The following is a 71,923-nucleotide window of genomic DNA, read 5'->3' as shown; positions in this document are numbered from 1 at the left end:
TCTTTCAGTGAAAGGAAAATATTAATTTTATTGTATTTTTTTGTTTAGTTTAGCTGTCTCTATAGCTGTTTTAATTTTTAACTATTTAATCTTCTTTTATTTTGTCAAAACTTTTTTTATATATAAAATTGGATTAAAAATGCAAAATAATCCTATTGACTTCTGAGATAACTCACTGAACATGCAAAATAAAGAGATTCAGAAGAAATCAGTGAAAGGAAAATACTCCTTTATTAAACACTAAAAACATTATTATTATTTTTTTAATCTGTCTTTCATATAAACAGTTTACAGCTGCATTATTTAATTTTTTATTTTTTATTAAAATTTGTATTAAAAAAAACTGTTTAGTCTTATTTTATTTTATCAAAACATTTTTACATAAAATTGCATTAAAAATACAAAATAATTAAACATGCAATGTAAAGTGATGAGTCTCCAAAAATACTATTTTATTATTATTATTATTATCATCATTTATTTAGTCTTTAGATTAGTTTTCCTATATATTTTATAATATAATTCTACCTAAAATTGGATTAAAATGCTAAATTATTTCATTTAATTAGGCCAAACGTGCATAAAAAGAACTGACCCAGGCTTATTTCCTAATGAACATTTGCATCTGATGTTGAACAGTGTCTCGTTGTCATTAATGAACTGAACGAGCGCTGGTTCATCGATCTCTGAATACAGCCTGGGATTCAAATGTGATTCACACCAATCCATTCCTTCCATTAAAGTCTTCTGAACATTCACACGTTTTTATATAGATAAATCGGGTGAGAAGCACTAATGGAGGGGCTTTCAAAACATTATATGCATGTAATTAGCAGATGCATTCTCAACTAAACAAAATGGCTTAAAATATAACACACAATTCTGATGCTTTTTGTTCTTTGCAGACATGATACAAGATCCAGCCTAGACGTTTTCAAAGGCGATTATAGGCCGAGACAAACCACCTTCCAAAAAGACGAATGAAATAGTGCAGTATAAGAGGATTCTGGCCAGATTAGGACAGGAATGCATAAGGTGAGATATGAAGTGATGAAATATGTTTTGTCAGATTGGTGTCAAGCCTGTCCTGGCCTAGAATCAACCTAGAACATTATTGCATGAGCTGACTGACTCTGATTCTTCTGGACCCAGCGAGCACTGTGTGTGTGTGTGTGTGTGTGAATGCAGCATTTGTGTGTGTTGATGTCTGACTGGCACATGCAACCATTAGTGCATCGCTGTTCTCAAACTAAAGCACCTCGTGATAAATCTATGATTATTTGATGAAAACTGAAATTAATTTCCACGTTTGTTAGCGTTGTTGTTGGTTTGCTGATGCAGCTTTAATTTTTTTTTTTTTTTTTTTTTTTTTTACCAATTTAATCTTTCTTATTTTGTTTGATTGGGCTTTCAAAAGTTGTTCTATAATAATGCATATTGAGCACTGTTTCATATATAATAAAACAAAAATGATAAGCAACATAAAATGTATGCTGCACAGTATGCTAATAATATATCCATTGAATACTTGGAATTGGCTTACCACAATATTATTCTGTTTCTGCATTAAATAATATCTAAACTGTGACTGTATTCAGATTTTCTGTATGGAAAACTGTATGCAATACCTATAGCTAAACTATTTTTAAATCTCTACCATGTTTGATTGAGGAGTCAAAAATAAAAATATGACACAAATTTTGATTTTTTACTAAGATTTTAACTGATCTTCAGTCACTGAATTAATTCAAGTGTGAAATGTTTGATGTTGCATATACTTCTTCACCTATTGCTTTGTAAAAACTTGTAAAAATCTGAATCTGTGCAAAACATATTAAACGTCGCCATCTAGTGTTCAGACACATGATGGAGTTATTATTCCCTCACAACAGCCCACAATAATGATGTCATGTCAGAAAACAATGGTACCATGGTACATTTTATGTTGCAGAATGACCGGCTGAAAGTGTGTGTGTGTGTGTATGTGTGCGGACCATGCACCAAAGCAGGGGTTTTCAAACTGGATTATTAAAACAATTATTGATTATTAAAAATAAATAAAAACAAGATTAAAATAACTAAATGAAAAAAAAAAAGGTATTTAAATGAAAACTTTTGATTCAAATAAATGAATAAAAATAAATAATAAATAAATAACTACATACATACAAATATAAAATAAGATTAAACTAAATAATTTAGATAAAAATATTTTTTTAATAAAATAAAACAAATATTTAAATGTCGGTAAAGCACATATTACATTTTTTTTAAATTTCGTAAATTAAATTTTACTGTACTCGATATTCTTTTTACATGTTTTTTAAAACTTAATGTGGAATCAAGGGTCACTCCAAGGTACTCCAATTCCAAGACGATTTCTAATTCTTCTCCTCTTAAAAATACACCAGATTGTTTTATGTCACGGGACTGTTTAGTGGACATCATACAAACTGTTTTTTTGTTGTTGTTCCAAACCTGTATAAATGATATACAATATCATGCTTACAACATCTTGCATATGCACACAAAATGTATTTTAAAGAATGTTTGTAATCAAACAGATGATGGCACCCATTGACTTCCATAGTAGGAAAAAAAATACTATGGAAGTCAGTAGCTTACCAACATTATTTAAAATATCATCTTTTGTGTTCAGCAGAGGAAAGAAATGTCTAAAAGGTTGGAACAACTTGAGGGTGAGTAAATGATGACTATCACTTGATCAAGTCAAATATCAGAATACATCTTCCACCACTGCAGGTACAGGCCAAAGGTGATGCAGCTGGATGGACTTGCCCACTCCTTTGTCAAACATATATTCAAGCACCTGGCTGGAGATGGACTTGCCCATGCTACTGGTTGAGAGTGCCAAGGTCTTCGATAACCTACATCTGACACAGCAACAGGTAAGTATAAAAACGTTACCAACTACTAATATTTCTGTGCAGTTTAAATTCACGACAATCTGATAATTGACTAATTAACTAACAAACCTTTCTCCAGTGTTTGGTAGTTGAGGAGGAGACTAAAAGCCAAAGCAAACAGACCGGTATCCTTGATCAAAAGAATTTGCTATCCACGCTCTTCTCAGTTTTCCACTGAGGCAACAAGGTAAATAGAATAAAGCACAATTAAACATGGTGAAGGTTTGGTATATGTAGTTACTTACCATGAAGTAACCTCTTTAGCCATTCAATACAAGTAAATGAGGAGAAGCAGTTTACAAGAAAAGTATAAGCATTTATGACAGTTTAAGGTAAAGGTAAATGTTGATAGGCAGTAAATGTCTGACAAATACATTTTAATAAACAGTTTGTAATTTTTGTCAGATGGGGTCAAGTGAATGAGGAAAGAGCAAGGGCACACTATACATCTATGATGCAAGATCACCATGGAGACTTCCAGGTCTATCAACAATTAATACAAGTACAGCCTATCAGTATTTATTTACTGTTTATCTATATACTGTGCAGGTTAAACCATCTGGATTCATCATCAACCCAGACCTACCCTGGATTGGAGCATCACCCGTCGGCATGGTAACATGCACTTGCCATGGTGACGGCGTCCTGGAGATAAAATACACATTCAACAGCAGGGACCGTTCACTCAACGAAAGCGGCAGAGATTCATCATTCTGTCTAGGCATAGGAGAGGATGGGACAATGGAGCTTAAGACTGACCTCAAGTTCATGTATCAAGTACAAGTTCAGATGCATGTTTCCACGTTATTGAGTTACTGTGATTTTATTGTATGGACACCGCAGGAGTCTTTCATCCAGCGGATCAAGTATGATCCTGTTTTCTTCCACAATGTCTACCTCAAAGTGGTTGAATTCATCAAGACTGGAGTACTAGCAGAGCTGCTGGGAAAATGGTATCCAGCTCAGCGCCATACTCCCGCAAACACTACAACCACTGAACAGCCGTCTGAAATGGGATGCTACTTGTGACACAGATGACATCACCTGCACATCTGGACAATGTACGCGGAAGCACTTTCACAAGTCTTGCCTTAAATTGAGCAGGGTACCGAAGACATGGAAATGTGTGGAGTGCAGAAGAAAACGTGTAGTTATTGGTGAATTTGTTTGATGAATCAGTTTCACCCCTTATTTACATCAGTGTCCTTTCAACATAACCTCCATGAAACTTATGCATTACAGACTAAAATAATATTTGACGGTTACTGAAGTATATAAAAAAAAATTTAACCATGACTTAATGAAGTTGTAATATACATATCTTATTTTATGAATTATTTGATTATTATGAATGATTAACAATGAACAGAATAAGAGCAATGTAGTTTACTGACACCTGTTTTTTTATGGCAAATATAAAACAGAATTGTATAAGAGCAAACAACAATTCATATTGTTATGTGTTACACTGGGAACACAATGTTACTTAGTCTCTATTCTGAGGGAACAACAGATGGGCAAATGTTACACAAAGCACAGCAGACTTGGACCATCTTTGTCCAGAGAAGTAAGTTCTCCTGGAGTTGTAGTCTGGTGGCAAAGAGAGATGGGAATTGTGCTATGCAGGATTGTGTACTTGTTTCTTACAAGACCAATGACGCGTTCCTCATGGATCCGAACAGCTGCTAGTCTCCTTGTATTTTCAAGTTCACTTGGGTGCAGTTGCTGTTTCCCTTCAGTGAAGGCAGGTAATTTGAGATGAGCACTGTACAAGCCCACATCATCTCCTATGGTAAACCCTCGATCTGCCAAGACGACATCACCAGGTGACAGGTTTTCCAGGTAGCCGCAGTTTTCAGTCAGGTGCTTATCACTTGTTCCCCCCCCCAACCCCCAACCCCCACCCAGTAGAAACATATGATATGACTCCCTGTGGTGTTATTGAGATCAAATACTTAACAGTATTATGATGTTTGTACTGTGAATATGTTTGTGCTCGGACTTTCATGTTCTTATAGCCTGGCAAAACCCAGACAACTTCCGGCAAATTTAGATTTGCTCTGCAAGTAGTCTGGCAAAGAGCTCATTCAAGCCCATTTCTAATCCGTCGAAATCGCGGCACCAATCAGAAACGTTGGGGCGGGCTTTACACGATGACGATCGCTCTGATTGGTTTTAGGTCTATCCAGATGCGCCCAGAGGCATTTGAGCGACGTCCGTTCAACTTTTAAATGCATTATTATATTCAAATTACAAACACATGAGGACAGTCTCCATGAAAGACCCACTGGCAGATGAACGTGCTGCTACATTTCTCTCCGAAACGGTAGGAAATTAAATTAGATTTAATAGAGGATTTTAACTGTGACGAGATGATTGACAGGGCAGTTTAAGTGACAGGACGCACGCGACAGATCCGTCCGATAAAGATGATGAAGTAGTATGTCCCAAAGCTTGCCTACTTTTTTGCTACACATTCAAAAGTAAAATACCTTTTCTTTACAAAAAGAGTACATACTTTTATGGCGTAGTGTAACTTAGGGACGCAGCATATGGCTTTACACGATGACGATCGCTCTGATTGGTTTTAGGTCTATCCAATTGCGCCCAGAGGCATTTGAGTGACGTCCGTTGGTGACGCCCCTTTGGAAATGAGTTATTAATGAAGCTTTGCCAGACCATAACTCAGTTACTACTGAGAATGGTCTGGTTTTAACCAGGCTAATGTTCTTAGGCTTCTCAATGAACATTTCAAAACAATCTATTATGGAAGTACAATTTCTGGGTAAACTGATTTGAATCTGCTCCTTGCTGGGCCACACTATGAATGAAGAAGACAACCTACTGTTCATGACATTTAATGTACTGTTGAAAATTCGGCTTACAGTAGGCTTTGACACGTGAAATATATATGTAAAAAAGTGTAAAAAATCTCATTCTCATTAGAGTCATTAAAAAGCAGTGAAAAGGAGTCAGCCCAGGTCCCCCTTTTAGGAATCCTGACAAGAAGGTGAAGACGACCATCATCTTGGAATAGGATGGAAGTCCAGTTAAGTCCTGGACCATCTCATCACTGTCTTTGAACACCTCCTGCTGGAAAGATGACTTGCTTATGCTGATGAACCTCAGCCCTCAGTCTGGTACACTCGTCCATCAGTTTCTGGACAGGCTTCATCAGTGCATGCTACACTGCTCTCAGTATGGATAGGCTCTTTAGAGTAGCTGTGTTCCCCACTCTGCCCGCTGTCAGGAAAGCTGTCACTGTTGTCAATTTCAATGTCAGTAAGGTTATCATGGGGTGACACTGACACATCACTAGTACATCTCTTCCTTTTAACAGCCTGTGTCTGCTCATATTTTTAATAGCAATTTCTTCTTCTTTGTCGTTGCTCAGGTGACAAGTAGCCAAACAAACTTGACACATAATCAGGGTTCAGAGGATTTTCACTTTTTTTGCCTGCAGTGGTAGAAGATGAGACGCCAATTAACGTTACTTACTCAGAATTAGTTTCTGTCTAACAGTGGATATAGTTAACTTAACGTTAGCAGAGACACAGATGACCTATTTTGTCTGGAAATGTTAGCCAGCAGCTACACATTAATTAATTAAATTTGTCTGCAAAGGCTGATTGGTAAAGAACTAGTGCTAATGTTAGAACAGCTAACGTTTGCTAACGCTAACCTAGCCATACATTACTTACTTGAAATAAAGTGCTCACTGCAGAGTCTGGAGTGTTCTGTAGGTGTCCAGTGATCCCTCTTTATCGCTCTGGTTTTTTGGGGAGATTGTAAAATGTTCATTCATCATTTCTTTGAGATTTGCTTTGAGAAACCCATAACAAAAACTCCAAACCCTAGCAAAATAAAACACTGTGTAGATACCTATAAGTGGAACAACTACATAGCTACTGTAGGAAATCCTTTTTAGTTGCACAAAAAGCAGCAGCATTTAGTTTAAAATGCAAATGCTTTCACACATAACTCTTTATGTCTCTATTTTTAAGTCCACCTCGAAGGTTATCTGCTTTAGAGATCCTACACATGGTCCACCTAAATATCAAATTTAAGCCAAAATCTAAAGCAGGTACAAAATAATACTGAAAGGCCAGCAACAATATTGTCAAACATAGCTGAAATATGTACAGTTATTCTATAGCATTCTTCTTCTTAAGCCCATAGAGGTTCTGGAGAGCATCTTCTCTACCTGTACAAACCTTGTTCTTGTGCAGACTTCTCTTCAAGCTGCCTCTTGAGGAAGTCATTTTCCTCCTCCAGCTCATTCACTCGAGACTGGAACATCTCAGCCTTCTTTTCCCAGAGAATATGTTGTTTGACAGGCTTGAGACTGTCCATCCTATTAACTGCAAAATATGACATGAAAAAAATAGGAATACATGTCAGTGGGGAAGAGTGGCCAAACCTTGTAAGCACATAGTCAAAAGTTGTTGTTTGCATTATGTTTATATCCACAAGACACAACAGGTTTCCCTGGTCTCTATTATTGTTGTCAATTATCAGAAGATAACTCAAGACAGAGGGTAAGAAACTTTTTTTTTTTTAGCTTGGTTTTAACATGGTTAAGCAACAGTTTTTACAATAACCACCACCTATCCCTAGTGTTGGGTAAGTTACTCTAATTATTCCCTCTAAAAAGCATTGCATTAATTGCATTGCATTATATAAATCCCATATCAACGTTGACCAGTTGCAACAACAACAACAACAACAACATACATGAAACTGCTTTTTTTTGATTATTTCAAATAAATAATATAAAATTGCATAAATTATTATTGAACTGACAAAAGTATTTAAAGGTACAAGGTTACATTAAAAACATATATTTTAAGTTAAATTTTGATGTTAAATCCACTATTGTTTCATTGTTCTATAGTCTATAAGAAGTATTTAATGCAATTACATCAGAAGTAACTTAACTATAATTAAATTACAGAAGAATTGAGAGTAATCCCTTACTTTACTTTTCCAAAGGAAAGTCATTAAATTACACTAATTACTTGGTAATGCATTACTCCCAACACTGAGTATCCAACTCAGGAAGAGGAGGGATATCGGCATTGTGGAGAAGATTAAAACTAAAGTTAGGGATACCATGTTAAATTTGGGGTAATACGTGTGCACTAATATGCATTAATTTATGTTTAACTAATGCACATATAATCATGAGTTCATGTATGACTCATAAAGAACTAAACCATTGATTAATGATTACTGCATCAGCAACTAATAAAGAGTCTATATGATTAAGTAATAAATGAATTGCTATTAATTGTGTGATTGTGTATTCCTTAATAACGTATTTTATTAACTAATAGTGTAAATTAATGAGTTAATCACCACAATTGGTCAAAGTTATGCACTTAAACGTCCAGTGTCAGCTTTAATTAATAATTAGCTAATGATTTGCAAATGTATCATTATGTTATTTACTTGTTGAGGCACATGACTATTAACGTTAACTCGTTATCGCGTCGCCCAGAGCGAATTTGTGTCAACTTGTATGCAATCGCGTCACGAGAAATATCAGCGTTATGTTTGGTAGCACACACACTAACACCAACACATTTCACATTTATAAGCACAACTTAACACTTTTGTGTATGGAAACTTCTTCTCCTTCTTTTCCCTCGGTATTTCCCCTCCGTGCCTTTGCGCGGGTAAAATGCATGGCTCGAGCCGCTGGTTCGATGTATTCACTGGAGATGAAACTTTTGAACAAAGTTTATGTTGGAGAAACCAAAAAATCGTCTTTAAAGTTAATAAAATGGTTGCAAAAGATTGGCTTGTTGAAATGCAAAATTAAATGCAAGAACTGCGGGCATAAAATGAACATGTTTGCCTCCCAGTCCAAGGACCATAACATCTGGTAAGAATAAGAATAATTTAAGATCATAAAAAACTCTTAAATATCTTAAATGGTAGCCTATAAAATAGTGTTAGTTGTTATTTTAAGAGGTGTTTAGGGGTTATAAAAGAAAGAATGACTTAATGTGTTTAATAAACTTCAAAAGGCTATTATTTAAATAAATGTGAGCGCTACATATTTCAAAGTAAAAAAAAAAATATGGTGTGGTTGTGGGCTCTATAGTGGCGCACTGTTTCAGAGCAGCAATGAATAGCTTACTGCACACCTACGTCAAGTGATTGCTTATGATCCACTGTTAATGAATTATGACAATGTATCTTATTGTGTTTATATTGTAATTTAATGTAGATCATTGTAAGAGTGCCAATGTATCATGATTGTATTTCTATTTTATCTAATCAGTTTGAATAAGCAGCTGGAAGTAGTAAAAACATATTTCAAATAAATAGATTTTACTAGTATCAGCACAATAATCAGTCTGTTGTCTTTTATTTAAACATTATTTTATTTAAAAAAAAATCTAATATTGCTCAACATCTGTATTGACATATTGGTACTAAACAACATGCTTTTTACATAAGCTTTTGTTATATTAATTATATATCCAACCTATATTTTACGTCGACTTTATTCTCATAATATTTCGACTTTATTCTCCCAAAAAAACAACCAAAAAAAAAACATGTACGGATTTTTATTTATTTATTTTTGTTACGTTGCGTTTCAGGGCTTCCGTACTCCTGAGAATTTGGGTGAAAAGAATTTCAATGGAGGGACAGACATCTCTGAGATTTAGTTTAAAATATCTTAAGTCATGTGAGGGCGAGTAAATTATTACATTTATTTTTTTCCAAAAAAGCAGCAGCTGTGGCGTCACAGGCAGCGCCAGTTCCTTATGACGTCACTGAGTTGTTCAGGTCAGTAGCGATTATCAGAATCAGTCAAATAGAGTCTACAAAGCTCATTGCGATTCAGAATCTGACAGAATACGGTGTCATTTAATATATATTTACTATATTCTTCAGTTCAGTTCAGATTCTTCAATTCAAGTGATCATCATAACAGTAGTTCAGAGTCACTAGCGGACGAAGAGTTCAAATGCAGTCTAAAACTGTAAACAACTGCTGTGTGGAGACAGTGTCAGCATCTGATATCATGTCTGCAAACTGCCCACTGGACCTGAGAGTCCATTTGGAGGACCACCCAACAGGTACTGAGTTAATACACATCATTCAGAACTAACACATACTTAAGTAAGGCCGGGGTAACTTAATGTATAGCGAGGCGGATGTTATAGCGAATAACAACCGCCGACAGGCTGAACGGGACCAAAATGTCCATATGGAAATAGCTCTAAGATAATACAAGTCAGGACTTTAAAGTCATGTTCCGTTAAATAGACGAAATTATGCTGTCCTTAAACATTTTTTAGATCGGAAATTCAACATGGTGGCCATATGCAACTAGCCCATTTCTCTAGTGTTCTTGGAACATGAACTAGTGAATCATTGAGCTGTAATCTGTGCTAATAAAACAGACGTTTCTAATCAATATTTGTTGTTTTGCAGAAAAACAGGCAAAATGGAGGAAGAGCTTCAAGAGAGGATGGAAGGCTCTGAAACAGTCCAACCAAACTAAAACCAAAGTGCTTCCTTTTGTGGCTGAGCAGGAGTCACAGGTTCATCCAGGTGAGTCTCCAGTTATAACCACCCTGATTCATGGCCATTTCAGCCTGATGTTTCTGGTGTTAGTCTTCATTTTTCCTTCTCTACTCCTGTTGACTCCTCAAATATGCAGTAAAAAAAAAATTAATCACACAAAAAAACATATTTATGTAGTGAAGTCTGATATTTGAGAAACATCACTAACTTGGTCAATTAAAAAAAAACTATTTTTACTCAACTGTACTGTAAATGTGTCTTTTGGTGTGACATAACAAAAAACTAAGAATATTTTCAATAAATATGAGACAATCTTTGTTGTCATCCTTTCAAAACTGCTGAAAATCACACCATTTTAATATGAGTGAAGATTGAAATCAAAAGATTGAAGTCTTAAGATTCTTTAAATGGATATTTTTATTTCTATTTTATATATTTCTGTGCTATATTTTATTTTTTAAATTTGGTTATATTTATATATTTGTATATTTACAGTAGGCATAATTGGTCCAGGAATCAGACATTGTGTATGTTCAATGAACCATGAGTCCGCGCCATTTTTCTCTTCATGTTCAGTAAAGTGTGTTTTAGTATTATTTTAAGCGATGTATCATTTTCTTTATACAACTATTAAAGATCATTCTCCGGTTTCTCCGGCTCTCTGCACTGGCGTCTGCACAAACTTGCTAGATCGGAAATCCAACATGGCGGCCATATGCAAATAGCCCATTTCTCTAGTGTTCTTGGAACATGAACTAGTGAATCATTGAGCTGTAATCTGTGCTAATAAAACAGACGTTTCTAATCAATATTTGTTGTTTGCAGAAAAACTGGCAAAAGGGAAGAACATGTTCAAGAGAGGATGGAAGACTCTGAAACAGTCCTTCCAAACCAAAAACAAAGTGCATCCTTTTGTGGCTGAGCAGGAATACCAGGTTCATCCAGACACATCCAGTGAAGAGCCGCCAGCCGGCACAGATGGTGAGTCTCCAGTTTTGGCTCCTCAAATATGCAGTAAAAAAAAAATTAAACACACAAGAAAACATATTTATGGTAAATGGTAAATGGACTGCATTTATATAGCGCTTTCACAGACCTATGGCCACCAAAGCGCTTTACTTATAGCCTCACATTCACCCATTCACTCACTCATTCATACACTGACGGCGGTGTCAGCCATGCAAGGCGCCATCCAGCTCGTTCGGGAGCAGCTATTTATGTAGTGAAGTCTGATATTTGAGAAACATCACTAACTTGGTAAATTTAAAAAACAAACATTTTTACTAAACCAGGGTGTCCGCGGATCCTTAAAAAGTCTTAAATTAGATTTTTTTTTATTTAAGGCCATAAAAAGTCTTATTTTTACTTATGAAAGCAAATTGAATTAGACATATCTAAATGTTTCCAAATTAAAACTAATTTAATAGCGTATTTTTTTATTTATTATTCTTTCTTTGTGGATTTGCTTGTTCACGTGACATTTCGCGTCACATTCGCGGCAGCATTACGTCTGTCTCCTGCACGCGAAAACAGGAGAAGCAAGTTGGTAAATGTCATGTTCAATTCTAAGTTCATTCTTTATGTGCATAGTGGTGTGTGATGTGTGTTGTCCATTGTGATATTGTAATTATTGTTTTAACGATGTGCGAGGCACTGCGAGCTGACATCGTTTTTTCTCTCTCGTGCGTTCACTGCGTGATGTGTGCAGTTATAGGTGTGTTCCCAAATGAGTTTTTGTCTTATATTTATATCATATTATGTTGTTAGTTATCAGTGAAGTGAAGTGACACGTGACGGCCAAGTATGGTAACCCATACTTGGAATTTGACCTCTGCATTTAACCCATCCAAGTTAATGCACACACATTAGGAGCAGAGTAGTGAGTAGTTAACACACACACACACTGCAAACGTGGATACACACACCCAGAGCAGCGGGCAGCCTTTGTGTGGCGCCCGGGGAGCGATAAGGGGTTAGGTGCCTTGCTCAAGGGCACCTCAGTCATTTCCCACCGGTTCTGGAATCGAACCAGCAACCTTTGTGTTACCAGTTCAACTCCCTAACCACTAGGCCATGACTGCCCCCCCCCCCCCGTAGGCCATGACTGCCCCCCCCCCCATAGGCCATGACTGCCCCCCCCCCCCCCCCCCCCCATAGGCCATGACTGCCCCCCCCCCCCCCCCCATAGGCCATGACTGCCCCCCCCCCCCCCCCCCATAGGCCATGACTGCCCCCCCCCCATAGGCCATGACTGCCCCCCCCCATAGGCCTACAATATCACATCAGCAAGAGTTCCGTTTTCCGTGCACAATTGCAAGTGTGATATTTTATATAACAGTTAAATTAACAATAAATTAACATTGTGAGTTACATTTTATAAACAATATTGTCAGTATTGTTTGTTTTCCCTTTATTTCACCGACGAGAATTTCAAAATGAAACCAGCAGAGTCTCAATGGACTGAAATTCACGTTTTGAACGAATCAACAGTGACTTGCCGCCACCTACTGGCAGTTTTAGTTTCACATTTAAAGTAACCTTTAATTAGAACATTAAAATTAGAAATCAGTTCATATTTAAATATTGAATAAAACAACAGCATCAACAACAATCTCAAATTTTTATTTATGCAATTGTTAATGCAGTGTAAATATATTAATGTCAGATCTGAAGCCGCTTCTTTGTCACCTCTGAACTGCAAAGATGGATTTTGATTTAATGATTTAATTTGACTGTTAACATTGGTATTGTGTTATTATTCTAATAGAATTTAATTGAAATGTTATAATTTGACATAAAAGGTGATGCATACATCTACAAATGTCCATATATAGGTGAAAATGCCCCTGGAAATAAATTTGAGGTGGCAAATATTACCCCTTAATATAAAATGTTAATTTCTGTCACTGCTGTGAACTGACCACTTCATAGAATATGAAAAATATGAATATCTTCGTCAGTCAGCTGTCAACAACAGGCCTAAACCAGCCATGGCACCAAGCACAAAAAACTCAATCAGTAAAATATTGTCTAATTATTATCAACAAAACTTTGAAATTATCGAGACATATTTTGTCAATATTGCACACTCCTAATGCACGGTATTAATTTAGATTTTTTTCGGGTCTTAAAAAGCCTTACATTTGAATTTAAAAAGTGTGCAGAAACCCTGTAAACTGTACTGTAAATGTGTCTTATGGTGTGACATTCCCTTATTGCAATACTCAACTGTTCTTTAAGATATTTTGAGATAAAAACACATCTTCTTTTATGCCAGGTCCCTCCAAGATGGAGCAAATGCCGGACACATATCCTGTGGATCATGAGATGATGATGTGCCTGCCAGGACAGGTGTGTGAAGATCTGTGTGTGCCAGGTCCATCCAAGATTAAGAGAAAACAGCATGCAGATCCTGTCGTTCCTGAAATGCTGCCTGTGCCAGAGCTCTCCAGTTGTGATCTGGATGACAGTGAGTCATTATTACCTTTGTTTCCTGATATTTCTGCCATCTGTTATTTTCTACTTTTCTACTAGGCTATAATTCTGATCCTCTGACATCACGTAAAGTAACTTCTTGTTGCTGTTTGCAGCAGATCAGAAATCAAAAGATTGAAGTCTTTTAAGATTCTTTAAATGGATATTTTTATTTCTATTTTATATATTTCTGTGCTATATTTTATTTTAAAAATGTGGTTATATTTACATATTTGTATATTTACAGTAGGCATAATTGGTCCAGGAATCAGACATTGTGTATGTTCATGAACCATGAGTCCGCGCCATTTTTCTCTTCATGTTCAGTAAAGTGTGTTTTAGTATTATTTTAAGCGATGTATAATTTTCTTTATACAACTATTAAAGATCATTCTCCGGTTTCTCCGGCTCTCTGCACTGGCGTCTGCACAAACTTGCTAGATCGGAAATCCAACATGGCGGCCATATGCAAATAGCCCATTTCTCTAGTGTTCTTGGAACATGAACTAGTGAATCATTGAGCTGTAATCTGTGCTAATAAAACAGACGTTTCTAATCAATATTTGTTGTTTGCAGAAAAACAGGCAAAAGGGAAGAACATGTTCAAGAGAGGATGGAAGGCTCTGAAACAGTCCTTCCAAACCAAAGTGCTTCCTTTTTTGGCTGAGCAGGAATCACAGGTTCATCCAGACACAGATGGTGAGTCTCCAGTTATAACCACCCTGATTCATGGTTTCTTTTAGAAGAAAATTTCAGATGGTACTCAGAGGCTTTTGCATCTGAAGTCGTCATATATTTAAAATGATATTATTTAGATTTTTTTATTTATTTAAATGACTATTATTATCATAAGTAGATAGGCTATCTTTGCAACAAAAAACAGAAGAGACAATTGCATTATTTCTGCCATCTGTAGGCTGAAAATCATTGCCTGTCCTTTGGTTTGTATAATAGTAACTTATACAACTACAAGGGCGTAGGTTTGGCCTCAGCTTTGGTGGGGACATCCCCCTCCCCCTCCCCCTGGAATGAGTTTTCTATATGTAATTAAATAATGAACAAATGAATAAAATACACACGTATCATAGTATGCATTCAACACAACAAATCCATTATTATTATCTATTATTATTATTATTATCCATGATTACAGTATTCCATTAATACTAAAATTGTATCTACTATTCTATATCAAATTCTATTGATATATTCTATTCTTAAATATTAAATTATTAGGCTACACTCACTCACAAATACATTACATAAATAGAATGTAGAAACGAAAAATGTCTCAGATCCACGGTTTATGTTGACTGCAAGATTCTAAGTTAAGGTCAGCTAATTAACATTCAGTGACTTGCTAACGTAGCATTCTATCATGATAGCGTGACTTCTATGAGTCTATCAGTGCTGCACAGCCTAATCAATACTCTTAACCTTAGTTGAAAGATTGCTGCTGCTAGGTTTAACTGTAACAACATGGTAACACATACTATCACCAATCAATACTATTTTCCACAGTAGAATCTGCATTTGAAAGCCTGGTCAGTCACTACTACTGCTAGTTTATTTGTGTGGCTAGTTATTTTGCCTACTTACACTCTGCTTTATGAAAAAGCTTCGTATGTCCCCTTTCTTCTTCTTGGGTGGCATAGCTGATCTATCTACAAAGTACAAAAAGTGGCAAAAAACGGAATATTAAAATGTTTTACTCTGGCCTTTGTATGTGGCAGAGAGACAGCCCTGGTAACTTACCATCGGCGTCGTTGACGCGCGCGCGCACACACACACACACACCACCCGCTCGCTGCCAGTGCAAGCACAAAAGTAGTCTCGGCCCGCGCGTGTAGCCTGTCAGATACACCGCCGCCAATCAAATTACGGCGTTTCTTGTACTGTCGTTGTTTTGGCCGTTGGAATCGATCCAAATAGCAGCACAAAGATCCAAATAGCAGTTCAAAGGAGCTTGCTAAATATTGGTGGGGACAAATTTGTCATCTCAAAATATTGATTGGGACTAGTACCTAGCGTCCCCCCCTAAACCTACGCCCATGTACAACTACATTTGGATTATTAGACAATGTCGAAATAAAGTGAATCTGCAGAGTGTTGCATTCAAAGGCATGCAATTGACAGAGAAGAAAGAGTTAAAACTCTTCACATGTGCTCGCGCTCATGACTGATACTGAACATCTGAACACACAAAAAAACAAAAAAACATTGACGGATCTTCTTCTGTCTGTTCTCCAAAATATTATCAAATGTATATTTCTGCAAGCATGTTTAAACTGGTTAACTGTGTCTACGGCAGGCAAAGGCATTCGTTTTCAAGTCGAGTTCACACGCCACTGCGCCACAATACACACACACTACCGCGGGATGGCGGGTGTTCATAAACTGTGGACAATGGTAGCTTATTTAATGTATAAATTAATGTATATGTCCAAAAAACGGGTAATGTCATACTTTCTAGTAGTGCTATCGTGGCGTAATAATCTGTTTGGTTGTAAAATGTATTACCTGAGTGAAATGAAAGTGAATATATCGTCCTGTGGAATCATTAATTCACAGACAGCTTACGAAGATGTTCAACTAATAAAGATCTTCATCGCTGGCAAAAAATATGATGCATTTGCAGATTTGCTTTCACTTGACTGTACTGTCGGTCCACGGCCACTTCACACAACGCTCTTGATGTTCTTAAATCTTCCTGTTACGACTCGAGTCGAGTGTGAATTGAAATCGCTTCAGACGATTCAGTGCGTGCAGGAAACTGAACAGATCATTCAAACTGATTCGCGAACCAATTTAGACAGATCTGCCAACTTGTTTGATGAAGTCTTTGAACAGAATCGCCTCAAAAGAGTGATTCATTTGTGAATTGAGCATCGCTCAAGCCCAGAAAAAAGACACGGCGTGCTTGGAATAAACTACGCATTTAACAACACATATTGCATTAAAATAAAGTAACGAGAGGAACGTCGCCCAACGTAACCACTTCCACTTCCACTTTATACTTTATTGTCCCCTGGGGGAAATTTGTTGTGGACTCAAAAGTGCTTAGTGCCATTGCTGCCTTTACAAACAATAAGTACACATAGAAAATAGAAATAATACACAACTACATATACACAAATATAGATAACTAAGGTTAAAAATTAATAAAAAGTACAGCACACAAGATTATTGCACATACCTCCGGCCTATCTCATACAAATCATCACACAACTTCTAATTTAGATTTAGATTTAAAATTTTGGTGGAAACTGGTACGAAGGAGTATTTAAACCGGTTCAGTCTAGTTTTTGGTATTCTGTACCTTCTACCAGACGGCAAGAGTTCATATTCCTTTCGAAGAATGTGGGACGGGTCCGACAGAACTCTCTGCGCCTGTTTAAGTACAGACTGCTCATAAATGGACTGAAGGGAGAGCTTTTCAGTCCTCCCCATCACCTTCATAGCAGTCTGTACCAGGCGCTGCAACTTTGATTTTGACTGTGTGGAGAGATTGCCGAACCACGCTGTCATTCCATACCTGATGACACTTTCTATCACTGCCTGATAAAATAAAAACATAATATTCTGACTGACACCAAACACCCTTAGTCTGCGTAAAAAATACAGTCTCTGCTGTAAACGGGAACAAACATAATCTACATGGTCACTCCAGCTTAAGCGGTTATCCAGGTGGATACCCAGATACCTATATGAAGTGACCTGTTTTATATCCTCTCTATGAATGGTCAAAGGGGTATGATCCCTTTAACGAAGTAAAAGTAAAAAATTTTCATTAGAAATGTACTCGAGTTAAAGTAAAAGTACCCACATTCAAATCTACTCTTAAAAGTAAAATTTTTCCAAAAAAATACTCAAGTAAATGTAACGAAGTAAATGTACTTCGTTACTACCCTCCTCTGGTTATAGGTGTGTTCCCAAATGAGTTTTTGTCTTATATTTATATCATATTATGTTGTTAGTTATCATAGGCCTAAACAGGGCCGGCGCTAGCCATTTGGGTGCCCTAAGCACAAATGCTTGGTGGTTCTACCACTGGACCACTTAAATACACACATAATTTTCGTCGGATCAACATATAATAGCCCTCATTGAACGACCACTTAAACCCATTATTAACATGCTTTAGACATATTTTATTTGTTATTTATACTAGTACCCTATTGTGATGATTTTTCACGACCCAGATTTTTTGGTGCCCCCCCAAGCACTTGGTGCCCTACGCGCAGTGCGTGATGTGCGTGTGCGGAGCGCCGGCCCTGGGCCTAAATGAACATTGTGAGTTACATTTTATAAACAATATTGTAAGTATTGTTTGTTTTCCCTTTATTTCACCGACGAGAATTTCTAAATGAAACCAGCAGAGTCTCAATGCAACAGACAGCGATGATTTTTTTTTGACTGAAATCCACGTTTTGAACGAATCAGTTTAATGATTCAATGAACAATCACTTGCTTCTTTCCTGAATGAATCAACTGTTTGAACGAATCGGTTGAATGAACGACTCCCTCAACTCACTTATTAAGACCAAGCGTGCCGCACAAGCCCTGAAAAGTGAAGCCAAAACGTCTCGATCGCCCCCCGGTGACTGGTCCTAGTACAGGTCATAAGCCCCGCCTCCCCGTGTTATTCAACAGGACGTGAGACCAACTAAACAATTAAATAAATTTTACGAGAAAATAATATTATAATGGGGGAAATAATTTTAATATTCTGTAAAAACAAGCCTTATTTTGAGTGGAAAACAAGATAACACTGTTTAAAATGTTGGAGAAATAATGATTTACCATTATTTGGCTTGACGCCGGAGTGATCGGGAGCAGGTGACGATGGTTCAGGATCTGCTGGAGGAATAAAAGGCTCCACAACAGGTCTCTTCCTATGTTCTGGAGCTTTTTCTGTAATAGTAGTGCAAGCCTTATTTCTCCCATTATAATATTATTTTCTCGACCAGCGCTGACATTTTTTAAATAAAACAATGGATCTAGCAACAGACACTCTACTGACTATAAGTAACTTCTCAACTACATGTCAATTTATTCTAACCCTAAAAGTCTACTAATACTCTACTAATACTCTAATAAGAGTTAGTAGACATGTAGGTGCAATGTTACTTATAGACGTATAGAATGTCTTAAAGGGACCAAAATAAAGTGAAACCAAAGTAACAATTTGTCATCTTCAGCTTCGTCCCTCCCTGAGGAAGAACAGGGTTTATCCAGGTCGGGCAGCCTCGAAGGGTTTCTGTGTCCTCCGCTGCCGGGTCAAGTTCCTGTCGAGCCAACAGAGACATCAACACTTCAATGGATGAAGAGCTCAACAGGTGAGACTGAAATAAGGCTGGGCAGTGCAAAGTCTACAGAAAGAGATTTTGCTATTTCATACATAACTGAGTCAAGTTTTTAACATGCCTGGTCACATTTACTGTTGCTCGACCAGCACTGATATTTTTTAAATAAAACAATGAATCTAGCAAGCTAATAATTGTCTCATATTTTTCTGTTTGTTTTTCAGGGTGCTTTGAGAGTCTCTATGACGTGGAAGAGATAATTGGATCCGGAGGATATGGCAAGGTGTACGCAGGAACACGCAAATTTGATGGCCGAAAGGTAAATCTTTCTGAATTGTACAAACATTTTGGTCTTGCATGCATCTGTAAGGCTGGAAGCTTACGCTGCTATTATGAACCAATAATCGGAACAAAAGGCAGTTGAAGGATGACGTGTATAATTCAAATATTTATCTGACTCCAATATAATTAATCTGACTCCATTAAAAGTTGTTGTTATTCTTTAACCTCTTATTCTTTAAAGGCTTCCTTAGAACTGATAGGAAAACGTAGGATTTAACCTGAGCATTTAGATAACGAAAGTTATAATCACTTTAACTTTCAACATAATCAGTGATAAAAAGAAATATTCTCAAAGCCTTTAAAGCAGGCAAAGTTATTTATTAAGTTACATGTTTAAATATACAGACAGTAGAATGGAACAACATACTGTATAGAAAACTTTCTTGTAGTATAAGGTTACGCACCGGTGTGCGGGAGTGGCAGGGTTAAAGCCTTTGTCCTAGATCAACAGTTACCTTTCCTTCTTATACCCTGAGCAAAGCATTGTTAAACATGAGTGGAATACCAACACCAAACCGACCAACAGGAAACAAAAAGATGAGGCAAATGGGTAGTGATGCATGTTTAACCAATAGTACCTAGATTGTACATTAGGATACTTTAATATCTCTATTAAATTCACCACCATTCATTTCAGTTTATAAGCTGTCAGATGAGACCAAACATGGCATAGTTACATATTAGAACACAGTAGTACATAAACAGTATGTAGTTGAAAGCATCTATAGTACTGTATGTCCTGTGAAGCAAATGGTACAACAGACGTGTCATTGAGGTGCAAAAGACCCTGGGCCCTATCTTGCACCCAGCGCAAGTGACTTTGTACACCGACGCATGTATCATTCCTATTTTGCACCCGCGCAAAGCGGACTTTTCCCTCCACAGAAGCACGTCGGTAAGTTAGGAAATACACTTGCGCTCGCGGGGGCGGTTCAGCGCAAAGAGGAGGCGTGTTCCGGCGCAAACGTTCCCTCATGCTATTTTGCAGGTTTAGAAAACAATTGCGCCACTAACCAGGAAAAAATAGTTTAAAGTCAGTGGCGCGTTGCGCATGTTATTCATATGCTATTTTAAGGGCGCATGCTTGGCCATAATCAATGTAGCGTGTGCACAACGCGCACTTTGATTCTCTCATCTACACAGAAGCAGCAGTTTTCATTTTTGCAAATCATACATTATTTAGATAGATAGATAGATAGATAGATAGATAGATAGATAGATAGATAGATAGATAGACAATTTATTATAAAAGCATACATCTAGCTTACACATTTACCACACTTACCAAATTATCATACGCCTGTTTAACCGAAGTTAATTTGGGTGGGTTTCTCCATTTCAATGTCACTTCTCTGTGTTTTACGGCCGTGACGAGAGCGTTGCTCTCCTTGTGAACCGCTCCTGGCGCGCGCCTGGCAAATCCGCCGTTACAATAGCAATCCGCTATGGGAAAAGCGCGTCTTCTCTTAAAGGGAATGTGAGATGACGCTCTGATTGGTTTATTTCACGTTACGCCCAAACCACACCTATGAATAATGAAGCTACTTCAGACCAACCCCTTTTAGATTTGCGCCTGGCGCAAGAGTCATTTATCCCGCCGGGAAAATAGCAACAGCGCCGAGACCCGCCCACAAAGTTACTTGCGCTTTGCGCTTGACACTTGCGTTTCAGATCGTTAAAATAGGGCCCTCTGTCTCTCCCGACAGAACCATCCTGTGCTTGGAGTGTCCCAACAGTCCTCAATCAGCATATTGATGAATCCCTTGCACTAGATAGGCATTAGCATACTGTGATGATGAAGGCCATTGTGCCATGTTTAATTCACATGTATACCTTTAAAAGGCTTTTTGAAGTACCAGGGCAGTAAAGAGTTCTGCCCATATTTGTTCAGCCCTACACATCAAAACACATTTAAAACAATTTACAGATGGTTTAATACTTAGTACCAGGCCAGGTGCTTGAATACTGTTACTGTTATTGAAACTGTGTCTTTTTTTTTTGTGCAGGTTGCCATCAAGCGGATGAGCAAGATGGACAACTCTTGCTATCTTAAAATTGTAAGTTGGCCAAAACCTGAATGTGTATTGAGTTGTTTAAGTGCAGATTACTGTAGTTAATACACCCGTAGGAAGCATTAGGTATAAATGTGATCAACAAATAAGCCTAGAGGCACCAAATAACTTTTGAGCTGAAAAGGCTCTTTTGAACGCATCTAAAAAGATCAAAGAATAGTACATTTCAAAATGATGTTTTCTTCAGATTTTTACACAGCTAACCTTCTATCTGCTTCTTCTCTCTAGCCTGGGAGTCCCGAACCTCTCGTTACAGAAGTGGCGCTGCTGCTGCTGATGTGCCGAGTACCCTTAAGCGAGAACGTCGTACAACTGTACGATTGGTTTGAACATCCCAGTGAATTCACTCTGATTATGGAGTATCCGGAACCCTGCGAGACCTTGGCGGTCGCAATGTATAGTGAACCTTGGAGTGACTTGTTTTCATTGCGCATGATGTCTCGAGCTGTGAATGCAGTGCAAGACTGCATCAGTCATGGTGTTTTCCATAGTGACATTCATCCGCTGAATTTACTGTTTATCAACGAATACAGCGGTCTCAAGCTGATAGACTTTGGCTGCGGTCAGCTATTTAGTAGTGAAGGCTACGAGAGCAATACATACAGGGGTGAGCATTTTGGGAATGTGGAAACCTGAAGGTAGTGACTTACTAATTATTTGATGATGCTTTAAAAAAAAAGCTCAACAATGTGCAAATGTCTTTCTTACAGGAGTTCCGGGATACTGCCCACCTGAAATCTTGACACAACGTCGATTCCAAGCCGTCCCAGCAAATGTCTGGTCTCTTGGAGTGTTGCTGTATGAGTTGTCGAACGGATGTCTTCCTTTTCATAATAACAGTGAAATGATAGCAGCCAAAGTTACATTTCGGAACCCCAAGTTATCCAAACGTGAGTGAATAATGATGATAACATTGATAAACACACACATAAAGCAAACGATTTGTACAGAAAGTTAAAGGTTGTAGTGTGTCAGAATTTTTATATATAGCTCAATGTATAGTGAGAGCCATCGCTGTTTTCAAAAATGCCAGGTCACATGGTCATGACTAACCAGCTCTCTCCTTATTAAAATGTGTACAGACTGCAAGGATCTGACTAGATGGTGTCTAGCCCCGGATCCAACTAGACGCCCCACTTTAGAGGAGATGTTAGCCCATGACTGGATGTATCGTCCATCAGACATGACCTCGTCTACGGAGAGCTTTAACTTTTCTTATTAGCCCCATTGTATCGATCTTGGTTGCAGTCCCATTAGAATTCCTCTGGAGGTGATCGCGGGCGAGCGCAGACTGAATGGGAGTCTATGGGGCTATTCATGGGTTTCATCCGGTCCCTTTCCACAGGTGTATAAAATTAAGCACCTAGATTATGAATGCTGCATTGTGCTTGATTAATACACACCTGTGGAAAGGGACCGGATAAAATCCATGAATACGGCTAAATTTGTCTCTTTCACCCGATTGCCGTTGAGAAATCTCAGATTTGATTGTAGGTTTTGCAAGTTCAACATGGGTTATAGGTCGAAAGTTGAAAGAACGAGTACTTATGTCCTTTCGATTTCTTACAGGCTGAGTTTTTGTTGCCCATAACACGCTAGCATTCTGCTAATGAACGCTAATTGGTCATTGAATGACTGATTAAGACCAGAGATACCGCTTGATGGCATCGTGGCATCCGAAGCGGGACCAGAAACAAACAACACAAAAACTCTTCTAGCACGTGTATTTACCTGTGTCAGCTGTGTTGTGTGTTTACCTGTGTCAGCTGTGTTGTGTGTTTACCTGTGTCAGCTGTGTTGTTGATGCCTCGAGAGAAAAGAAAGTGCAGAGCGCGAAAGCACCAAAGCGACTGAAGGATTGCCATAAAGCAGTATCTCTGGTCGTACGATGTGTATGACGTCATTGACATTTTATTGAGCAATTTGGGGTGGTAAAACACGATTTCACTTTTCTAACTTTAGTTAGTGTGTAATGTTGCTGTTTGAGCATAAACAACATCTGCAAAGTTACAACTTTCAAAGTTTAAAGCAAAGGGAGATATTTGCTTTTAAAGAAATCAATTTCTAAGAACTACAAAAAACGGCCAGTAGGGACTACACGACATTCCTGCGGGCTTGCTGACATCACTAAGCCCAATATTTACATAAACCCCTCCTCCGATGAAGGATTCGCACAACGGCTAGTCCTGAAAGATGGAGCAGTTCCAACTTTAAAAACAGAAACTGTTTACGGGCCACAACCTGTAAGTATGATTTATTTTTTGTCGTTGTGTTTTCCTGTGATAGTTCGTATTGTTAAAGGGATAGTTCACATTGTTAAAGGGATAGTTCACTTTGAAATTAAATTTTGGTATGTTTTAGCTCACCTCAAGGGCATCCAAAATGTAGGTGTCTTTTTTTCCGCAGTAGTTTCAATTTTGATATTTTTAGGTCAAACCGTTCTTGTCTGTCAGTCATATAATGCAGGTCTATGGTCACTGTCTCAAAGAGCATGCACAGAGTCCAAATTAAAACAATTCCCCATCGTCCAAATTAAACAATTCCCCATCGTAAGTACACATTGATGGCCCAAGACACGAAACGAGCGGTTTGTGTGAGAAAACGAACAGTATTTATATCGTTTTTACCTCTTATACAAAGCCATGTCCAAGTGATCTGATCTGACGTGTGCGCAGACTGGTGCATAGATATATACAATAGATGTCGCATTGGCTACGGCAGTTCATTGGAACGAATGTCTTTAAGGCGACATCTAGTGTATATATCTATGCACCAGTCTGCGTACTCGTCAGATCAGATCACTTGGACATGGCTGTGTATAAGAGGTAAAAACGATATAAATACTGTTCGTTTTCTCACACAAACGTTTTCTCGTTTCGTGTCTTGGGCCATCAATGTGTACTTACGATGGGGAATTGTTTAATTTGGACGATGGGGAATTGTTTTAATTTGGACTCTGTGCATGCTCTTTGAGACAGTGACCATAGACCTGCATTATATGACTGACAGACAAGAACGGTTTGACCTAAAAATATCAAAATTGAAACTACTGCGGGAAAAAAGACACCTACATCTTGGATGCCCTTGAGGTAAGCTAAAACATACCAAAATTTTATTTCAAAGTAAACTATCCCTTTAATTGTACGTTGTAGCAAGGAAGAAAACGAAGGACAATGCTGTTTGGCTCCACAAACCAGTTTGTTAAATGCTAACGTTAATTCATACTTATTCGACAAACAAACTTCAGTTTAATATCACCAGCGCAGCAAACTTGGAATGTTCGTGGTTGTTGGTTGTCGTTTATGTGATCAGTGTAAATTATTCTTTGATTATAGCTTTTATGTATTGTTTATCTACATGCTTGTTTATCTACAGGCATGCTAAACATGGTTTTGTGTTTGATTTGGCTACTGTTGTAAAGCCAATGTTTAGTGTTCGTATTGGATTAAAGGGATAGTTCACTTTGAAATAAATTTTTGGTATGTTTTAGCTTACCTCAAGGGCATCCAAGATGTAGGTGTCTTTTTTTCCGCAGTAGTTTCAATTTTTATATTTTTTGGTCAAACCGTTCTTGTCTGTCAGTCATATAATGCAGGTCGATGGTCACTGTCTCAAAGAGCACAGAGTACAATGCACAGAGTCCAATTTAAAACAATTCCCCGTCGTCCAAATTAAACAATTCCCCATCGTAAGTACACATTGATGGCCCAAGACACGAAACGAGCGGTTTGTGTGAGAAAACGAACAGTATTTATATCGTTTTTACCTCTTATACAAAGCCATGTCCAAGTGATCTGAGAGCGCGGGCGGGTATAGATATATACAATAGATGTCGCATTGGCTACGGCAGTTCATTGGAACGAATGTCTTTAAAGGAACACTCCACCGTTTTTTGAAATAGGGCTTATTCACCTTCTTTCCCACATTTAGATAGGTGGGCAAATGCATTTTTGTCTCAGTGCATGCATTGTTTTAGTTTGACAGGGTCGGCGTGAGCTTAGCTTAGCATAATGAATGGAATCCTTTGTTGCCAGCTAGCATGTCCTGAATAAAAGTGATATATGAAAAAAAAAAAACCTACTTATTACTTCTTGTGGCCTGCGTATTCACAACAAGTACAAATAGCGATGCAGATTAACACTAGGCGATTTCCTAGGCAGATATTGACTTATATATTAAGGACTATATTAGGGGGAAGCACAGGCGAAGCACTGCTACTTGGGCGTGATATCTCTGCGCCCAAGTAGCAGTGCTTCGCCTGTGCTTCCCCCTAATATAGTCCCAAGTCAAAATCTGCATAGGAAATCGCCTAGTGTTAATCTGCATCGCTATTTGTACTTGTTGTGAATACGCAGGCCACAAGAAGTAATTAGGTGTTTTTGTTTTTTGTTTTTTTATATCACTTTTACTCAGGACATGCTAGCTGGCAACAAAGGATTCCATTCATTATGCTAAGCTAAGCTAGCGCCAACCCTGTCAAACTAAAACAATGCATGCACTGAGACAAAAATGCATTTGCCCACCTATCTAAATGTAGGAAAGAAGGTGAATAAGCCCTATTTCAAAACACGGTGGAGTGTTCCTTTAAGGCGACATCTAGTGTATATATCTATGCACCAGTCTGCGTACATGTCAGATCAGATCACTTGGACATGGCTGTGTATAAGAGGTAAAAACGATATAAATACTGTTCGTTTTCTCACACAAACCACTCGTTTCGTGTCTTGGGCCATCAATGTGTACTTACGATGGGGAATTGTTTAATTTGGACGATGGGGAATTGTTTTAATTTGGACTCTGAGCATGCTCTTTGAGACAGTGACCATAGACCTGCATTATATGACTGACAGACAAGAACGGTTTGACCTAAAAATCTAAAAATTGAAACTACTGCGGAAAAAAAGACACCTACATCTTGGATGCCCTTGAGGTAAGCTAAAACATACCAAAATTTAATTTCAAAGTAAACTATCCCTTTAATTGTACGTTGTAGCAAGGAAGAAAACGAAGGACAACGCTGTTTGGCTCCACAAACCAGTTTGTTAAATGCTAACGTTAATTCATACTTATCCGACAAACACATACAAACTTCTGTTTAATATCACCAGCGCAGCGAACTTGGAATGTTCGTGGTTGTTGTGTTGTCGTTTATGTGATCAGTGTAAATTATTCTTTGATTATAGCTTTTATGTATTGTTTATCTACATGCTTGTTTATCTACAGGCATGCTAAACATGGTTTTGTGTTTGATTTGGCTACTGTTGTAAAGCCAATGTTTAGTGTTCGTATTGGATTAAAGGGATAGTTCACTTTGAAATTAATTTTTGGTATGTTTTAGCTTACCTCAAGGGCATCCAAGATGTAGGTGTCTTTTTTCCGCAGTAGTTTCAATTTTGATATTTTTAGGTCAAACCGTTCTTGTCTGTCAGTCATATAATGCAGGTCGATGGTCACTGTCTCAAAGAGCATGCAAAGAGTCCAAATTAAAACAATTCCCCGTCGTCCAAATTAAACAATTCCCCCTCGTAAGTACACATTGATGGCCCAAGACACGAAACGAGTGGTTTGTGTGAGAAAACGAACAGTATTTATATCGTTTTTACCTCTTATACAAAGCCATGTCCAAGTGATCTGAGAGCGTGGGCTGGTATAGATATATACAATAGATGTCGCATTGGCTACGGCAGTTCATTGGAACGAATGTCTTTAAGGCGACATCTAGTGTATATATCTATGCACCAGTCTGTCAGATCAGATCAATTGGACATGGCTGTGTATAAGAGGTAAAAACGATATAAATACAGTTTTTTTTCTCACACAAACCACTCGTTTCGTGTCTTGGGCCATCAATGTGTACTTACGAGGGGGAATTGTTTAATTTGGACGATGGGGAATTGTTTTAATTTGGACTCTGTGCATGCTCTTTGAGACAGTGACCATAGACCTGCATTATATGACTGACAGACAAGAATGGTTTGACCTAAAAATATCAAAATTGAAACTACTGCGGAAAAAAAGACACCTACATCTTGGATGCCCTTGAGGTAAGCTAAAACATACCAAAATTTAATTTCAAAGTAAACTATCCCTTTAATTGTACGGAAGAAAACGAAGGACAACGCTGTTTGGCTCCACAAACCAGTTTGTTAAATGCTAACGTTAATTCATACTTATCCGACAAACACATACAAACTTCTGTTTAATATCACCAGCGCAGCGAACTTGGAATGTTCGTGGTTGTTGTGTTGTCGTTTATGTGATCAGTGTAAATTATTCTTTGATTATAGCTTTTATGTATTGTTTATCTACATGCTTGTTTATCTACAGGCATGCTAAACATGGTTTTGTGTTTGATTTGGCTACTGTTGTAAAGCCAATGTTTAGTGTTCGTATTGGATTAAAGGGATAGTTCACTTTGAAATTAATTTTTGGTATGTTTTAGCTTACCTCAAGGGCATCCAAGATGTAGGTGTCTTTTTTTCCGCAGTAGTTTCAATTTTGATATTTTAGGTCAAACTGTTCTTGTCTGTCAGTCATATAATGCAGGTCGATGGTCACTGTCTCAAAGAGCATGCACAGAGTCCAAATTAAAACAATTCACCGTCGTCCAAATTAAACAATTCCCCATCGTAAGTACACATTGATGGCCTAAGACACGAAACGAGCGGTTTGTGTGAGAAAACGAACAGTATTTATATCGTTTTTACCTCTTATACAAAGCCATGTCCAAGTGATCTGATCTGACGTGTGCGCAGACTGGTGCATAGATATATACACTAGATGTCGCATTGGCTACGGCAGTTCATTGGAACGAATGTCTTTAAGGCGACATCTAGTGTATATATCTATGCACCAGTCTGCGTACACGTCAGATCAGATCACTTGGACATGGCTGTGTATAAGAGGTAAAAACGATATAAATACTGTTCGTTTTCTCACACAAACCACTCGTTTCGTGTCGTGGGCCATCAATGTGTACTTACGATGGGGAATTGTTTAATTTGGACGATGGGGAATTGTTTTAATTTGGACTCTGTGCATGCTCTTTGAGACAGTGACCATAAACCTGCATTATATGACTGACAGACAAGAACGGTTTGACCTAAAAATATAAAAATTGAAACTACTGCGGAAAAAAAGACACCTACATCTTGGATGCCCTTGAGGTAAGCTAAAACATACCAACATTTTATTTCAAAGTTTTTAATTTCCCCTTTTCACTACAGTTCGCTCGCCGTCCCCCGCGCTTTCGAGCACGGGGGACGTTTTTTTTTTTGGTTTATTTCTCTCGATCTGAAAGACGCATACTTTCAGATTCAGATTATACCCCGTCACAGGCCATTCTTGAGATTCGACTTCGACGGTCAGGTATATCAATACACCGTCCTGCCGTTCAGCCTGTCTTTAGCACCCCGTACATTCACGAAGTGCATGGACGCGGCCCCTCGCTCGCCTGAGAAGTCAGGGTATGCGAATTTTGAACTATTTGGACGATTGGCTGATTTTGGCACAGTCGGAGATAGAACTCATATCTCACAGAACAGTGCTTCTCAGCCATCTGGAAAGCCTGGGTCTCACGGTCAATTGGACCAAGAGCTCATTGCTGCCCCGTCAGTCAACCTCTTTTCTGGGAATAGAGCTGGACTCGGTGGCTATGACTGCCCGTTTGTCGACAGAGCGTGCGCGCCGTGTTCGGCATCTGGCCGTGTCTTTCCAGAAGGGCAGCGTTGTTCCTCTGAAAACATTTCAGAGAATGTTGGGCTATATGGCTTCAGCTGTAGCAGTGCTTCAGCTGGGTCTACTGCGTATGCGCCCTCTACAACGTTGGCTGAATGCTCGAGTGCCTCACCGAGCCTGGGCTGCCGGCGGCTCGCAAATCAGAGTGACTCAGAGCTGCGTTTCAGCTCAGCAGCCCTGGATAGCGGACGAATGGTACCAGTTGGGAGTGACAATGGGAGTCGTCTCGTACCGAAAGGTGATCTCGACGGACGCCTCCAACCTAAGTTGGGGTGCTCTTTTCGAGGGCAGACCGGTCTATGGCCTCTGGTCAGACCGGGAGAAAAGCCTTCACATAAACTGTCTAGAGATGATAGCGGTCGAGAATGCGCTGAAGCACTTCCTCCCATACCTGCGGGGCCACCACGTTCTGGTCCGCACGGACAACATGTCTGTGGTGTCCTACGTGAACCGCCAGGGCGGTGTCAGATCCAGAAATCTCGGCGCTCTGGCGGAACGCCTCCTCGTTTGGGCTCAGCACTCACTGTGCTCTCTCAGAGCTGAATTTTCCCGACAACGCTTTATCTGTAGAGTGGAAAGGGATCCTCCATAGGGAGAGACTAGTTGGCACTTCAGCACTGCGTTGTCATCGGGTCCAGGCGAAGATCCTTTGTCTGATCTGAATACAGCCTGGATCCGGCAGGCTGCGGGAAAACCTCGGGATAAACAAAGACAATAAAATTAGCGTAGATTCCATTCTTCTGATTATGTAACGAGTACATCAGGATTTATGGGAAGTGTTCCCGGTTCCGGCTGACCTAATCTATGCAGCCTAACATTGAATTATAGAAGTCTATAATGCATTATGTGAATGCTAGGTCAAAGAGATGTGTCTTTAATCTAGCTTTGAACTGACAGAGTGTGTCTGCTTCCCGGACAATGTTAGGAAGACTGTCCCAAAGTTTTGGTGCTAAATAGGAAAAGGATCTACCACCAGCATTCGATTTTGATATTCTAGGAATTATAGGTACTAGGAACTCGCACCTGCGTGAAGTTGGCCCCCCACCCAACGCAAAACGTCGTCAAACTATGCTCAATCGTTTGTGCTCCATTTATGCTGTAAAAATGTTCGTTTGTGCTGTTTCGGTTTTTTAGTTATCAAAATATTTTTAGGTCATTCTGAGGTCACTCAGCGCCCCTACATGCTCCAAATTCACCCAAAATAGTCTCGTTCGTTTGTGCTTCGTTTGTGCTGGTTTGTGCCGGTAAAATTTTCGTTTGTGCTGCGTCGGGTTTTAAAATATCAGAAATTGAATTATAGACGATGACGTCACCAGCCCCTCCACATGCTCCAAATTCACCCAAAATAGACGCAATCGTTTGTGCTCCGTTTGTGCTGGTTTGTGCTGTAAAAAGTTTCGTTTGTGCTGCTTCGGTTTTTTAGATATTAAAATAATATTATGTGGTCATTCTGAGGTCACTCAGCCCCCCACATGCTCCAAATTCACCCAAAATTGTCTTGTTCGTTTGTGCTTCGTTTGTGCTGGTTTGTGCCGGTAAAATTTTCGTTTGTGCTGCGTCGGGTTTTAAAATATTATACATTAAATTATTGTTGATGACGTCACCATCCCCCCCACATGCTTCAAATTCACCCAAACTATGCTCAATCGTTTGTGCTCGGTTTGTGCTGTAAAAAGTTTCGTTTGTGCTGCTTCGGTTTTTTAGATATTAAAATTATATGTTTAGGTCATTCTGAGGTCACTCAGCCCCCCACATGCTCCAAATTCACCCAAAATAGTCTTGTTCGTTTGTGCTTCGTTTGTGCTGGTTTGTGCCGGTACAATTTTGTGCTGCATCGGCCTTTAAAATATTAGACACTGAATGAAAGCGAATTATAGACAGTGACTTCACCAGCCCCCCACCTGCATCTTCGTGAACGCACCACAGAGAAATGCACATTTTATACATAAGCAGAGAGCAGTCTGTTTTCTATCGTTTTGAATTGTTCTGTTTAAAAGTAGACATGTCTGTGATGCAAGTAGGCCTAGGCGCTGAGTTTCGGTTCATTTATGAGACCAGCTGCAGTTCAGGCGCCGGCGCCTCTATGTCCTGATTATCTATTGTCTGATATAGGCCTATTTACTTCTTATTTTGCCTATTAAATCCTGCAATTGGTAGATGAAACATTGATTAAAATTAAGATACAATTAATACAAAACGAATTTCACCTTAAAGAAAGGCTTTGTGCTTTCTGTTTGAGGTCTTTTAGTGCCATTTTCAGAGTGGTCAGTCCGTAACGCAGTTCTCCGTCCGTTTTGTCCGTTACATTGTTTTTTCCTCATAAATGCAAACACGAAAAATTTTGTAAAATGAATAATTTATGTTCTGCGGAGAGCCAACGCTTCTTCATCCGGTGGGTAGTATTACTTTTGGTTTGCGCAGTGTAATTCATCTGATATTTTAAAACCCAACGCAGCACAAAAGAAAATTTTACCTGCACAAACCAGCACAAACGCAGCACAAACGAACGAGACTATTTTGGGTGAATTTGGAGCATGTGGGGGGCTGAGTGACCTCAGAATGACCTAAACATATAATTTTAATATCTAAAAAACCGAAGCAGCACAAACGAAACTTTTTACAGCACAAACTGAGCACAAACGATTGAGCATAGTTTGGGTGAATTTGGAGCACGTGGGGGGCTGAGTGACCTCAGAATGACCTAAACATATCATTTTAATATCTAAAAAACCGAAGCAGCACAAACGAAACTTTTTACAGCACAAACCGAGCACAAACGATTGAGCATAGTTTGGGTAAATTTGGAGCATGTGGGGGGCTGAGTGACCTCAGAATGACCTAAAAATATAATTTTAATATCTAAAAAACCGAAGCAGCACAAACGAAACTTTTTACAGCACAAACCGACCACAAACGATTGAGCATAGTTTGGATGAATTTGAAGCATGTGGGGGGGCTGGTGACGTCATCAACAATAATTTAATGTATAATATTTTAAAACCCAACGCAGCACAAACGAAAATTTTACCGGCACAAACGAACAAGACAAGTTTGGGTGAATTTGGAGCATGTGGGGGGCTGAGTGACCTCAGAATGACCACATAATATTATTTTAATATCTAAAAAACCGAAGCAGCACAAACGAAACTTTTTACAGCACAAACGGAGCACAAACGATTGCGTCTATTTTGGGTGAATTTGGACCATGCTGGTGAAGTCATCGTCTATAATTCAATTTCTGATATTTTAAAACCCGACGCAGCACAAACGAAAATTTTACCGGCACAAACGAACGAGACTATTTTGGGTGAATTTGGAGCATGTGGTGTGATCATTCTGAGTGACCTCAGAATGACCTAAAAATATTATTTTAATATCTAAAAAACCGAAACAGCACAAACCAGCACAAACGGAGCACAAATGATTGAGCATAGTTTGACGACATTTTGCGTTGGGTGGGGGCCAACTTCACGCAGGTGGAACTCGCACTTCTCCAGTTTGAGGTAAAGTGAGCTCGAAGTTTCTCAAGGACCTGCGTGATGTGGTGTCGATGTTCAGAGAGGTCTCGGGAGTAAATGAGGATGTCATCGATGTGTACCACAAATCGATTGAGGAACTCCCGAAAGACCTCATTCATGTAGCCCTGGAATACAGCTGGGGCGTTGGACAGGCCAAAGGGCATAACCTGGTATTCGTAGTGCCCAGAGGGTGTGATGAAGGCCGTCTTTCTTTTACGGGAAGAAGGCCGTCTTCCCGTACGGGACAGTTGTTGATAGCATGATTTTCTCCCCCACAGTATAAGCACAAACGATATTGAATCCGGCGTTGACGCTCCGCAGTGAGGCGTTGGGAAACACGGATAGTTTTCTGTATGAAATTTTCAAGCCCCATCGAGTCATCATACACAACCATCAGTTGACGAATGTTAGCATTGAGTCCATGGCGGAAAGCTGTAAGCAACACGGTCTTGTTCCAACCGCTAGATGCAGCCAGAGTGCAGAACTGAAGAGCATATGAACATACAGGTTGTTTACCTTGACGGAGGTTGAAGAGCTGATCATGTATGGATAATTCTGACGCTGTTTGGCCGAAGACTTCTTTGAAGTGCTGAATGAAGTTGGTAAGTGACTTGGTGACGAGCGCGACCGGACAGTAGGGAAATTATAAACGCCACTCTGGCTGAATCGCTGGAGAATTGATGAGCTTGCATCTCAAAATAGAGAGAACACTGAATAATAATAATAATAATACATCACACTTGTATAGCGCTTTTCTGGACACTCAAAGACGCTTCACATGGGGAATAAAACAAAACAAAACAAAAGGGGTTTTAAGGAAAAGCTAGTTTGAACAGGTGGGTTTTGAGTACTGATTTGAAGTTTGGTAGTGAGTCGGAGTTTCTAATGGATGTAGGGAGTGAGTTCCAGAGGGTGGGGGCAGTGATAGCAAAGGCTCGATCCCCCAAGGTCCGGCGGTTAGTGCGGACGATCGGAGTAAGGCGGTTTGTGCCAGCTGAGCGGAGGTGGCAGGTGGGTTGGTGCTGTTCCAGGAGCTCAGTGAGGTACTTGTAGGTGAGGAGGAGGAGCTTATATTGAATGCGATAATGAACAGGTAGCCAATGGAGCTGCTGGAGAACGGGGGTGATGTGTTCTCTGGACCGGGTGTGGGTGAGGAGGCGGGCAGCTGAGTTTTGGATGTATTGCAGTTTTTGTAGTTGATTGGTAGGAAGTCCATAGAGAAGGCTATTGCAGTAGTCAAGTCTTGAAGTTATGAATGCGAATGCGGTATTTCCCGCGAAAGCGGGAAATGTTGCGGAGGTGGAAGAAGAATAGTTTAGTGATATGGTTGATGTGTGTTCGGTATGAAAGGGTGGAGTCCATTATGATACCAAGGTTTCGGACAGAGAGGGAGGGGGTGACATTATGTCCATCGATAAGGAGAGTAAAGTTCTGAATAGAAGAGAGGAGAGATTTTGGGCCGGTGATAAGGAGTTCTGTTTTATTGCTGTTGAGTTTAAGAAAGTTATTGTCCATCCAGGTTTTAATGTCGGAAATGCAATTGGTGATGGTGGAGAGGATAGCCGGGGTGATGGATTTGGTGGACATGTAGAGTTGGGTATCATCGGCGTAGCAGTGAAAATGGAGTCCATGGTGGCGGATGATCTGACCGAGGGGAAGCATGTAGATGGTGAAGAGGAGGGGGCCGAGCACGGAACCTTGGGGGACACCATGGGTGACGGGAGGTGTGGGAGTTGCAGTTGTTAACAGAGACAAAGTGGTGACGGTCAGAGAGGTAGGAGGTGAGCCAGAGAAGTGCTGTGCCAGAGATGCCAATAGATTTAAGACGATGGAGGAGGACGGTATGGTCTATTGTGTCAAATGCAGTGGAGAGGTCGAGGAGAAGGAGGATGGATATGGAACCGGAGTCGGCAGCAATGAGATCATTTGTGACTTTAAGAAGTGCTGTTTCTGTGCTGTGGTGTGGACGGAATCCGGATTGAAATGTTTCGAAGAGTTGAGAGGAGTGGAGATATTGGTGGAGTTGTGTGATGACGGCGCGTTCCAGAATTTTTGAAAGTAACGGGAGATTGGAGATGGGTCTGAAGTTGTCCAGATTGTCAGGGTTTAGGCCAGGTTTTTTCAGAAGGGGTGTGATGGACGCAAGTTTTAGCGGGGATGGAACATATCCAGACGTAAGGGAAGTGTTGATGATGATGGTGATGAGAGGGATGAGGATTTGTTGACAAGTTTTGAAGAGGGGAGAAGGGATCAGGTCAAGCTGGCAGTTGGAGAATTTCATGGTTGAGAGGAGTTTGGAGGTGTCAGAGAGAGACAGAGGAGTGAAGGAGGAAAAGCTGTGGTGTGTGAGCGGAGTGAGTTGATATTCAGAAGGAGGAGAAGCGGAGGAAGTGGATGCTAGTGAACAGTGTATGGTATGGATTTTGGTATGGTAGGATGACAGGAAGTTATTGCATTTGTCTGTAGTAAATGTGGAGATTATATTGTCCTTGGGTTTGGTCAGTTTTGCAAATGTGGAGAATAGTGTGCGGGGGTCGGAAGAATTTGAGTGGATGAGTTGTGAGTAGAAGTTGGACCGGGCAGTTTTGAGAGCAGAATTGTATGTGGTTATGGTGTGTTTATAGGCTCGGGCATGGACAGTGAGACCGGATTTTTTATGGATCCTTTCAAGTTGTCTTTTTTGTCTTTTGAGAATGTGAAGATCTGGGGTGTACCAAGGTGGAGAAGGAGACTGAGGCAGTTTTAAGGGGGGCTATTTGGTTGAGGCAGGTGGAGAGTGTGTGGTTGTAGAAGTTGACTAGATCAGAGGCAATCGGATCAGAGGGAAGCGAAGAAGTAGAGATAGCATGGGATATGGAGGAGGTGAGAGAGATGGGACTAATGGATTTCAGGTTTCGAAATGTAATTGTTCTTGTGTGTTTGACGGTAGGAGAGGGGGTAATGATATCCAAGGTGATGGCCAGATGATCAGAAATTGTGAGGTCGGTCAATGAAAGGTTATGTATGGTGAGGGAGGGTGTGGAACAGACCAGGTCCAGGATATGTCCATGATTATGTGTGGGTAAAGTGACATGCTGGGTGAGGTTGAGGCAGTTTAAAATGTCCAAAAAGTCAGATGTGAATTTTACTGCCGGAGAGTCGATATGAATGCTGAAGTCACCAATGAGCAGAACGGACGGAGAAATAGAGGACAGCTGAGTTACGAAGTCAGTGAAATCAGAAAGAAATGATGGGCAAGTTTTGGGAGGGCGGTAGATGACTGCAGCAGTGAGTGATTGGGAACCAGGAAGTCTGAAAGCCAAGTGGTCAAATGAGGATACAACCGGGATGGGGATGGGGTGGATGGAGATATCGCTGCGGTGAATGACTGCGATGCCACCTCCTCGCCGGTCCAGACGGGGGTTGTCGATGAAGGAGTATCCAGGTCGGGTGGTCTGATTTAATGCAATGTAGTCCATGGGTTTGTGCCAGGTTTCAGTAAGACAGAGAAAATCCAGTTTATTGTCAATAATGAATTCACAGAGGAGCAGGCTTTTATTGTTAAGTGATCTTGTATTGAATAGCGCTGTCTTAAGAGGCTTTTGTTGTGAAATTCAAGTGGCGGAAGTTGAGACGGGCAGGAGGTTAGATGAAGTCACGTGAAGAATGCGCGGATGACGTATGCGGATGTTGTTGTTGTGCCGGTGTCCAGGCTGGAGTGAACTACGGCCGGACCAGAAAGATGGAATACTGTTTTCGGCACTGAAGTAGTAGAGAAGATTGCGACGGGAGCCTCGGTGGATATAAGGGCGACGACGGAGAAGACAGTGTTGTTGCAAAGTAGAGGTGATGTCCAGTGAAGGAGGTGCGCGGTGGTTGAATCTGAGAAGCTGCAAGGACGTGTATCGAAGCGCCATGGTCAGAGCCGTAGATGACATGAGCCGCAGAGAGGCCAGCAGGAAGGTCATAAACAGTAGCCACATAGCTGACAGGCTGCTCCGGAGTGCAGGAGCTAGCTTGTTGGTGGTCACAGCAGAGTCACAACGTGACAGGCAGCAGATACGGCGACCAGGCAAAGACACAGTCCAGATCTTGAGGCAGGAACAGATACCACCGGTACCAAACAAAGTCAGTAGGTAAAACCGTTTAGTTGCAAACAAATTGTTCGAGGCTCAGACTCGCTGTCCCAGTTTAAAACTAGATTAAAGACGCATCTCTTTAGCCAAGCTTTCGCATAATACTACCTTTTATACTACAGTTGAATCATATCGAATGCATTAATATTATGAACAGCAGCTATGCTAATTATTTCCCATCTGCTTTTCTGTCGTTATCTCGGGACGCTAGTTTGTATCCAGCCTCACATGGAACCTTCAGATGCCCCAACACCCGTGAAGAGACGACTCGACGCCTGTGAAGAGACGACTCGACGCCTGTGAAGAGACGACTCGACGCCTGTGAAGAGACGACTCGACGCCTGTGAAGAGACGACTCGACGCCTGTGAAGAGACGACTTAACGCTGGCAATATATTATGCCCTAAATTAATACATGATTAACTAACTGTATTTTTCTATGTACATCTCTGAAATGCACTTTCTGTAAAGCTGCTTTGAGACAATATGTATTGTGAAAAGCGCTATACAAATAAATTTGAATTGAATTGAATTGAACATTCCAGTTTATGCACAATCAGTTGCTTACACATATTCAGCTTTATAGACATTGTCTATGATTAGTTATGGAGTTTAATAATATTTTGCGACTTAAAAACAGCCTTTTAAAAATGATATTGAAATAAGAAACTTGTGTTCTACTTTGTAGTTAGTCAGTTTTCATTAAAAATGCAAATACACAATACCTGCTTGTTTATACATCCATTTTCTTTGTTTGCTTCCTGTCCTTTGAAATTAAACACACCTGTAAAACACACACACAAAATAAAGTCAGAACTAAATCTGGATTAAAATGCTGGCATTGGCACTATAATTGGGAATAGAACTTTGTCCAAGCTTAAATTAAAACTTATTGCATGTTGTGCATGTTTTTGTGAAAAAAAAAAAATCACCTGCATCTTTGGGCTTAGATGGGGCAGCAGGACTGTTCTGGCAGTGGAAAGAAGGGTTTGTAGATGGAAGATGTGAATCATAGAAAGGAGGGGTGATGCAAGAGGAGGTAGGGGTGAGGGGAAATGGTGTAGGAGGAGGAGTGGGGAAAGAAGAGGTAGGAGGAAGAAGGGTGATGTAAGAGGAAGTGGGAGGAGGAAGGTTGGAGGACGAAGATGGAGAAGGAAGAAGGGTATCAAAAGACGAGGAAGAAGGAGGAAGGCTGAAAGAAGAAGATGGAGGAGGAGGAAGGGTATAGAAAGGAGGAAGGAGGAGGAAGGCTGGAGGAAGAAGATGGAGGAGGAGGAAGGGTATAGAAAGAGGAGGAAGGCTGGAGGAAGAAGATGGAGGAGGAGGAAGGGTGTACAAAGAGGAGGAAGAAGATGGAGGAGGAAGGGTGTAGAAAGAAGAGGAAGGCTGAAAGAAGAAGATGGAGGAGGAGGAGGAGGAAGGGTGTACAAAGAGGAGGAAGGCTAGAGGAAGAAGATGGAGGAGGAAGGGTGAAAGAAGAGGAAGGAGGAGGAAGGCTGAAAGAAGATGGAGGAGGAGGAGGAAGGGTGTACAAAGAGGAGGAAGGAGGAGGAAGGCTAGAGGAAGAAGATGGAGGAGGAAGGGTGTAGAAAGAAGAGGAAGGCTGAAAGAAGAAGATGGAGGAGGAGGAAGGGTGTCAAAAGAGGAGGAAGAAGGAGGAAGGCTGGAGGAAGAAGATGGAGGAGGAAGGGAGGAAGTCGGGTGCTGGCAGACAGTTTCAGCAGTACTGGTGTGGTTTTGAAGCCTCAGGTAATCTACGAGAAATTTTGGAAAGAAAATTTGCAAATATTTCTTTGAATATTGCATGTGTAGATCCAGTGTTGTGTGTAACGCGTTACAAAGTAACGCGTTACAGTAACGTAACTACTTTTTTGGGTAAAAAGTAGTGTAACGCGTTACTACTAAAAATTTGGTAACGAAACGTAGTTCCTTTTTCAATTCGCCGCAACATTACTTTTCCCATGGATATATTTGACAGCGACACTGCCTCAGCTGCGCGCTTGAGAGAAGAGAACTGTTGAGAACTGAAGAAAACGATTTAAGGCCATTGCACACTGAGTCCGAAATTCGCATCCGAAATTTTCGCACGTAAAAAAAAAAATTCGACCTCACGTTACGTCAATCACGCTTGCACACTGTCTACGAAACTTTCGTCCGTAATAAAAAAATTCGGATCGGGTTCGATTTTCTGCGTTTTTCGCATCCACAGCCAGTATTTTGAGAGGTTTTTTCACAATTCAGAGCCACCGTACAACTAAAAGCGAACGACAAGATCCACAATGGATTTAGCAGCCAATTCGATCACTAATCATGTATTATTTGGGTATAAAATATAACCTGTATACAGCTGTTCTGTCTGCCCAGCGCTTCCGCCGCCCGCTTGCGTGTGTGTGTGTGCCCATACCTTAGACATACTGCCAGTCTCTGTTCAGGATCGATTGGTTCACGGAAATTGGTGGTCTTGTTTTTAATATGTGGCTCCAGTATCGCTAGCAAAGCATCAAACTGTTCCACTGACATTCTGAGGTAAATTTTGAATCGCTCGGGATAATTTCGCAACTCCTTGATAAGGAGTTGAAACTCTCCTTCCTCTCGGCGCAATCTCAGTATTGGGTGGACCCAATATTTCCTCTTTCTTTTTCTCTTTTTAAGAAGAAAGAGGGCAACAAAATCATCCCCACTGCTACCCTTGACAAATACATTTTGTATTTTTTGCGTTTTTTTCCGCAAAGGTTTAATAAATACGCATCGGACTCAGTGTGCAAGGTTTCTGTGCGTGACGAATTTTAAGGCTGACGAACACGAAAAAACGCATACGAAAATTTCGGACTCGGTGTGCAATGGCCTTTAGTTTCATATTTATGATTAAATTAAATTAAAAAATTGCGCAATATATCGGGAGACAAATGGAGTGTGGAGACATGATTTTGACCACTTTATTAAGTTTGTTTTTGTAGAAAACCTGTATTTAAAGTGAATTTCGTTTTGTATTAATTGTATCTTAATTTTAATCAATGTTTTATCAACCACTTGGCTGAATTTAATAAGAAGTAAATTAAAGAAAACTATTTAGTTTCATATTTATGTTTAAATAAAATAAATAAATAAATAATTTAATCTATGTTGATTATATGAAAAGTGAAAAGCGTGAGTAAGATCATAATTTTGTGCAATATATCGGGAGATAAATGGAGTGGGCAGACATGATTTAGACCACTTTATTAAGTTTGTTTTTGTAGAAAGACTTTCTTTAAAACGAATTTCGTTTTGTATTAATTGTATCTTAATTTTAATCAATGTTTTACCAACCAATTAATTTTCCTGAATTTAATAAATAAGTAAATATGGCATGCAAAATAATCATGACGGCACCAGCGCGTGAACTGGAGCTCCTCTCCATACTGTAAATGAACCGAAACTCATAAGCTACTTGTCTCACAGACCTGAGAAATATATAGAAAGCTTGAATATGTGTACTTTTAAACAAAATCTCTTTTTTTTCTCCTACTCCCTTGATAGAGTGAGTCGTATGTCTGAAAACTAAGCTTATGTCTTCTATATCATTTTGTCCTATGTTATCAAGACGCGATTCGCACCGGTGTTAGAGAGCAGGGAAGCTTTATTGGCTGTTGCCGAAATTTAAAGTTCGGTGGATAGAGGAAGCGGAGCGGAGAGAAGTGGCGCGAGCACGCGGCTCATCGCGGAGTGTCGCACTCTACCCCATGATGCAGAGCCGGCTGCAATGAGAAGGACTTTTTTTCTTTTGAAATTGATACTATTTTTTATAATAAAGAGCACAAAATAATTACCTGTTATGTCCTCCATTGTATAACTTTATGTCTACATATTTAGGAACAGATATTGGGTTCTGCCCAAAGTCAAGCAACATAAAAGTAACGTAAAAGTAACGAGTAACGTAAAAAGTTACTTTCCAAACGGGGTAACTAAGTAAAGTAACGGATTACTTTTTTAAAAAGTAACGAGTAACGAGCAAACACTACTTTTTAAAAGTAACTTCCCCAACACTGTGTAGATCATACGAAATACTTTGAAGGGGGTGGATTGGAATCCACTGCTGCTTCAATGTATATGTAATGAGTGATTATAATCAAGGTATTAATCAATATTTTTCGTTCTAAATATCAAATGAGTTGAATGACTTCTCTGGAGATTTTATTTTGTTATTGAAGTTACAGTGTGATCACTGAAATGTTATTTTCATGTATTCTTTTTAATGTCAGTATTTGATATTTGAATTGTAGTAACAGTGCTTGCTTATTTATCCCAGCTTCCAGATATTAAATAGGAACTGGTTTTGTGTTTGAGTGTGTCTTCAACGTTCAAACAAATAGGGGTCATTGAAGTCTATAGTTTAAGGGACCATTTGTCAGTTAAAGCCTATATTTTCCATTTAGACTAAAGTGTCCTATCCTGAGAGAAAGAACTTGTTATCTTGATGTTTTGAGACGAGACTGAGTTAGAGCTTGGCCAAATCCAACCTTGGGAAAACTGTGTGGCGGTGTGTGTGTTAGTCTTCTTGCTTACAGGTTAAGGAACCACTGGCATTATTGGAGATTGACTGAGTTGTTGTTCGGGACATGCTGGCACCCAGCAACCCAAATCTGCGACCTGGAAGGTCACGACGTGCCTAACTTCAGGGTCTGAGTGTCAGCTGCATAATCAGATGGAGATATGCTTCAGTCTATATGTTTATCTATTTCTTAGCCAATGAGAATCATTCAACCTGTAAGCAATGACGTAGCTTAGACCTTGGAAATGGTATAACTGCTGTGATCTTTGTAACTGTAAGCGGGGCGGCCTATGAACTCCTGTGTGAGTCTTGAAGCTGAACTTCTGCTGATGAAACTGCGAACTATCTTCAGTAAAACTTTTCTTCAATTCTTTATAATTCTGACTCCGGGTCTTCTTTCAAACATCTGGTCCATGGGTCCTAAACTGTTAACCCCTAACAACTTACTTTTAATACAAATTTCATAAAGGCTAGTCATCCTTTCAAAGATGGTTTGAAGTGGTCCAACTGCAAATGGACCCATTGAAGTGATGACTTCAGCCACAAACCCGTTTCTTTTCTCTTTAGAAATGAAGAGAATTGGCTTATAGCCGAGTACCTCCAATTTCTTAACCTGTAAAACAAATGCACAGACAGTCGATAAGTATCGATGTATTCATAATGGTAAGCAGGGACTTACCAGACAATTCTGTTGCAAATCAACTGGATTATCAAAGTAAAAAAGAAAGATGTCTAAATGTTTATTTGAGAAATGTAGCAACTCATAATGTAATAACTGCACATAATGAAATAAGTATTACATTATTATTGAAATAAAATGTTCATGATGTAATAATTTTCTCAAAATGTAATAAAATCTTGAGCTCATAATGTAATAACAATTTTTACATTTTGAGAAATGTATTACATTAGAAACTTACCAAAACATATCATATTTTCATTACTGAAATAGCTTTTCGTATTCCGTAGAAATCAATGGAGTTCCTTGTTCGTCAATATAGTGACGCCTAGGGGTTCCTTCGATGTTTTTGCTTCAGTTTTTGCTTCAGTTTTTGACGCCCTAGGAGTGAGAATGGGTTAAATCAGGATTTAATGAAATTTATTCCTCTGTTTTTATAGATAGTCTTACTAATTCGAAAACTATAAATGAAGATCAAAAAGAACATTGTGATAGTTCTATATGTCAAGCTATTACAGAGCTTAAATGTAATAAATCCCCTGGTGTAGATGGGTTAAACTCTGCATTCTATAAAACCTTTTCAGAAGAACGTGCTCCTTTTCTTTTAAATCTTTTCTAGTACAGTTTTAAATTAAAATACACTTTTCTTTTACAGTACAGTTCTACAGTGAGTAGAAAAATGCAATGATGTAAAATATTAGAAATAAATAAATATTTTTCACATTAATAATATTCATTTTTCACAGTATTAACTGGGTCTTTATACATGACAACATATATCCGCCTTTTAAATTTTAGGATTGGGATCCCTCGCATGAGGATGATCATATTTGGGGGATTGGAAAGATTGAAAGCCCTGCACTAAAGTGTCCTTCTGTGTCGCATGATCCGGTATTTATAGAAGAACTCTGACCTAAATAACCTAGCATGCAGTCAATGCCACCCCACAAACCACAGACGACAAACAACAACACTAGCGATCAGAAAAAGGTAACATGAAAAGCTGTCTGAATGTGTTAACTTTTGAAGCTACACACACTGCTTATGATTATTGTGCTAGGCCTGTATGTCATGATATTGACAGACTTTGACATGCAATTAAAGCATTTAAACATCACATTGATTTGCTCATGTTCAGTTTTAGACTTGCACGTGGTGTAATTCACAGTTTTCAGTGTGTGTGTTGCAGATCGCAGGTATTTTCTGGACCGGGTTCACAGGAGATCTGCCTCATCAACATCCACAAACACAGTGTCATGGATCTGGAAACATCCGGAGGGATTTCTGACGATGATTCTGCGACTCAACTCATGATTGAACAGAGTCTCCGGCAGCGACACAAGCGAACCGAGCTGAAGAAGTCTGTGTCTGCTGACGTCTGCAGGTCACACACACACACACACACACACACACACACACACACACACACACACACACACACACACACACACACACACACACACACACACACACACACACACACACACACACACAGACACACACACACACACACACACACACACACACACACACACAAACAGACACACACACACACACACACACACACTCTCTGCTGTCCGTCACTTCAGATCCACTGATGTTGCTGATACTGGAATGAGATCTGCTGTATTTGTGTCTGCAGGATTATTCAGATCAGCCCTGAGAGAGAGAAGATATTCAGTGCAATAAAGCATGGTATGAATGGGTGAATCACACAAAAACATATCCAGGTTATTTTCACACCAGAATAAAAAAGAAAAAAAAGAAGATTTATATATATATATATATATATATATATATATATATATATATATATATATATATAAAATTGTAACAGTGTTTTCATGCCAAATACCATTTAATTTATTTTAGTTAAAAAATATATTTTAAAAATAATTAATAAATCAATAGATTAAAATAAATTAAAATAATTTTTTATTTAAATAATAATTTAAAAAAAATTGATTTAAATAAAAACAACTACATAAATAAAAATAATTAAAGAAAATAAATGAATAAAAAGTAAATTAAAGTAAATAAGATTTGATTTAAAGAAAATAAATGCATTTCTTAAAACTATAGAAGTAAAACTGGTCTTAAAATAAAGAGAGCATTAAGATTTTTTGTATTGTGATGCAAATATTGTTTTACTTATTTTATACTTACTGTACATTGTTATTATTATTGCTGTTGTTGTTGTTGTATTTTTATATAACGCAGAACAAATTAGACATTTGTTCTGCATTATATAAAAATACTGGATTAAATAAATGAATACTTTGATTTAAATAACAAATATGATCATTACAGATTTTTTTTGGAGAGATGTACTTAATTGTCAGTCATAATATCAATTAAGCAAATATATATTTACCTTAATATTCCAAAATGGTCCCAGGCTTTATAAATAAAATTTTCATAAATAATAGTTATCATTTATTTGTTTGTTAGTCTATTTATGAGTGATATATGACATATATGACATCTTCATCTTCATTTCCCCTGAATATTACCATTATTATCATCTCATTTAAACAGTAAGTGTAATGTCTGCAGGTTTATGGTGGTTCGTGTTGGTTGGCAGTAGCAATGATATGCTAATATACCTGATCTGCTTCTGTTTGCTAATGTCTTTCTCAGGAGATGAAAACACTCTCCGTAAGCTGTGTGTCCATCAGCAGGCTTTCTCTGAAGAGGACGACACGGGCTTCGTGCCTTTACACGAGGCCGCCGTACAGAACAACCAGAACATCCTTCAGATCACGTTTACGGGTTTGTCGGGAGGACTGGAGGCACATTGTTTCGAATCAGTATTGATGTTTTACTCCTCATCTCAGGACAGGAGTAACTGTGATTTCAACTCTTCCTCAGCCTCTCCAGAGGATGCGAAGCACAGAAAGACTCGGCGGGGAAAGACCGCTCTCTTCTTGTCTGTGGAAAAGGGTCTTTTGGACAACGCTTGTTTCTTGCTGGAGAACGGCAGCAGTGCAGACAGCCTGGACCAGGAGGAAGACTCTCCGCTCGTCGTAGGTCAGGAAAACAGCACTCTTCAGTTGGAGTTACAAACAAGAGATTTATATATAAAAGCTGAATAAATAAGCTTTCCATTGATGTATGGTTTGTTAGGATAGGACAATATTTGGTCGAGATACAACTATTGAAAATCTGGAATCTGAGAGTGCAAAAAAATTTAAACATTGAGAAAATCTCCTTTAAAGTTGTTCATTTATGTTCACGATTGTCCTGCCTTCACTCACAGAAATACATGTTTTATATATTTACGGTAGGAAATTTACAAAATATCCTCATGGAACATGATCTTTACTTAATATCCTAATGATTTTTGGCATAAAAGAAAAATCGATAATTTTGACCCATACAATGTATTGTTGGCTATTGCCACAAATATACCCGTGCGACTCGAGACTGGTGACGTGATCGAGGATATATACAGTATGTATATGTATGTCATGTGGACTCTAATAAAGTTGACTATTATTTTAACTTTTGGCCCTCTAGAATGGGATCAAAAAAACAAAACTGCATGCCTCTTTTGGAAGAATATTATTTTGGTTGTGCTTCGGCTCTGCATGACTGTGCAAATGTCTATGATTCTTTCTCATAACTAAAAAAGAGATATAGATTATCATATTTCTCATAAAACATTCACTGCTAGGCTTCAGAGATATAACCAGTTTAGATGAAAGGATCTCAAGTTGTCTAGCTGAAGATGTTACTGTAGATTTACTCATTAACACACACCAGACACACAGCAAAGCAGCCGAGGAACTTTACTCTATTGACAGATATGATGAGACACACAGGCGAGGGACGCATGTACACAATTTCCTACCAAAACCATTCCGACCGGTCTAAAAACACTTATAATAGGCTTACCGTAGTGAATCAGGGTAAGACAAAAACTCGTTTTGTTACGCTAAAACTGCAGTGTCAATCAACAGTCGTGGGCGGGGCTTGTGCAAAGTGACGTCCCTTTGCCAAGAATCTGCGAACGGCTTGTTCTGAGACAGTGCTTATGATTTATGAAGATTTAAAAAAAAGCACTGGGTGGATTTTTATCATTATAGGGTGGTTGTGTACACACACTGCTGACACACATTTATGTTCAAACACCATGTAAAAGTGAATTTTGCATAATAGGTGCCTGATTTCATGATTTAAGTTTAGTTATGTTCAGTATAGTAATCTTCCTGACCAAATCTTTTTATTCCTGCAGCTATCAGAAATAAGCACTACGACATGACCAAGCTTCTGCTCAGCTTCAGCGCGAGAGTTGACCAGGAGGGGGCGCACCGCAGGACTGCCCTGCACGAAGCTGCTCGCCTGGGCCTGGACGAGTTCGTGGATCTGCTGTTGAAGAGCGGAGCTCATCCTGACCCCAGAAGCTCCTACGGCCTGACCCCGTTAGCATTAGCTGCGCAGGCGGGACACCTGGAGATCACGCGCACGCTTCTCCGGAGAGGTCAGGGGGGAACTGGGATGCAGCCCAGGGTTATTAGAGTTCACTAAAATAATACAAATAAAACTTAACTAAAATAACTAAAACTGAAAATAATAAAAGCTGTATAAGCATAAAAAATTATAAAAATGACAAAAACACGACAACATTACTAAAACTTTAACTACAATTAAAATGAAGCTGGAAAATCTAAAATTAAAAGTAATTCAGAATATTAATAAAAACTATAACAGTGTCTTAATCATACTATAACTAGCTCTCTTTATCTGCGGTTTGAAAATCAATGTGTAGCATTTACTTGAAATAAAATACATTTTAACTAAATATAAAAAACGTAATTTTTTTATTTCACCCAGCGGCAACATTCCTCATTTTTATTTAGTTTAGTTTTAGTTTAGTTTTTTTCACATTTAGAAAAGACATTTATTTAATTTCACACATGATGTAAATGTATTTTGGGTATTTTGGGTGTTTTCTTTCCACTAGTCTGAAAAAAAAGACATGTAATGGAAGCAAAATCTCCAAACTGACCAGTGCATGAAAAAAACTATGTTTTTTGGTTGTTTGTTCCTTAAAATATATTAAAATGTGTTTTATTTCCACAATATGCTCAATAAAATAATTTTTTTTTATTTGTGTTAAAATGTTGTATTGTTGCACTTCGAAACTCAATGAAATCTGTATTTTAAAGCAAAAGTGTAACTTTTAATAATGCACAATTTCGTTTCACCCTACAGAATCCAAACATGCAAACATGTGCGTAATAAAAGCTTCTGTTGGTGTTCAGGCGCTGACGTCGAGTCTCAGGCTCAGGATAGCGTAACGATCCTGTTTGAGGCGTGTGCTTCCGGAAACCCGGATGTCATATCATTACTGCTGGAGTACGGGGCTGATGCCAACATCCCCAAACACACGGGACACCTTCCCATCCACAGAGTGGCCCATCGTGGACACGTGAAGTTAGTGTCAATCATATCACACACACATGGTTTCTTCTATGACAGTGAATGTAACGAAGCATTGATTTCTTTGGTAAACTAAACCCTAGACTTTTGCATGGTGGAGTACATAATACATAACCCTGATAATACATGATCCTTCAGAAACTATACTAATATGCTGACATTTCTGATTATTATCCATGCTTAAACAGTTTTTGCTGCTTAATATTTTTTTTGTGGAGACCACCGTGATGCATTTTATTTTTCAGGATTCTTTGATTAATAGAAAGTTTAGAAGAACAGCATTTATTTGAAATTGAAATCTCTTGTAACACTATAAATGTCTTTACTGTCACTTTTGATCAATTTAATGCATCCTTTCTGAATAAAACTGTTACTTACTTAAAAAAAATATATCTTACTGACTAATGTATATATTATCCTAGAAACGCTCACTCTTAAAAATGCTGGGTTGTTTTAACCCAATTTTTGGTCAAATATGGACAAACCCAAATGTTGGGTTAAAAACGTAATGTAAAAATTTAACCCAACGGCTGGGTTTGTCCATATTTGACCCAAAGTTCGGTTAAAACAACCCAGCATATTTTTTTTTTGCAAATTAAGAAAACATCCGTCTGACAACACTTGCTGCAAATACTCACAACTCAACCAAATACAGAAACAGGCTCACAATGTGAGTCTCTGCAGCACATGTGTTGTCAAACTGATGGTGTTTTTTTTAATTTACTGGTGTTTTTTCTATTTGCACGTGTTCTTCAGAAGTTAAAAAGATACGTTTTCAACTGAGACTTCATTTCTATTTTTAAGTAATAAGACTGTTCCCCAACTTAGGATCCAAAACTGAAAAAGCTCGATCATCACTGTAAAGATCTGTATTGTCTAAAGCGCTGTATAACTGACCGTGACGTGTGCGCAGGGCTCTGGCTCTCCTGATACCCATCACGACGCTGGATGCAGTGTACGACAGTGGGATCAGTCCTCTTCATTCAGCAGCTGCTGGCGGACACACACACTGTCTGGAGATGCTGCTCAACGCCGGGTACGACCCAAACTTCATGCTTCATCCATGGGTTCGGCGTAACTATGATGACAAACGCCAGTCTGCGCTTTACTTCGCCGTATCCAATGACGACATCGCATCCGCCAGAGTTTTACTGGAGGCCGGAGCGATGCCCAACCAGGACCCCGTCAAATGCCTCCAGGTGGCGCTGCGTCTGGGAAACTACGAGCTCGTCGACACTTTACTTCGACATGGAGCCAACGTGAATTACTTCTGCCGGGTGAACACCACTCACTTCCCCTCGGCCCTACAGTACGCCCTCAAGGACGAGGTGGTGCTGCGGATGCTGTGTAACTATGGTTACGATGTGGAGAGATGCTTCGACTGCTCGTACGGGGAGGGATCTCATGTGCCGAGTGGTTTTGAGGGCTGGAGTGATACCGTCATTAAAGACACCCTGGTGATTGATTTCGTAGAGTTTGCTGTCTGATTAAATGTGTTGTGTGTGTTTTGAATGCTCTCTTCCTCTCCCTGCAGTTCTGTGAGTTCATGTCGGTCTCGTGGCTGAAGCATCTCACAGGAAACATGGTCCGCATCATGCTGGATTACGTGGATCACGTGACCATCTGCTCCAAACTGAAGGCTTTGCTCATGGATCAAAAACAGTGGGCTGAAATATGCAGAATTCAAGGTTTGTACATGATAATAATAATTATAATAATATATTCTCTCTCTCTCTCTCTCTCTATATATATATATATACATACACACATTTTTTATGTAATTCGGTAGTAAAAACATAATACAAATTTTCTAATTATATCACGCACACATATATTTATTTATTTATATACAAATTTGTATTGTATGTTTTTTCCTGCTGATGTATATAAGAAATATAATGCAGTGAAAAATTGCTTAAATTGAAATTTACAAGTTTGTACAATAGCAATTACTACTAATAATAGATATTAATTATATTATACCTTGTATAATAATAGTATTATATATTATTGATATTACTATTAATAATGGTAATTACTGTAAATTGTTCACACATTATTATTGTATTTGTATATATTGTATATGTGTATTGAATGTTTTTTACTGTTTTTTTTAAATAATATATTTTAAAATGAAAAATTACAGCTAAATTCAAGGTTTGTACAAAAACAATTTTTATAAAAATAATAGATATTCACTATATTATACTTCATATAATAAAACTATTGTAAATTGTTACAGTGAATACTTGTTTGTATATTGTATATTAAAATTTTTGCATATTTTCATTTCATTTTCATTGCTGATTTAAATGAAATAATACTGTAATAAAGTAAAAAAATTACTTTAAAATGAGAATCACAATCAAAAAGCTGCTTAATTGTCCTGAAAATGTCTATGCAAAAAAATAATGGGTTTTAAAATAAGCTTAATTTTCCAAATACAAAATATATGAACCCTTTTCTTTTGACTTGTGCATTTTCTCTGCTCATGTCATGTTTTCATATATTCATATTTTAGTGTGTGTGTTGACAGAGAACGTGCGCGGTCTGCAGCATCTCTCCCGGCTGAAGATCAGAGCTTGTTTGGGTCGACTGCGCTTGAGAGCTCCAGTTTTCATGAGTTTCCTTCCATTGCCAGACCGACTGAAGCAATACATCCTATACAGAGAATATGATCTCTACGCTCAGAAATGCCCAACGCAAAGCAAATGACCCAGAACACACACAATTACTGAATTATGAACTATGATGGACACTGTTAACGTGCTTTTACAGAATATACATTCTTTAAATACAGTTCTTGGAAAATAAACAAAGTCTTAATGCCAATGAATATGTATAGAACTCAATAAATTGTGTAATTGAAAAATAAATAAATAATAGGAACCTATGCACCTTTTATGAAGGAAAGTCTTTAAAAGATCATTTGCTTTTTTTAAGAAGCACACCTGTGTAAAATGATATTTTTATAATCTTGTGAGATTTTACATTTAGGAGGCTAAAGTGTGTATGTAAGATGTATTTTAACATATGAAAATAAATTCTCATTAAATTGTTCTTTTTAAATGTATTTCCCCTTTATTGAAATTCAAAATTTGACAAACATTATATATATATATATATATATATATATATATATATATATATATATATATATATATATATATATATATATATATATATATATGAAGAGTTCAGATGCAAAAGCCTCTAAATGCCATCTGAAATTTTCTTATAGAATGATCATTTTTATCAAGCTCGTATATTTAAATTCAATAATTTCACTTAAATGGCAATGAAGATTACCTATTAATTGTCATTTAAGTGAAATTACTGAACTTAAATACACAAACTTTTTACAAATGATCATTCTATAAGAAAATTTCAGATGGCATTTAGAGGCTTTTGCATCTGAACTCTTCATATATACAATAAATATTCAATAATACAACAAAACGAAAAATAAACAAATAGAAAATGTAATAAAATCTTGGTAAATCTTGATAAAGAGGAAAAAACACATTAATGAATGAAATATTTGTCTTATATATTAATATCACTAACCATCAAAGAGTCACGAATGGCTTTTATTTCTTATAAACAAGCGCGGACGTCATCATATTATCAATAGCGCCTCGGCCAATCAGCGGGCAGGAGGAGGCGGGACTTCCGCGTTTGTGGGCGGATCCGGGTGGGTGTTGATTTGTCAGGAATAAAGCGAAGATCAACATTATAACATTGTGACTTTTGATTCTGAATAAAACGTATAGATCGTTGCGCTCGCGTTACATCTGCAGTCATGCCTGGATTCGATACATTACCGATAGAGGAAACTCTGGAAGACAGTCCGCAGGTAAATAATCATCATTTAGCTAACAAGCTAACAGAAATAAATAAACAAATAAGCATTATTAATAATAATAAACATCTGCTGCTCGTGCTTCTCATCATGTAAAGCAGAGCAGATCACGAGTCTGTTCATCCTGATGGTTTGATCTGACTGAGTCATGTCGGATTTTGAGCTGTTTAGCTTTTTGATGGGTGTTGGTGGATTGGATATGGCATGATGGGATATTATAAGACACAGATGAATCAAAAATCATATCTTAAATATATCAGAAAACTGTAATGAGAGTCTAAACATTGCATGATCAGTGCTGTAAATCGATATCAGAGGGAAACTCATCAACAATAAGAGTGAATGGTCATGTTGACATTTATATTGCAATATTTTGCATCACTTTGCAGTGAAAACAGTGGCTCATTATTAGTCTAATATCACAACAGAACTTCAGAAACACCGTCTGAGGTCTCTTCAATAAGCAATACACGTTATGATTATTGTCTAAACATTATTGTTTCTCATATTCCTGTTGTTTTTGTAGACACGCTCTCTGCTCGGGGTGTTTGAAGAAGATACAGCATCAATATCCACTTATTTCAGTCAGCTCTTCAAAGCCATGCAGAGAATCTATGACGCCCAGGTGAGAACTCATGAAATATTATATGAGATATGCTCAAGAATATATTTACAGTATAATAGTTGTTTGATAACTTTAGTCTTAATGGATAAATCACACACAAGTTTAGAACAGAAAGAAAAGAAAGAAAGTTGAAGTCATACTTTGGATAAAGAAAATTAATTTTTAGGACCTTTATTAATTAATAATTATCCCTAATATTATACTAGATATAATAATGATAGTATTATATTTCATATTAATTGTATATTATATTATATTTCTACTATTGTTAAATTATTATAATTATTATTAACAACAGTAGTTATATTATTATTAATAATATAATAATGATAGTATTTTATGTAATTTCTACTATTTGAAAATTATTAATACAGCTGTAATAGTATTAATATTATTAATAATAATATAATAATGACAGTATTTTTATTTTATTTATACTGTTTTTAAATTATTATTTTTATCAACAGCTGTATAAGTATTAATATTATTAATAATAATATAATACATATTCATATTTATACAAGATATTATAGTTAATTATATTATTAGTAATAATAGTAATTACTATAATAATAATAATACCATTATTATATTATTATTCATAATAAAAGTGATTACTGTCAATTGTTTACACATGATTGTATAAGATGTTTTTTACTGCTAACTTGAAAAAAAGCAAATGAACAAAACAAATTAATGCAATGAAAAACACTTTAATATAAGAATCACAATTGAGACAGAATGACAAAAAAAACTGCCAAATGTCAAAATATAATACTTTTGAAATGTGAAAATGGTCCATATGTTTTAATGAGATTTGCATGGCTCTCTTTCAGAATGAACTGAGTGCTGCCACACATCTGACGTCTAAATTACTGAAAGACTATGAGAAACAGGTGATTTCTGATGGTTTTCTGCATGATATCTCATCTTTCCTCTGTTCTGACTTGTGTTGGAGTTTATGTGCTGTTGATGCTTAACGTTCTCTGATGTGCAGCGTTTCCCTCTGGGCGGCGACGATGAGGTCATGAGCTCCACTCTCCAGCAGTTTGCCAAAGTCATCGACGAGGTCAGAGTGACATCACTCGCTCATTAACATCCCGTGCGAGTTTGATAATTGAGATTTCCACTCATAATTCTCTGTGCTTTCATTTCAGCTCAGCTCCTGTCACGCCGTTCTCTCCACTCAGCTCGCGGACGCCATGATGTTCCCCATCACACAGTTTAAAGAGAGAGACTTGAGAGGTATGAGACAGCAGTGCATTATGGGGGCAAGCATTCTGGAATACTTGATTCCTAACTCTGTTGTCAAATCTTTTCTCATAATGACTCTATAAACTATATAATTGCCACTATTTCCAGATATCTGTGTTCATTTCGTGTCTCTCATTCAACTCGCATAAAAAATTAATTCACCTCAAATCAATATTTCATGTCCATTTAGTCGTTTAAGTAGCTGTTTAATAAGCTGTACTTTGTCTCTTATATAACACATTAATTTTCCTCCATCTCGCTCTCCAGAAATTGTCATCCTGAAGGAAGTGTTTCAGATTGCAAGTGATGGTAAGCACTTTGTTATTTTTTTTCTACATAATTGCTGCAACATTTGATAATGAAGCCATTATTTCTGCCTCATTATGTTTAATATATTTCATTTCAGATCACGATGCGGCGATAAACCGATACAGTCGTCTGTCTAAGCGAAAGGAAAACGAGAAGGTGTTGCATTTTGAGATTTTACGGTGTTGTATGACTGACAGCTGGTTAGTTTGCATGCGGCTCCGCAGTCCTGATAAGAGTGTAACGTGTGTGTGTGTGTGTGTGTGTGTGTGTGTGTGTCTTTATTGCTGAATGCTCTGGCTGTCCTCATTTAATAAAACACACACTGAGAGCTGGCCTGACCGCAGATAGATGAGCATCTGTGACTCTGAGACCTGCGTCCAGGACGAGAAAAGAAGACAAATAACTCACTATATTCAGTTTAAAGTGCCCTTATGATGCTATTTTAAAGGCTTCTAGATTTGTTTTGGAGTCTCCTACAATAGCTTCATATGCATCCAAGGTCAAAAAACATTTAATTTTCTCATAATATACATTGCACATCATCTAATTTCTCAAAGAGTCTGAAAACAGTTTGTTTGAAGATTCAGTCTCTCTAAACCCCGCCTTTCCGAGAGCCTGCTCTGCTCTGATTGGTCAGATGGCTCAGTCTGTTGTGATTGGTCGACTGCCTACAGCAGGGGTCTCCAACCTTTTTTCATTTGAGAGCTACTTTTTAAAAAGGAAAGTGGCCGAGAGCTACTCATGTAATACAATACTTAAATCTCTTAAATAATGTCTCATAACTCTCATATTAACAACTATCAAAACTATTTTAGACCTTAAAGAGTTTTTGTAGGCCTAAATATGTCACCCTTAAATGTCAGAGAAAAACAGAATCAGAGATAATTTTTTAGTTGATCATAACTAGAGATGAAATGGCATGAACATTTCATTTTAATGGTTATAGTGACAAAAATGATCACGGTTATCACAGAATCCTGTTCAAAAAGTATAAATACTACACAATTAAATCAATTCACCAAGTTTTATATCGAAAACCAGCAAATAACAAATTAAATTTGCATCAATATGTACTTTTTGTTTACATAAACATTAAAATAATAACATTAAAAATGATAGCCAGATTTTAAAAGTGTCTTGCAACGTTATCTACTGACATGCATGAAGTTCAAATCAAGTTTTGACAAAAAAGGTTTTATAAAAAGATAAACCTCACATATTTCAGTCTTTAAATAATTTTTTATAAAAAGAATGAGTCAAAAAAGATAAATTACTGACATTTACAATGCACATGATTAGCTTATCTTTTATTATTAATAGTAAGATTCGGTCCGATTTGCCCTTTGTCTGTCGTTACTGTGCAACCACAGTAATCGAAGGAGACGTATGTGTGTTATCCAAGCATTAATGGCAAGGAACGACCCTTATACTGTGAGCGGCACATATGAGGAGTTTCTGGGTGTTTCTCCCTCAGATCTGCTTCGAGGTCTTGAATGTGGCATTTCTTTGAGGTTTAGAATCCAGTATTCCTGTAATTCTTCTGTCTTTTATGAATTTAATAAAGTCTCGTATTCTGTCCAAACACACATGTCATCTACGTCAGGTGACCTGTAAATGCGCAAACACTGTTTCCATTGCAGTTTTGCGAAATATTTCTTTTTCGAATTGCCTGAAAAACCCCCTCATGCGAGTTTTTGCGAAATTGACGTGTTTCCATTGGGCGTATTTCCAATTCGCAATTTCAATTTGTGCAATTTGAAGGGTAATGGAAACGCGGCTACAGATATGAACAGATACCGTATCAATTCCAGTGTGAGTCTTCGTTCTTTGGAAGTGAATGAAAGTGGGTTCGCAGCGCTGAAAACAGCGTCTTCTCAACATGTCGACAACACGAACCAAACTCTTCCAGTCTCAGCTTCCACTAGAGGACAGTGTTGTTCGCAGGCAACCAATCAAAACCATAGGGTGGCATTATGCAAACTTTGTTACATTGTTACGTAGTTATGTAACATGAAGTGAGATTGTAATTACTAACCACTCATTTCAGCTGTTCAGCTTCGATTCTTCCTTTTAATACATTTATTTATCGTGCACTTTGATCTTTAAGACATTGCAGACCTTTTACATTCACAGTCGGCTATGATACACACTACATGAAAGATGATATTCGAAAAAGCATAAGAGGGGCACTTTAACACAGTCAAGATGAAATTAAAACTTTCTTAATGCATGTTCCCGATTCATCAGGGCATGTTATTCCAAATGCTAGTCTTCATCGTCTTGCATCAAACTTGCACCAACTCTGAAATGAGCTTTTGACTCGCTTTATCTTTCATCCACACGTCCTATAGAGACTTTTCACCATCCAATCAATTCCCAGTTGTTAAAAGCATGTCTAACTCCTATGGTCCATGCGTTCACTGCAGGTGAAGAATGAAGTGATGGAGGACGTGTACACTTCCAGGAAGAAACATCACGAGACCACAATGCACTACTTCGCTTCACTCAACATGCTTCAGTACAAGAAGAAGATCGCGCTGTTGGAGCCGTTACTGGGATACATGCAGGCGCAGGTGCTCATGCTGCAGTTTAACATCAGATATAGGCATCATATTTCATTCTGAACACCAGATAATAATGTAGTCTGTTATAGCTCATTATTATTTGCTTTTTTTTTTTTTTTATCAGATCAGCTTTTTTAAACTGGGATCAGAGAATTTGACGCAGCAATGGGAGGATTTTCTCACCAACATCGGAACCAGCGTGCAGAAGTGAGTTTTGGGGGAAACTTCCACTAAAACTAGTAAAAACTGAAATAAAGATGAAATAAATAAATAAAATTAAGATTTTTTTTTTTTTTTAATTAATGAAAAACTTGCCCTTAAAAAATGTCTAATGTTGCCTTTGAAACAACTAATAGACTAAATACGAAAATTACTAAAACTAAAACTGAAATAGATGAATAATAAATAAAAAATAAATAAAAGATATGAAGCTGAATAGAAATATAAAAAAAAACTAATAAAAATGACTAAAATAAAAATTGAAAATATAAAAATAATATAATAGTATTAAGTAATACTAAAATAACACTGGTTTTCACCATATAATGGACTAATTCATCTGACAATACATTTAAAGAAATGGATAATTTTTTGTGATAAGTGTTGATTAAGTGAGGTTTAAAGTGTTACCAGGATTTCTATTTAAATAAATGCTATTGAACTTTTTCATGGATCATGTGACACTGAAGACTGGAGTAATGATGCGGAAAATTCAAGCTTTGATCGCAGGAATAAATTACATTTTACAATATATGCACATAGAAAACAGTTCTGTAATAATACTTGACAATTTTACTGTTTTACTATATTTTTTTATCAGCCTTGGAGAGCTTTGTTTCAAAAACATTAAAAATATTTCCAATATACCCCAAACTTTTGGTTTAATATGCAAATTGTTGTACACTATCATTCCTGTTTCAGTAAAGTTTAACTCACCCTTGTGCTTTTGCGTTGTTGATAAAGTGTTCTTTGCATGATAATAGCAAGTTCTTAAACGAAACTACAAGAAATCACTGTGTTTTGTTTGCATGTGTGTCTGTGCTATTCTCCAAGTGAGAACAAAAGTCCATGAATTACTCTGAAATGAATGGTGACGTACTGTATGTGTGAGTCTGACTTTCTTCTCTTGGTGGTCGTAGTGTCCGGAGGGAAATGGACAGTGACGCTGAAGCGATGGATCAGACGATTCAAGAGCTGAAAGAGGCCAGCGACCCGCTCTACATGCCCGACCCCGACCCGAACACCGTCCCTGTGAACCGCAACCTGACCCGCAAGGCCGGATACCTCAACACTCGCAAGTAAGAGAACATCACCGCTTCAATGCGCTTCAGTCGCCTGCATTCATGCTGATCTCGTGCTTCTACCCGCCAGTAAAACGGGCCTGGTGTCGTCTAGCTGGGACCGGCAGTACTTCTTCACCCAGGGAGGAAACCTCATGGGCCAATCGCGTGGAGACGTGGCCGGAGGTCTGGTTATGGACATTGACAACTGCTCCGTCATGGCTGTGGACTGTGAGGACCGCCGGTTCTGCTTTCAGATCACATCGTTTGACGGAAAGAAGTACGATTTTCAATGCACAAATCTGTCTTGTACAGATATTACAATATATTTCCTCTAGGTGCCGATAATCCTGCCTCTAACTTGAGCTGCACGATTCTGGATAAATAGAGATCACGATTCTGAATAGACAGCTAAACAAAATAACGTGATTTATTAGAGGTTCTGACAAAATTGCTGCAGTTTATTTGAAAAAAGTTTAATTAAATTGAATTATTTTTAAGAAAAGTCGATTTGAATGACTGATTCAATGACTCACTCAAAGACTTCACTTGTTTCATTACTGGATGAATCTGCGTTTTTTGAGCGAAACTCTTGAATTAATGATTCAATGACGAATACATTTGTTTAACGGTCACTTGTCGCCACCTACTGGTGTAATGATGTAATTGATACAATCTTAATTTGAAGTGTCAAGTTACTTTCAAAAGATGATTTGCACATGCATGAACATGATTTGCTCTATTGATCTCTACCGTAGACATCAGTGTTTGTTTATATCCGAAACTTTATCCCAGTACTTCCGTGATAATTTGAGTATTTGGAACAGAAATAATGATACTGTGTGTTTGAAAAGACTGTCTGAGAAGCTGTTTCATCCCTAAACATGACTACTGTTCTCTCTGGATCAGAACGCAGATCTCAGTGTTGGCTGTGATCGTACATGTCAAAGGTTTATTAGACAGACGAATTGCTGTCATTTAGGAATACAATCATGTGGGTGTTTGAATGGAGTTTGCAATCTTTTAATGATTAATCATGCAGCTCTACTAAAAACTAAAGGAAGTGTGCTTGGTTGCAGAGTTGTTATAGTTAACTGAAAACTAAAACTAAAAATCTGTTTTTTTGTGGCTTGAAATAAAATAAACACTTAAAAGATAAAATATATAAAAAAATAAACACTAACATTTTGAAATAAAATAAACACTAACAGATAAAATATTTTAAAAAATTAAACATTTTATTTCAGCTTCTTGCCAAGGCATCTTTCTCATTTTCATTTAGTTTAACAATGTACTGAAATAATTCAAACTGAAATAAAAATGAATAAAAACTACATAGACAAACGTATAAAAAAATGACACAAAACACAAGGAAATGACTTAGACTTAAAATGAAAAACTGAAAATATAAAAATAAAAACAACTATTAAAAAAAATACTATAATAGACTTTCAATGATACTAAAATAACACTTCCTTGTTTCACATGTCAGTCCAGGCCAGAATAAGCTGCAACGTAGTTCAGACCTTTTGCTATATAGTCAAATGTGTCTAACTTTGACTTATTTTTACAGTAACTTCATCTCTGTGGTTAATAAAATGCATTTGTCTTAAAATTGAGCCTAGTCGTAGTCAGTTTTCACAGTGTTGCTCTTTGTCAGCCCTTATTTGTTCTTGGGAATCTAAAATTCCCTCAATGTTTTGGTGAGTTTTGCTGGTCTTATGGCATTAGTCTAGTAATGAGAGAAGTACTGTAAACACTGAAGTGTGAAAGCGCTGCCAGAGAATTCCCAAGAGCTGATCCTGTTTAAAGGAACATGCCGACTTTTAGTGCCTTTAGTTTATTCCCCGTATCCCCCAGAGTTAGATAAGTCCACACATACCCTTCTCATCTCCGTGCGTGCCGTAACTCTGTCTGACGCACCCACCGCTAGCCTAGCTTAGCACAAAGACTGGAGGTAAATGGCTCCAGCTAGCATACTGCTCCCAATAAGTGACAAAATAACACCAACATTTTCCTATTTACATGTTGTGATTGTATAGTCATTGTATTGGCATTATTTTGTCACTTATTGGGAGCAGTATGCTAGCTGGAGCCGTTTACCTCCAGTCTTTGTGCTAAGCTAGGCTAGCGGTGTGTGCGTCAGACAGAGTTTCGGCACGCACGGAGATGAGAAGGGTATGTATGGACTTATCTAACTCTGGGGGATACGGTGAATAAGATAAAGTCCCTAAAAGTCGGCGTGTTCCTTTAAACTCCAATGAATATTTATCAGGCGAGTAAACGGCTGCCTTATCCTTTCTCAGTGCATGTGCCAAGATATTGAGTCATTCTGAGTCACTGTTTCTGTGTGTATCGCAGGGCGGCCATATTACAGGCGGAGAGCAGGAAAGACTGTGAGGAGGTGAGGAGAAAACTGCTCAATTAAAGCTCAACCTTCTCTGAAAGGCACATACAGATATTAGGGTCAAGTTCACCAAGAACATTTCAACACATATTCAAAGAAATTATAAGTTTGGGGCCAGAACAAATTTTTTGGAAAGAAATTAACACTAATACTATTCAGCAAGGATGCATTAAATTGATCGGAAATCATTTTTAATGTCTTTACCATTTAAAATAAATGCTGTTTTTTTTTACAACTTTCTGTTCATTAAAGAATCCTGAAAAAAAAGGGGGAAAAAATCACGATTTCCACAAAAATATGAAGCAACACAACTCTTTTCAACATTGATAAATAGTAGAAATATATTACAACAGAAAAGTTATTTTAAACTGTAATGATGGTTCACAAAATTACTGTTTTTACTGTATTTTTAACCAAATAAATGCAGCCTTGGTGAGTATAATTCTAATGACCTTATAATTCTAATGAGTTTATTTTTAATTCTCTTTATATTCTCATTACTGTAATTGTAACCTGTTTGAGAGCAATAATTTCTTTAAAATCAGCATGCATAAAGATAGGAAAATGATCATAATGTATAAATGCTTTTAAAAAAATATTAATTTTATATACATTACTTACAGTAATGAGAATTCTGGGGAAAATGTGCATAAATGTCATGCATGTAGTGTCACAATATATAGGCTTTATATTAAATATGTTTCGATTTTGGTGTGAAAAATGACCCTAAACATGACGGGCTTCATTAGATTCACCAATTAAAATGTAATTCAAATGTTTTTTTTTCCTTTTTTTTAGTGGATTGCAACGATAAACAACATATCTAAGAGGATATACCTCAGTGAAAACCCCGAGGTGAGTGTTGAGTTCAGATTTAGTCTTCCTGTCGAGGTGAAAACCTAAAGCTCTGCATATATAACACAGCTTTAATGCATTTTAAAGTCAGTTATTGCTAATGTTTCTCTTTGGCAGGAGATCGCAGCAAGAGTGAATCAGTCTGCGCTGGAGGCCGTGACTCCTTCTCCATCCTTTCAACAGAGACACGAGAGTTTCAGACCGAGCACGTGAGCAACAACATCATTATTAATATCGGCACTTAATATAGCATCATTATTAGAATATTGCAATCATAATTCATTTTGCCTCTATTAGTTAGTCATCTTGTAAGTGTGGATACTCCATTACTGGAAATACACTACCAGTCAAAAGTTTGGAGTAATTAAGATTTTAAAATGTAAAAAAAATACAGTAAATTGTGAAATATTATTACAATCTAAAAAGTTAGTGTTTTCTATGTGAATATATAGTAAAATGTAATTTATTCCTGTGATCAAAGCTGAATTTTGTCACATGATCCTTCAGAAATCATTCTAATATGATGATTTACTGCTCAATTATTATACATGTTTATTGTAGCTTAATTATACAATATAGATTATAGTTATAAGAAACCATAATTTTTCAGGATTCATTCATGAATGTAAAGTTCAAAACAGCATTTATTTGAAATATAAATATTTTGTAACTTTATTACGGTCACTTTTGATCAATTTAATGTCTTTGTTGAATAAAAGCATTCATTTATTTATCTATTTTAAATCTTACTGACCCCAAATTTTGAGTTGCAGTGATTCACAGTGTATCAAACTTTTATATTCAAATAGAAAACAGTTCTTTTAAATTTTGATAATATTTCACATTATTGTTTTTTTAATCAAATAAATGCAAATAAAAAAAAAATGTATTCAAAACATTTGACCAGTTTTGTACTAAATGCATTTTATCTCAACACATGAGTTCCCATATCAGAGAGAAACTTTTTTTGCTCTTGTAAATGATTCAATGTTTTCGTTCTCAAACATTTGTCTTTTTGGCCCTGAAGGCAAAGTCGACCCAAACCGGGCCGGTCCGGCAGCCAGTGCTCCGTGGGCTCCGAGTCTCCGGCGCTGTCGTCTCTCTCTCTGGATTCGCTAGTGGCTTCGGACACACCGATCCAGTTTGACATCATCTCCCCCGTCAGCGAGGAGCACGCGAGTCAGGCCAAGAGCGCCGGCCAGGGCAGGTCTCTGATTATGTTTATGAACGCCTCAAAGTTGATGGATAAAGAGGACAGTTTACTCTTGATTCTTATTTGGGAATTATTAAGCATCTTGACGTAAAGCACTGGTTTGTGTTTTTCCCTTTTCGGAAAGAAGGACCAATCCATTTGGGGAATCTGGAGGGCCACAATCTGAGGAAAGTGAAGGTACGTTTATAAAATAATATGTTTACACCACCATCCAAACGTTTGGGGTCAGTAAGATTTTATTTATTTATTTATTTTTAAAGAAAGTCATGCTTTTATTCATCAAAAATGCATTAAATTGATCAAAAGTGACAGTAAAGACATTTATAATGTTACAAAATTTTCTATTTCAAATAAATGCTGTTTCTTGAGCAACAAATCAGTACATTAGAATAATTTCTGAAGGATCATGTGACACTGAAGACTGGAGTAATGATGCTGAAAATAAATTAGTTAAAAACACACTCGAAACATTTTAGAAATGAACAGTTTTTACTGTATTTTTTATCAGATAAAAGGCAAATCTATATATATTTATATATATATATATATATATAAACTAGAACATGAGTTTTAAAATAATATTTTATATAAAGTTATAAATTGCTATCTTTTATTTTAATGACAGAATTGTTATTTTTGTGTGTACTATTCCTTTAATAGCTTAAATTGCACATAAAATGGCATTCGCAATGCATTTAACGTCCATAATGTCGTATATTTTCTACTGAAACAGAATATTTAGGGATATAATGTAGACTGAGACTTGATTATATTCATCTGATTTGATTAGATTGTGCAAAGCAGGCTATGATAGTATTAATTAATATAATTTTCTCCACCCATTTGGCTCTGGTTGCATCAGCAGAAAAGCAGAGAAAGTTGATGCATTTTGATGCAAGATTATAAAAATCGTGCACAAGACGAGAGACTTGTGAAGTCAGACTGAATCTCTGGTGTTGTTTCAGACTCGATCCTGCACCAGCTTTTCATCGTTCGGTTCTTGGGCTGCATGGAGGTGAAGGCCACAGAGAACGCTGACGTCATCTATGAGACCATGAGACAGATCCTGGCAGCGCGAGCCATACACAACATCTTCAGGATGACCGAGTCTCATCTGCTCGTCACATGCGAATGCCTGAAGTGAGTTACGACGTTTGTTATTCTCACAGCTGTGTTGAACTGACCCTGGATCAGAGCTCTGCTGCTCGTCCTAATCTAAGTCATTAAGAAGAGCCTGTGAATATGTCAAGCATTTTAAATTCGGATGGGCAAACACCACTCAAAAAATGTGGACATTTAGTTTTTAGGGTGTGTTCATTCTTGGCATATTTGGTTGGATTAAAACGAACTCTAGTGTTTAGTGTTTTAAGTGTGAACACTGCCATCTGAACCCTGGTCCACTTCCAAACGAACTCTGGTGTTGTTCGACTGAAATATGAACACAACACGGACCAAAGACATCTAAACAAACCAAAAACAGGATGTGATGTCCTAAAAAGGACAGAATGCTTAAGCACACCTGGTTTTTATCATGATTGGAGCTACGTTGGTACAAGCGTCAGAATCGCCGTCTTTTTGCAGCTGATCTTTGTGAATTCGCTTCCGAAATTTCCGCACAATCCCGTTTACACACTGCCTCCGAAACTTTCGTCCGTCACAAAACAATTTGGATCGGGTTTGATTTTGTTTTTCCGCATCCATAGCAAGCATTTTGAGAGGTGTTTTGACAATTCAGAGCCATCAAATCACGAATACGAAAAAATGCATATGAAAATTCAGAGTGTGCAAGGTTTTTTTTTTTTTACTTCATCGGAATGGTACGAAACTTTGTAACGGTTGTGGGCATGAAAATCATGGACATGATTTGAAAAGGTTAAATGATTCTGAAAAAAATAGTCACTTGAATTGTTCATGGTCAAAAATGAGCGTGTTGGAAATGAATGGGAAGTGAATTTCCTCTAGTGGAAGCGTTTGGTACTGCAGCCAAACACAATATCACTGAATGCAAATTTTTTGAGATATCAACCTCAAATTTAGAACACAGCTTGTTTAGATTTATAGCTTTGATTTCCTCACAGTTTAAGAGTAAAATGTGTTTTGGAAAATATATATTTCATAAAAAAAAATGAAAATAGTAATTAAAAAAAAAAAAAAACACTTTTTTTAAAACGTTTTTCACTTCACCAATAAACCGCCAAGAGTCGTCTTTAAAAAGAGACCAAACTTAAGTCGGTGATCCAAAGCATTCAAAATTCGTTTGAAATTTCATTTTCAGGTCTATGCTTAGTGAATAAATAGATTGTAAATACTGCATAAATATAATTTAGTACCATAAAATCCCCTAAAAATACAGAATAGTAAATAAAAAACATTATTGAACTAAAATCTAATCTTAAAAAAAAAAAATTCTATCATTTCTGACAGACATGTGAGCATCAGCAGAGGGTTAATCATGTCAGGCTCATCAGGCTTACTTTACGCCATACTTTTGTCTTTTATAAAGTTCTGTCTGTTTATTTCAGGCTCATTGACCCACAGACACAAGTCACAAGACTACGGGTACGTCCTTAACCAATCATTTAACAGTTTTGTTCACTGCTCATATCGGATCCTGTGCTGTTCTGAAGTCAGTGTTTGTTCTGTGGTTCCTCAGTTCTCTCTGTCCAGCGTTGTGATGTGTGCGTCACATCAGGAGAACAAGCGCTTGTTTGGGTTCGTGTTGCAGACGGCAGGAGGACGAGTGGATGGGCGGCCTGTGACCGTCTGCTACATCTTTGAGTCAAACAATGATGGAGAGAAGGTACAAAAACCTTGATCTCTCATATATGCACATATTATTTCCCTTTTTACACTTGTATAAGGACATGTGTATATATACTTGATTTAAAAAATATCACTTTTTTCTTGAATAAATCAGATCTGTGACAGTGTAGGACTGGCAAAGCAGATCGCCCTCCACTCTGAGATGGTGAGGAAAATCAACATTTATTTGATTTCAAAAGACTTTGTGCAGAAATGCATGTTGGGTAAAATGAAATTGATAATGCTGATGATTCTTGAGAAAATATGTATGTTTTTTTGTTTTTTTCTGACAGGACCGAAAAGCCTCACAGAAACAGAGAGAGCTGAATAAAGCCAAGGAGAAACAACAGGAAGAACTCCATAAACAAAAACAGATCGAGAAGGTAACAGACATTCAAATTTATTTGATAAAAAATACAGTAAAAATTTGATATATTATTACAATTTACAATAGCTGTTTTCTATTTGAATATGTTTTAAAATGTAATTTATTCCTGTGATCAAAGCTGAATTTTCAGCATCATTACTCCAGTCTTCAGTGTCACATGACATGATCCTTCAGAAATCATTCTAATATGATGATTTTATGCTTAAGAAACATTTCTGATTATTATCAGTGTTGAAAACAGATTCTTTGATGAATAGAAAGTTCAGCATTTATTTGAAATAGAAATCTTTTGTAGCATTTACTGTCACTTTTGATCGATTCAATGCATCTTTACTGAATAAAAGTATTAAAGGGATGGTTCGGAGTAATTTCAACCTCGGGTCCTTTGCATCATGACCTCGAGCCAAACACCCCCCCCAGAAGCTTTTTTCTCTTGGTCGAACATTATTAAAGTTAGAGCTTATGTAGAGATATCAGCCGGATGGCTTAGTGCAGGCGCTAATGGATCCAAGGTTGTATCTGGTAAATTACCCCACTAATAATGTCCAGAATGGCACCAAACTTCTACAGTAGTACACATAGGCTCTGTACTCATAAAACGAGGCATTGGAAAGTTTGTAAGTACGTCAGGAGTTTATTTAAATAACACTTGCCTGATGGCTAATGCTACCGCTAACCCGGACGTCGAGGCCACTTCAGTGATTTGGGAAAAGCACGTAAAAGTCCTGGCAGAAAGCGATCATAAGGATGTAGATGTAGGATGTACTTACAAACTTTCCAATGCCTCGTTTTATGAGTACAGAACCTATGTGTACTCCTGTAGAGATTTGGTACCATTCTGGGCATTATTAGTGGAGTAATTTACCAGATACAACCTTGGATCCATTAGCGCCTGCACTAAGCCATTCGGCTGATATCTCTAAATAAGCTCTAACTTTAATAATGTTCGACCAAGAGAAAAAAGCTTCTGGGGGGGTGTTTGGCTCGAGGTCATGGTGCAAGGGACCCTAGGTTGATTTTACTCCGAACCATCCCTTTAACACACAGAAAAAACAGAAGTGTATATTTGAACACATTTCATAAGTAAACTGTGTTCTCCAAACCTTCAGGATCTTGAGGAACAGAGTCGTTTGATAGCCGCCTCGAGCCGACCCAGCCAAACAGCTGCTGATGGACAGGTCTTGGTCCTTAGCAACAGCCAATCAGAGGACAGCGATGTAGGAGAGGAGGGGCAGAAAAAGGGCGAATCAGAGGCCTGATAAGAACCGTTCTATTATATCACTTCCTGTTCTTCAAGGGTTCTCTAGAGTGGCCTCAGGAGCAATGATTTAATATCAAACTGCGGAATACACACACACACGCACACACACACACACACACACACACACAAAAGTGGACACTTAGGGGAAAACTCCTCAGAAGTTGATATTTGTATGAATCCTGTATTTTTTACCATATTCGTTATCGAATTGCATTTGCTTTTAGAGGGTTTTATATATATGTGTATGTGTGTAAATGAATCCACTACCAGGACAAACTACAACCTAATGAGACGTAGTGCTCGTGTGAATAACAGAGACATTAATACTGTACGTTGGGCTTCATTTTCTGTTCTCACTGAGAAGGTTGTAAGGCTGCATGTGTTTCCGTTCAGAGTTTCACACAAGGTGTCAATGATGTATTAATGTAATTGTCGATCTCAATTCTAAAAATCTTAATCATCCTAAAATAGGCTTAATTTTCTTTATGCAATATTTTGATAGGTTCACTATATAATGGGTTCAAAATGATTTGATAAGGTTATATTTAATTATTAATACGCTAATACGGTTCTGATTTGTGTCTGTTAGCTGTTGCAACACTGTTCTACATCTACAAACACACATCTGTTCAGTCTACAGACTAAGTGTGCATGTTTTGCTCAAAATCACATGATCAAATGGCTCTAGACTTGGGGTGTACTGTATTCTTTTTGTATAACAGATATATTGAAGACTGCATTGCATCATAAGTGTTTTATTGGTCCAGTATATTGAAATCTGCAGCTCTAGCAGAAGGGTTAAAAATGGTGATGGAATTGCAAACTGAAATATTCATTATTTTTGTGGTGGAAGTTGCACAGAGCGCTACCGAGTTAAATATCGTCTCATTCATCGATTCGGTTTATTTGACATTTTGCTTTAATGAAAACAGTGTTTATGGTTCATAAACTGTTGAGACGTCAGAAAAACGCACTTTCTGTTCCAGTTGAGTCCGTTTACTGAGTGTAAAGCGATTTTGCTCCATTTAATTTGTCAATGATTGTTTCTAACCTTTAAAAAACTGTTTGTCTGAATGTCTTTCTACAAAATCATGGGGTACAATGAAGATTGGTATTAAAATCTGTTTAAATAAGCTAATCCTCTTAGACTCCAGAATCTTTATTTTTTCTGTTTTAGACTTTTTGGAATGGATTTTTTTTTAACTATTAAAATTCTTCAAATAATTGTTTAACACAATTTAATAAAAAATTTATAAAAAAACCATTAAACTTAATCCAAATATATTTCAAGTAATTTAAAGAGTTTTAAAGGACTCCGTTGCTTTAAAGATTGCAATAAAATGTTCAAATCATTCTTAAATGTCACAAAACGTAACAAATCTACATTTGTGTAAATATAACTTAACCATGATCAAAATAAAATATTAATAATTAATAATCTTAATAGGCTATTCCAAATGTAATATTTAAAAGCAGGGATGTTATTGGCCTGGTTTAGGAAACATTTTTGTTGAATTTTCTGTAATTGATCATTTTAAATTGATAATTTAAAACAATATTATACAAATACATTTTTTGAAATTTAGCTGGGCTACTGAAGATATTTCTTTTCTTTCTTTTTTTTTATCTGTTAAGTGCAAATTCACATATATCTGAAATGGGAACACTGTACAATAAGGTTTCATTGGATAACATGACATTTTGTTAGTTCATTAGTTTTCATTATAATGTTAATTTTTACATGTTTAATTTTTACATTTATGTTAAAGTTACTAATGCATTTTTAGGATCAAATGCATCATTAGTTAATGCACTGCAAATTAACATGAACACTAACATAATTTTTATTAACAAAGGCTAATAAATGCTGTAAAAAAAAATATATTGCTCATTGCTAGTTCAAGTACTACCGTTAACCTTATTGTAAAGTGTTACAGAATAAATATCATAATGCTCAAATTGTTATTGTCTAACCCTAAGGATCTGAAAACAACCTCAATATGAGTTTCCTAAAACTAAAAGTTGTGCAAGCAACTGGATTATCTCTGTAAAATAAAGAGTTAATTGCTTGCATTGTCGGTTAGGTGATCTTATTTTCATTTCTAATTGGTCTTCATTTGGTTTGCATTTAAACAAGTCTAATTGGTCATTTCTTTGCAAAACAATGGATCCGCAGGGACCGCGCTTGTGTCCCCGGAGCTCTCCAAGAGGCCAAGACAAATAAACAAGCCAGTCATTTATTAAAAGCAGCCAAGCAACCAAAAAGAGATCAATTCAGCATTGAATGAGACAATCATGACATGCTGCTTCCAGCAAATTGCCATTCAGCCATTGTGCTTTTGTGCTCCGGAGCATCTTTCTCCATGCATGTCAAGAGAGAATGGGAATATTCAACAGGATTAGTTTAAACAGCATTAGGCTTTATTATTATTTTAAACTCGTGTGGTAGAAAATAAGGTAAATAAGATTAGGCACTAGTTGACTGCTTTCTCATAATGCTGGAGATGCAGCGGAAGGAAATGAGGAGAAGATAAATCCTGGGAACGGGGCCTAATTTTCTACCTGGTGAGTAAAAAGAATGGCACATCAGCCGTGTTTTGTCCCGCTCAATAGCAGCTTTAAGGGATTCAGTGTCTCCAGAAGATAACAGGTTGAGACCCTGAATTACCTGCAGTCGTCCAGGGGTCCCGCGGTGAGGGCCGGCGATTCACATGTAAAACACCCCGTCTCAGGCTTTAATTGGTGACGTTTCGGGGACTATAAGAGAGGAGGTGTAAAGGTGAACCTCAAGCTTTGGGATCGCAGCAGTGGAGGTCCAGTCGGAGAAGAAGAGGACTCAGATCTCCAGATGGCGTCTCTCACAGTCAGTGCTCATCAGGACATCCAGATGAACAGACCGTCCACGTTCTCCATCGACAGCATCCTGGGACTGAACCGACCGGACCAGAGAACTGCACTGTCGGCGCCTTACCGACCCTGGACAGGTGAGAGAACACACCTTACATGCGCTAATGTGTTTGTGGTATTTGTTTTCAATAAATTTTTTAAATGTGTGTGCAAAAATACATCAGGAAAATGTACATTGCATTTACATTTACAGTGCTGTCAAATACATTAATCATGATTAATCACATCTAACAAAAAAGTTTGTGTTTATATAATGTGTGTTTGACATGACATGATATGAGATATATATTTAAATGCAAACTTCTATGTTAGATGCGATTAATCGACAGCACTAATTTTATCCAAAGTGACAAATGATAAATCTACATCAAGCTGCTTTAAAATATAGCTACAATTAATATTTATTTTCAAACATAACTGTGAATAATTTTAAGTTGACCTAATCTATTGTCCTGGTGACAATTTTTTGTATATATTTTATAATAAAAAAAATCCCATTGTTGTAAAAAATAAATTTCATTTTTTGGAGTAAAACTGTAAGACACAATTTTATTAACAATATTGGGAATAATTCATGTTAATGTTACCTTAAAAAACAACAACATATTAATTAACATTAGGAATAACAATAATCAAGGCGCGTTCCGTAATTTTACTACAAAGATTTTGACCGATGACTCTGTTTACTGAACCGGTTCTCCGTCTGAATGAACCGATTCACTTAATCGAATCGCGCACGAACTGTTTAAATTACATCTTGTCTTTTATTTACTTCAGACGTGAAACCAGCATTCCAGAATCTCCTCGTGCTCACAGACAGCGACGCTTCAGTGGATGTGAGAGTGAATGAAGATGGTAAATCCTACAGTAAATCACCAGCAGACACGTACAGGAGAACACTGAACTGGTACATCGGGCGCAGGCCGCGGACGGCGTTCTCGAGCGTTCAGGTAAACGCTGCTGATCTGCGCATGCGCTGTAGTCGCTCACATATTCATAACATTCACTGCCTACACGTGTTTTTAAATGTGTGCCCTGCTCACAAAATAGAAAATTTTAGCCCATTAAGTTATGAAACGTTCAAAACCTTTAAATGTTTGAACAAACCTTTTCTTGGTTAAGGAAACGTCCATTTTATAATTGTGCAAACATAATGGGTTTGAAACGTTACTTTTGAATGTTCTCTGAACATTCTGAAACGTATTCAGAACGTTCCATGAATGCATTATAGATCGGATGACTTTGAACGAACATTCTATTAACGTCACTGGTAGAACTTTAGTTCATAACTTAGAAATAACCTTTTAAGAACGTTCAGTATTCTGAAAGAACGTTTTCTGTGCTTTTCCTGTCCAAAATTAGTCAATTGGTTCCAATTGTAATTTTGTCAAATGCACAAAAAATACAGTTATTTCTAACATTGAAATCACAAAATGAGTTAAAAAATGTTTCAGCCTATAGTTATAAATTCTAAAGGCTTAATACACTAAATAAATATATTAATGATGTTTTTGGTTTTATACGTCCAGATCAAGATATTGGAGAGTGTGTTTCAAGTGAACTCATACCCAGGCATCGATATACGGGAAGAACTTGCTAAGAAACTTCACCTGGATGAGGACAGAATTCAGGTAAAGACTGATCTGATAATCAGTGCATCATTTGCTTTGATATTTATAGATATTGTAAATAACCAAGATTATTCATTTAGTATGATATTGTTTGTTTTAGGATATTTGGATTAGTTCTAGGACTACAGATGTTCAATCAAGTGTGTCAGAGATCTTTAAGAAGTTTGTGGTGGATGTTTGCCTGATGTTTTTATGTCTGTCTCTTAGATTTGGTTCCAGAACCGAAGAGCAAAGCTGAAGCGCTCACACAGAGAGTCTCAGTTTCTCATGGTGAAAAACGTTCTTAATGATTTACAGACCAGCAGGGAAGAACACTGATGGTCGCAGAAACACATTTGCTCATATTATTTCTGTTGTGATATTGTAATTTTATTATATATGTCTTTACCACTTATGTAATTAAAAATGATCTCTCGCTATGATTTAAATGCTAAAGGTTCATATTGTTATTTCTTATTGTGTGTTTACTGAAAATATAAAAGAATAAAGTCATTATAAATACAATTTTAATCTAACACTTTCATTCGTCCAATTAAAACTTAAACTCTTTCTCTAGTTCCAAGTGGAGTTAAGTGAACATTATCTCCTGCCAACTGTTAAGCAAACACACACACCCCCCGCCAAACTAATTAGTGCTTTATAACTATAGGGCTCAGTAAACCTATTAAGTATTGATTGGGTCACAAAGGGGGGTTTCACTGAGGGGGGCTTTATATTAGCATTTGAGTCACTTCAACTTTTACAGCACTTGCACAGTTTTGCATGTTTGAAAGGAAGTTTTTTTTTTTAACTATAATAATATATTATAATATAATATAATTGAATTTAATATAATATAGGTTAAAATAATATATTTGTATGTTAATTTGCAT

At 37.6% G+C, this 71,923-nt stretch overlaps 5 protein-coding genes across 9 annotated transcripts in view; all 5 read left to right on the top strand.

Annotated features, from left to right (window-relative positions):
* Nucleotides 1–4,379, top strand: part of LOC309487990 (uncharacterized protein) — a 13,192-nt gene extending 8,813 nt beyond the window's left edge. For both annotated transcript variants that reach the window (XM_082156007.1, XM_082156006.1), the window contains exons 3-5: nt 906–1,035; nt 2,764–2,909; nt 3,477–4,379. In XM_082156007.1, coding sequence (XP_082012133.1) covers nt 2,790–2,909; nt 3,477–3,956 — 600 coding nt within the window. In that variant the 5' untranslated portion in view covers nt 906–1,035; nt 2,764–2,789 and the 3' untranslated portion in view covers nt 3,957–4,379. The remainder of the gene's footprint in view (nt 1–905; nt 1,036–2,763; nt 2,910–3,476) is intronic.
* A 5,564-nt stretch (nt 4,380–9,943) lies between these two features.
* On the top strand, nt 9,944–22,305 carry LOC309487601 (uncharacterized protein; the record flags this gene model as incomplete). The annotated part of the gene is made up of 9 exons (XM_082155324.1): nt 9,944–10,024; nt 10,383–10,502; nt 11,301–11,456; nt 13,753–13,944; nt 14,526–14,648; nt 19,151–19,288; nt 19,480–19,574; nt 21,604–21,654; nt 21,898–22,305. The coding sequence occupies exons 1-9, from the start codon at nt 9,970–9,972 to the stop codon at nt 22,303–22,305; spliced, it is 1,338 nt and encodes a 445-aa protein (XP_082011450.1). The 5' UTR covers nt 9,944–9,969.
* A 20,830-nt stretch (nt 22,306–43,135) lies between these two features.
* On the top strand, nt 43,136–50,762 carry asb14a (ankyrin repeat and SOCS box containing 14a). Of its 3 annotated transcripts, none has more exons than XM_082155123.1 (10): nt 43,136–43,238; nt 43,438–43,632; nt 43,891–43,943; nt 44,889–45,020; nt 45,120–45,278; nt 46,486–46,731; nt 47,516–47,687; nt 48,607–49,150; nt 49,228–49,381; nt 50,230–50,762. In XM_082155123.1, exons 2-10 carry the CDS (start codon nt 43,505–43,507, stop codon nt 50,406–50,408), a joined length of 1,767 nt encoding a protein of 588 aa, XP_082011249.1. In that variant the 5' UTR covers nt 43,136–43,238; nt 43,438–43,504; the 3' UTR covers nt 50,409–50,762. The 3 variants fall into 3 exon arrangements, with proteins under 3 accessions (XP_082011249.1, XP_082011248.1, XP_082011247.1); XM_082155122.1 differs by having other exon boundaries at nt 43,161–43,238; nt 43,424–43,608; XM_082155121.1 differs by having other exon boundaries at nt 43,161–43,238; nt 43,424–43,632.
* A 592-nt stretch (nt 50,763–51,354) lies between these two features.
* Nucleotides 51,355–67,651, top strand: appl1 (adaptor protein, phosphotyrosine interaction, PH domain and leucine zipper containing 1). Of its 2 annotated transcripts, none has more exons than XM_082155839.1 (22): nt 51,355–51,549; nt 52,082–52,180; nt 53,017–53,076; nt 53,178–53,249; nt 53,338–53,425; nt 53,702–53,743; nt 53,841–53,899; nt 56,170–56,316; nt 56,432–56,514; nt 57,447–57,605; nt 57,679–57,867; nt 59,949–59,991; nt 60,793–60,849; nt 60,967–61,058; nt 61,877–62,056; nt 62,190–62,239; nt 63,028–63,202; nt 64,585–64,621; nt 64,716–64,862; nt 64,980–65,030; nt 65,158–65,247; nt 66,362–67,651. In XM_082155839.1, the coding sequence occupies exons 1-22, from the start codon at nt 51,496–51,498 to the stop codon at nt 66,509–66,511; spliced, it is 2,124 nt and encodes a 707-aa protein (XP_082011965.1). In that variant the 5' UTR covers nt 51,355–51,495; the 3' UTR covers nt 66,512–67,651. The 2 variants fall into 2 exon arrangements, with proteins under 2 accessions (XP_082011965.1, XP_082011964.1); XM_082155838.1 differs by having other exon boundaries at nt 62,187–62,239.
* Nucleotides 67,652–68,761: 1,110 nt separating this feature from the next.
* On the top strand, nt 68,762–71,512 carry hesx1 (HESX homeobox 1). Its single transcript, XM_082156019.1, has 5 exons — nt 68,762–69,078; nt 69,154–69,497; nt 70,198–70,370; nt 70,950–71,051; nt 71,259–71,512. The coding sequence occupies exons 2-5, from the start codon at nt 69,362–69,364 to the stop codon at nt 71,367–71,369; spliced, it is 522 nt and encodes a 173-aa protein (XP_082012145.1). The 5' UTR covers nt 68,762–69,078; nt 69,154–69,361; the 3' UTR covers nt 71,370–71,512.
* Nucleotides 71,513–71,923: the final 411 nt, after the last annotated feature.

Source organism: Leuciscus leuciscus (genome assembly GCF_965113295.1).
Source record: "Leuciscus leuciscus genome assembly, chromosome: 23".
NCBI lineage: Eukaryota > Metazoa > Chordata > Actinopteri > Cypriniformes > Leuciscidae > Leuciscus > Leuciscus leuciscus.
The sequence above is the reverse complement of the archived record's forward strand: the minus strand, read 5'-3'. Positions and strand labels throughout refer to the sequence as shown.

What these genes read in the sequence shown, in the direction of transcription:
- asb14a (XM_082155121.1), top strand. Translation starts at nt 43,176, where the DNA reads ATGCAGTCAATGCCACCCCACAAACCACAGACGACAAACAACAACACT. An exon ending in CCTTCAGATCACGTTTACGG is followed by an intron (nt 45,021 to 45,119) that starts GTTTGTCGGGAG and finishes ACTCTTCCTCAG; the next exon opens with CCTCTCCAGAGGATGCGAAG. An exon ending in GCCCATCGTGGACACGTGAA is followed by an intron (nt 47,688 to 48,606) that starts GTTAGTGTCAAT and finishes ACGTGTGCGCAG; the next exon opens with GGCTCTGGCTCTCCTGATAC.
- hesx1 (XM_082156019.1), top strand. Translation starts at nt 69,362, where the DNA reads ATGGCGTCTCTCACAGTCAGTGCTCATCAGGACATCCAGATGAACAGA. An exon ending in GCCTTACCGACCCTGGACAG is followed by an intron (nt 69,498 to 70,197) that starts GTGAGAGAACAC and finishes TATTTACTTCAG; the next exon opens with ACGTGAAACCAGCATTCCAG. An exon ending in TGGATGAGGACAGAATTCAG is followed by an intron (nt 71,052 to 71,258) that starts GTAAAGACTGAT and finishes TCTGTCTCTTAG; the next exon opens with ATTTGGTTCCAGAACCGAAG.
- appl1 (XM_082155838.1), top strand. Translation starts at nt 51,496, where the DNA reads ATGCCTGGATTCGATACATTACCGATAGAGGAAACTCTGGAAGACAGT. An exon ending in AGAGAATCTATGACGCCCAG is followed by an intron (nt 52,181 to 53,016) that starts GTGAGAACTCAT and finishes GCTCTCTTTCAG; the next exon opens with AATGAACTGAGTGCTGCCAC. An exon ending in AGCGAAAGGAAAACGAGAAG is followed by an intron (nt 53,900 to 56,169) that starts GTGTTGCATTTT and finishes CGTTCACTGCAG; the next exon opens with GTGAAGAATGAAGTGATGGA.